We start from the raw sequence: 67,505 nt of genomic DNA, 5'->3' as shown, positions 1-67,505 counted from the left end.
CAGCCATGGGGTGGGGGCTACAAATGAGATTGCTGCCTGGGGATGGGGCCAAGGAGCAGGTGGAGAAAGGGGAGGTTGTGAAGGGAAATGTCTACAGGGAGGAAGAGGTTTGTTGTGGCTGCAGGCGTGAGGGCAGAGGGGGCTGTGGGGCCAGGAGGGGCTGGGGGGTAGGCTCCGGGGGGCTGCACGGCAGCAGACACCAGCCCCAGGGCAAGAGCTGGGGGGGGGGGCGGCTCGGCTGCTCCTCCTGAGCCCCTGAGAGATGGAGGGAGGGAGGCAGGGGGGAAGGAGGGAGCGAAGGGTGGAGAAAGGGAGGGATGCGGTGGTGGGAGCCCTCTCCCTGGGCTGGCTGTGGGGCGGGAGGGGAGGCAGCTCCTGGGGAGGGGAGGAGGAGAGGAGGCAGAGAGGGGATGTTGTTAAACAGTTTCTTACCGTAAGAGGGAGTTGGGACCCAGATCTTTCCAGTTAATCACACAACAAACTTAGATCATCGCAATAAAAAGCAGCTCGGCTCACTCTGCCTCTTCTAGTGACCGGCTGTGCACAGGGTCCTTCCGAGGAGCCATCTCCTCTTCTCCTCCCCGCCAGCCGCCCGGGGGGGGCCGCCAGCACCATGTGGGCCACCCAACTCCTGCCAGCCTTGCTGCTCCATCAGCTGCTGCTGCTTCCCATCACCGTCCCTGTGGCAGGTTAGTTTTTTCTATCACTTACGCTAGTGACTCCCCCCCCTCTCCGCCTCCACCTCACAGCTCCATCATTTTCCCTCTCGTTCTCTCAGCTGTGGCGAGGGTAGATGCTCGGGGCGGTGCATGGGGCGCATGCCCCCCACCCCCGCAGGTGGGACAGGCGGGGAGACCCCCCTCACCCTCTGTCATCTCCTACCTACTCGGCGGGGCAGGCGCCTCGCCCCGCAGCCGGCGGCCGGGCGGGGGCTTAGGTGCGCCAGTGCCCGCCCAGCGCCTCCCGCGCCCGGGTAGGGATGCTGTGCGGGACAAGCCGGGGTCTGCCTGTGGCAGGGTATTGGTGGCCAGCGGTTTAGGGTGAGACACGGCAGGTTTTGGTGGTTTGCGGAGAGGTCGCTGCTTGTGCCGCCACCTCCTCCCCCAGCGAAGGGGCACTCGGGGCTCGGCCGGGACGGGGAGCACTGGAGACACTGGGAGCGGGAGAAGGAAATCTCAGCGTTGCCCGTAGGTGCTCCCGGCCGTTATCAGGACATGAGGAAACATGTGTCCTTAATTTCCAAGCGGTAGAATAAATGTTAAATAACAGAAGTTGACAAGGAATACCCAGAACACGGGATAGTACATTGCTGAAAGGGAATATCCTTGCTGAAGTTCAGCAGCATGAACATGCTATTTCCAGATTGAAATACTTGTAATTTCATTAGAAGTTCCCGATGAAATCCGGGAGGCGGAGGGGGGGGGAAGGAATAAACAATAAGTAATCAAGTGCTGGAAGCTCTTTAGCTGAATTTCTTTCCTGAAGTGTCCCCCTTGGACTGGATATCTGAAGAGCTCACTCTGTGTTTCTATTGGTCCTCTGGGGAGACGTTTAAGGAAAAAAAAGTTTACAAAGGTTTCTACAAACCTTTCCTTCCTTCCTTCCGCCAACATTGTTAGGGTCAGACCTTTGGACAGACAGAAACAAAAGACAGCTACAATTCAGGGAAAGGATCCGCCAGGAGCGGGCAGAGCGAGGGCAGGCACACGCAGTGTCTGGGTCCTGGGGCAAGGTCTGAGGGCATCAGGCAACGTGTATGGCAAGTGATGTTTATGGCTTCCAAGACACAACTACATTTTCTAGTTAAAAAAAAAATAATATATAATTTGAAACATAATTTAACAGCGGACTACTTTGTGATCTGAGAGAGTAAATAAAAAAAAGACTGGTGGCATCACATGCAGTAAAACCTATCATTTTTCCCCTACAGTAAGAGTGTGGTTCTGTAGGATGCTGAACATCTCACCAGAGCTTCTGTGCTCAGTCTGCTCAGTGATGATTTTGTTTCCGTGGGCATTCTTAGCAGGTGACACAGAGACGCAAGCACTAGGCTACCATGCTTTTCTGAACTCCTTTTCCATGTACATTGCAATTTCCATTTTATGGACATGTGACCTCTCTGAAAAGTGATGACTAAAGCTGGTTAGGAATTTTCTGAGGAAATGTATTTATTTTTTTTACTGAAAATGCTGACCCATCAAAAATTTTCACAAAAATAATTCCCTTTAAACATAAACTTTCTTTGGCGTGGTTCCCCCAAATCAAATGGAAGAGAAATTTGCAGCATGGGAGATTCACAATAGCAGTGCACAACCTGCTGTTGAGAAACCCTCACCTGTAACAGAAACTCATCAGCTGATGGGCTAGTTTGGAAAAAAAAAGCTGAATAAACACCCCCCAACTTCATTCTATGGGCCAATGATACAGAAACTGGTCTATAGCCCAATTCATAAGAAGCTGGGTAATGTTTACTTTCTTGATAGTCAGGATGCTTTTCTTGGATGAGAGAAAGTCTGTGTTCTCCCTGATTGTAGGCTGTTAGTGCTGGTCTATAGTTTCCCAAGCTTCATGAATATTTAATCTATCTAATATTCCAACAGGAGAGATTGAGAGACAGCATCAGTACTGTCCTACCAGTAGGCTGATGATTAGGGTTGTGCTCTACCCAACGGGCCCTTCAGTTTAGGAGTGGATGGTTCATCTTGATGTGGAGGAAAATTAGATTTCTAAAACTTCAGAATTTTTCACAGAGAACTTGTTTTCTGGCCAACTTTCATAGTGACAGTTCCTTGGCAACCCTCTCTTTCTTAACTTTCCTCCCCCACCCGCCTTAATATTAATCAAACCTATTGTTTGCCTTATGGGCAAGAAAGAGGACTCTTACCACATGCTGCCATTGTGCATGCTTTGCTTTTTAAAAATATATGATCTTCAACAATAGTGTCTGGATTGTTACAATGTAGGCAAGGGGAAGTTGTGCCATTCCTGTCTGAAAATATATTGATTGCTTTCTACACGTGTGGTATCTTTGTAGAAGATGTTGAATTCTTTTTACTGGGATGCTTTTAAGAAAGATATTTATTTTTTTTATACATATGAAAAACAGTCTAAGTGGTGAAAACAGAATTTTAAAATAGCAAAAAAGGAAGTCTTTTTTGTGGGGGTCTTTTGTGTGGTATGGTTGGACTCAGTGATCTCAGAGGTCCTTTCCAACCGTTAAGATTCCATGATTCTGTGATTCTGTAATGCATGTCCATACTTTTTCGATTACAATCCTGTCAAAGCTGATTTTAAATGTACCTAATGATGTGTTATTTCTTCTGTGAATGGATCTTTTATGTTTTGAATCCGATGTTCTAAGTTCTGTGTGAAGACAAAATCTTGTGTTGCCGAGTTTGCTGACTAGTACATGTTGGGTTATATTAATGGGGAAAGAAAATGGAGGGTGAAGAAAACACTGAGAAATTTTCATGTCAGCAAGCTGTCCACACTATCAATTTCTGAGTTCCTTTTTAATATATAGAAGATAAGATGGTGATTGGTGAAAGATAAATGTGCAAGATTTCTATGGACTACTTGCCTAGTCATTATCAATATTCTGTAAGTCTCTGTCACTTGCACAAAGAAATTAATCTGTAACTAATAACTTTATCAGGGAATTTTCTTTCTTATTCAGATATTCTTATTACTCAGTATTCTTAGACAGTATCTCCTTAATAATGTTAATCTAGTGAAACTAAAAATAACTTTTTAATCAAAGCAAAAAGTAGACCGGTATATTGGAAAAGAGTGAATGTTAAAGATTTATTTAAATTAAAGATATATTTTTCTGTGAAAAGACTGTTAGCCAAGTGTGTTTATTCAAATCTCACAGCACTTTCTGTCGTTTGGATGATCTGAAGCAGTAGTTAATGAAGATGTGGGACTTGCACTTAGTTCCTATAACTAACTATTGCTTAAAAAAAAGTAAAATAAAATCCCATAGCCATAGTCGATGTATGAATGTTGTGTATTCCTGTGGTCTGCATAGCTAAGTATATTTTAAAAATTTAACGTGATTTATGCTTCCCCATCCCAGCTGTAGATAATCATTATGCTATATACTGTCAACAAAGCGAAATGATACTCTGCCAGTTGGAAGACTGTATTCCTTCTGTTTAATGGAATCCTTTTGGTGCTCAGTGCCAGGGGCTGCTTGTTTTGCTCTCACATGTAATACTGCACTTACCCTGCTTAACAGATTTTCTGTTTCTATTAATGCCATTTTCATAAGCAACATAGCAGGAGAATATAGAGTTGAAAGACATGAGATTAAAATGTTGCATAAAACTCTGGAAAACTGTGCACTGAAGTCAAGGAAAGGAAAGCCTCTTATTGGAGGAGCTCATCTGTCATTATTGTAATACTTCAACTGAGGCCAGGGTTGGAAGGGAAATGTGCAGTCTCCCTCAGAGAGCATAATATCTCCCCTTTGGATCTTTACGCTGAACATTACTTTGCCACTTAAGCATTTCAAACTTTTCCAAGGAGATTTGAAAGCAGGATAACTGGGCCTCTTGATGGGTAAAAGCTTTATGTGGAGAGGAGAGGGTTGCCCTGAACATTGTGCAGTTACTTGTACTGGATGAGTGTTGGAATGTCACTCCCTCCCCGTCAGCGCTGAGGTGGAGGGTTGAAGGGCAGAGGCTACAAGGCAGCAGGGAGGTGAGAAAGGATTGATCTCCATGCTTGGTTGGGAAGCATAACTGGTAGGAGAATTGGCATGATGTGAGCAATGTTTGTACCTTGCAGTGGGGAAGTATGGCTACTACAAAGAATTAGGAAGGGGTGAGGACATCCTTGCTGTCACCCCGTCTTTTTTCTGTAGGTTTTTTTGGCAGGGCCCTCAGACGACAGTAGAGCTGTTCCTGAACATGGTTAGTACCTACACGTAAAGCAGCGCTGCGGCAAAGCAGGGCTGGGAACATGCTCCAGATTAGTCAGATGTGTTGGCAAAATCTAGCTGCGGGAGTTTTCAATGGCTTGTGGGCCTCCACCCATGTTCTGTCTGATGAGCCCGGCCATGCCTGGCAGTCCTCGGTGCTGCTGGCCCAGCTGGGGACTGGCTGCTCCCTCCATCTCCCCTCAGCTCCAGCTCTTCCTACGACTCCTGGCCTTGGCCCATAGCACTGGTTTTATGTATACAACATGCAGCAAGGCTCTTGTCACTCCTCACAGGGGCTGTTTTGCTGCCCTCAGCAGTCCATCACTCTTCGTTTTGCCCAAATCCCTGCCCTGCCTGCCTGTTCTTTTCTCTTTACTCCCTGCTCCATGTCCGAATGTCCTCAGCAGCAGCCGAGACCCCATCCTGACAGAAACCCACAGTGTGCTGGGTGCCTCAGAGGAGACACCAAAGGCTTGTAAAGATTGTGGAATGCAGTGTGAAACGGTGGGGATTTAATTCTTGTGCAAAATGCATAAGAAGACAAATCTTACAAGGGAAAATCCTCTCAGTAATTTAGCCAGAGGTTAGATACAGCAAGTCAGAGTATAAACTGCAGAACATTTGTTTCTGCCAATGGGTCCCAGCATCCTGCTGAGCAGATAACCTTTTCTTGGAAGAAAAAGAGTTGTCCTTTTGCCTCTGCCATCCAATTTTAGAATATACTATCAGTTGTTAGCATTATCCTTAGCTTCTTAATCTTTCTTGCTAACTATAGGAGAGGGTTACAAAGGCAGGACTTAGCATAAATATGAAGTTGGGTTCCAAGTAACATGGCAATCTTTGTAGCTGCTAATAAGGGGTATGTGTGCTTGGGGGTGGGTGTGTGAGTGGTAATACGCAATGTAAAGCCAAAAAGAAACATCTTTATGCTTTTCCTGAGTCTGCTCAACGCTAGACTGAAAGCCCATGTAAAAATAAGGAAAACATTTATATTATATATCTATATTTCAAGCTACTTTCTAAAAATTGTAGATTTTTTTCCATAGTGTTGTTTTTTGCCAAGAAAATAAATTTCAGAATTTAAAATAGTCACATCATCCTCCAGATACCTTTCTGAGAAACTGTTTAATTGTGACAAGCTAGAGATGCCTCCTTGGACAGCTGGTTTTATTTTGGTGACTGTCGATCTACACAGCTGACTGCAGTTTTTATGGGTATGGTTGGTAAACATCTTTCACACCAAATTATTGTCTTAAAAAATAACTGCATTAAACTTAATCTGGCATCTAAGTCTGTTCAATCTACAAAGTTCTTTTCTTGAGCACATTTCAGAAATTTCAGAATTGTTTCAGTTTCTCATTATGTTGGTCTTTCTTCTTTCTTCCTTTTTTTTTTTTTTTTTCCAAATGAGAAGTCATTTGGAAAAGGTGTTCACTTTTTTGCATTCTAGCCAGGAATCTGGACATTTCTGATACTGAAACAGGCATAAGGAGAAGTCAAAGTAAATGAAAGTAAGTTAAAAGTAAGTTAAAAGTGCTGAGCATTAATTCTTTTTATCAAAGTGACTCTGTTAGGACTTGCTTTAAGAGAAAAAACTGCTTTGAGTGTATTTGTTTAAAAAGTGCTTCCTAACTGTTGTCATACATAACAATACTTTGAAGGCTCTATCAAAGATTTTAGTATCAACATTCACCTTTAACATCTTTTCTTTTATTACTGTGACCATACTGTTAACTTAAGCATGTGGTGTCTGAAATCATTTAGTAACATCTACTTTCACCATCTGGTCAAGTTTTGTTTTTTTTTTTCCTTAATGAAGCCAGTATATTTATGCTGTCATACTGGGGCCTTCACCAATATGCAATTTACCCTTGATGTTTTAAATCCTATGAAAAACATTGTCTTGGAAATACACCATTGAATTTAATTAAAAGTATCCCTCGAACCATGTTTTATTGACAAGTTAAACACCTCACTGCATTTACCTACTGTTCTTCAGTGCCAGTATGCTGAGAAATGTTGCTTTATTTCAAATCCTAATTGATTTTTCTACTTACACAAGTGTTACCAAATGCAATCTTATGCATATAATTAAGTTTAATTTAGTTTTTATTTTCATATTAAATTGTCACTATTTATACTGAGATAATAATTCAAATTTGATATCTATTAAAAAAAGGGTTTTCTGAAACTGTGATAACCCATGGTTTTGCAGATTTTTGCTTTGTACATTTTCTTGAGATCTAACATTTGCTTGTTTCTTTTTTTTTTCCATTTAGATACATCATACGAATGTCTTTGCTTGGGTGTTACCATGAAATTTTTGTTGCTTATGATGTTCCTTGATAAAATGTTTGCTACATTTATTATATTGAACTGTGTTTTCCTGTATTTATTGCAGATGTGTTTAGGGTTAGGCTTTTTTTCGGGCTTTTATTCTTTTCTTTTTTTTTTTTTTTTTTAAGATCTTCAGATCTAAAATGCCAGTTGATACTAAAGGGGCTACCTCTCTTCTATATTTGTGAAATAACTGTATCACTTAATATGACTATTTTTCTTTACTGGAATATATGTTGAATCATCAGCTTCTCTGAGCTTCCTACAAAGCATGTGACCAATTTCACTCATTCAGTTTTTCTCCCAGTGCCATCTTATTTCGCATTTCATTGCACTATTTGGAAGGACTGCTGTTTATTCCTGCAGTTCTCTGACAGTATCTTCCAGCCTAAGGAATTTAGATATATTAATTTTCTTGATTTGAGTGGAGAATGGCTAGAGAGCAGCCCTGAGGAGAAGGACTTGGGGGTGTTGGTGGATGAGAAGCTCAACATGAGCCGGCAATGTGCACTGCCAGCCCAGAAAGCCAACCTCATCCTGGGCTGCATCAAGAGAAGTGTGGCCAGCAGGTCACGGGAGGTGATTCCACCGCTCTGCACACGTGAGACCTCACCTGGAATACCGTGTCCAACTTTGGAGTCCTCAACACAGGAAGGACCTGTTGGAACGGGTCCAGTGGAGGGCCACGAAGATGATCAGAGGGATGGACCACCTCCCCTATGAAGACAGGCTGAGAGAGCTGGGGTTGTTCAGCCTGGAGAAGAGAAGACTCCGGGGAGACCTCATAGCAGCCTTCCAATATCTGAAGGGAGCCTACAGGAGAGCCGGAGAGGGACTCTTTGTCAGGAAGTGTAGTGACAGGACAAGGGGTAATGGTTTTAAATTGGAAGAGGGGAGGTTTAGATTAGATATTAGGAGGAAATTCTTTACTGTGAGGGTGGTGAAGCACTGGAAAAGGTTGCACAGGGAAGTTGTATATGTCCTGTCCTGGAAGCGTTTAAGGCCAGGCTGGATGGGGCTTTGAGCAATCTGGTCTAGTGGAGGTGTCCCTGCCCATGGCAGGGGTGTTGGAACTCAATGATCTTTAAGGTCCCTTCCAACTCTAACCATTCTATGATTCCCTCTCCCCTCTCCACCCCGCAAAGATTTAGTTTATCTCTGACATCTAACAAACATTATGAACAATGGTGCTGTTATGTGACTGTCCATATTTTTTTCAAAATGGAAAATTATAAAACGTCTTTTTTCCATCCACAGTATGAAGACCTGTATCCAACTTACATACATCAGTAACTGTGATAATAGAAAAAAAAAGCAATCATTACTCCAGACAGTTAAAAGTTTAGTACAACGAAGTAAATAACTACTTAGTAAAATGCTGAAATTCTGCAAGTGTAAACAAACAGAATAAGGAAATAAAACTCCATACCAAACCATCAAGATTTCATTAAGAATCTTGTTTTAAATATAAACCTTTAATTTACATGTATTTTTTTCTTCTAATTTGGAAAATTTTGTGTTGAGTTTTGATGTGTTTGTTCTGTATAATAAAGTGGGAGGCAAAATTAGAAAGTAATGAAATGAATAAGGCATCTCACATTATCACAAGACTTCATGATGCATTTCCTTAAGAAAGCAGTAACTATTGCGTAGACTAGAGTGAAACTTGGAAATCCTGGAAGTTAACATGCTGAATGCATCATAACTCCTGTTTAATAAAAGCTTTGTAGAGTCTATGACAAGTCCATAAAAGTGGAGATTTTTCTCATGGAGACAGCCAGTATGCTCCAGTTGTACTCTGTAAGGCTGTAACTCTTAAGCCTAACTATACTTCTGCATTAGAAAAATCTGGACTGGCAGAGAGGGAGAAAGGAATTACCAATGAGGCAGAGAAAGCCAGAAAATTTCACTGTAAAATTTTCCTGTAGACAATACAAGTAGGGTTTTGATCTCATTATAACGAGCAAAGGTGACCTTTAGGCCTGTCAATGTCCTGTATACTGTTTTGGTTACCACAACAACTATATCATATTGGCTGTATTAGTTTTTTACTACTAAACAGCTAATGCAAAACCAAATCCATTTTGTGGTCAGACTAAGACCTGAGAGTCTAAAAACTTAACTTGCTTAGGTATTTAAATTCTGAATGGCCTGAAATTAGATTTATACTGAATTTCTTGACTCCCATATAGCTCAGTATCAGATCTATTGTTTTCTGCAAGGTCTGAATTTTTAACTGAGATATAGAACATAATTACAGAGTTTCAGTACTAAAAGTTGTGGTGGTATGGGAGCCCAAAGCCCTTTTGGGTGTGCGACATAGGGCCAGAAGACAAAAAGGAAGTTACTTTGCTGCCATTTTCCCATTAGTCCAATGGTTAGAAAATATCTGGAAAATGAGAGAGATCAAAATACAAACACCTTTGCTGATTAAAACCTCTTTCTCTTTTTAATCAAGAAAGTGTATTAATTTCTAAGATACTGAATATTATGGCATCCATTAGATTCATAACTTTCTGGTTTACTGGTTCTATTTCATATAAATATAATTAAGATTGCAGTTAAGTAGGTTCTAGGATACAGGTACTGCAACCTCCAAGTGAGTTTTCTCACCAAAATGCTTCAGAATGATAATTTTCTTTATCTCTCATGATCGATTTGACACGGACTGGAACTGCTCCAAGAAAAGGTATTGTTGAAAATCTTTCCCCCCCAGATGCTCTATAGTTTGATCCATTTCAGTTACTGCTTCATATTTGAGAAGATTATACAAAAATTGCATATGAAAAATGTCAGAGGGGAATACAAAGTTGGGGTCTCGTAGTTCCTAGGTAAATGACTTTCACTATGAGGGATCTTTTTTCTTTAGTAAATATTTAAAGCATTTTATGAAAATGGAAGAACTCCAGCAGGGAGACTGAGGAAATCCCAAATGAGATTACAGAGGACTTGTCCAGTGCTGCATCTTACTAGAGCAAATGTGGTAGTTCCCATTTCCTTGGGCGCTGGCTGAGCTTTTCTTTTTTCTGTTCAACCAAGGTTGCTATTGTGTTAAGAAATAGGAAGAGGCACCACACTCATCTTTTTGAGGAATTTTTTTTAGTCAACTGAAGAAGTATTTTTAGTTAGTGGTTGCTTCTGTTGAAGAAAAAAATGTTGATTCATATTTGACTGGATTCTTTTGTGTTTGAATCAGCTGCTATTATTTTCAAATTTAAGTGGAATATCAGACCTCCTTAATAATGTAATATTCAACTACAAGAAACATGAGAGGACACTTCCCACAAAATAACCAAAAGTCCTGGTTAATCAAAGTTTAGGAAACTGAAATGAATGGCAATCATAAATTAGGAACATTAAAGCATATTGCATGATAACCTTTAATGCAGAACATCTCTAGGGCACTATTTGATTTAAGATTTTAATAATAAAAGCACCTAATTTGGAGGAAAAAGCCTCAATTATTTCCACTTATTTTGTTGTTAGAGTTGTAAAAGTAATGCTTTGCATTATTCTGATGGTTCTAACAGTCACACCACAGATGCATTTGGCCCTTTGCCTTTTGGATTATAGGCAAGTCATAGAATGTTGTTGTTTGAAAGCTAAAGTAAATCAGGCTGTTATGAATTGCTAAATGCAGGATCAAACCCATAATCCTCTTTGGACAACTGCTAGAAAAAGAAGAAAAAAATAAGCAGAACTGTGAACCATGTTTTTCAGGCAGAACATAATTTCTTGATTTTTTTTAAATCATATTATTGCATGCTAGCTTGTGAGTTTAAGAAGTTGTTATCATCAGGAATTAAGATAATGACACTTATCAGTAGATGGGAAATGTTATCATCAGGAACTGAAAGAAAATACTTTGATATTTCTGTACAGATTCGTACCTCCATTTGACATAAAAGTCTTGGCTGAGGCATCTTAGAACTAACAAATATGTCTTGTAAGATAATAGATTGAGAAATTTACCACAAAAGCTTTATAGAAGACTTGTTTTTCTGAGGTTGTCTTCAAGAGCAGATGCAAACCTTTTTGCAGCACTTTGGCTCTGTAACAGGTACAGCACAAAGTAAAGCAGCTTCAGTGTAGACACTGAGGCTTCCAGTAACCGGGTGCTGATACTTAAGGCAAGAGTATCCTCACAGCATTTCCCTAAACATAATGCTTCTTTTGGGGTGCATGTGCATTGCACAAACACAAAGGCTGAAAATGGTTAAGACAGCTGATGTGAGTCCCTAACACAGCACCAAAAGCATTAACATTTGATCTTTTCATCAAAAGCTTCTTCATATAATAATAACATGGATTTGGAGGTAAATAAATTATTTTTTCTGAAAAAGTTTTTAGTTGGAATTAAAATTGTGAGCTATTCTGCAGTGGAATATCAGAGTTAATCTTCGACAGCTCAAAAAGAAGGAGAGTAGGATGGGGTGAACGTTATTTTACAGGGACATTGCAGCAGAGATTCTACTCCTTTGATCTCCTTTTTGTTTTTTTTTTTAAAGGCTGAAGCTTGATGAATTTAAATGTCTTTGGTGTATTTTTAGGTGTCTTAGGGATAACTCACCACTGAGAGGTGTGATTTAGCTGATTCCAGTGAAAATGTGAGCTCACTTAATGATCAGGATGGAAGTTCTGCAAAGGAAACACCCTTAAGGCCTCTTTGGCTTTACAGTATGTGGAACTGGCAGTAACTCCTTCAGAGCCTCAGCTATTGCAATTTATAGAGTTATTCTCAGCTTCTGCACAGAGCGCACCAAGCAAAAATGTGCTGGCCTAAGTGCACTCTGCACTTTCATGAGGAATTATCTATTCAGGAAAACTGAGCACTAGGCTGAGCGTTCATATATTTGAAAGACTCTGGCAAAATTTAGTAAATTGATGCTTTGCATTCATGTTCTATCATTGCTTCAGATTCTGTAGAGAAAAACAAAAGTACTGTTACCTATTTTGTAAATTAAGGAGGGATTCACTCACCTAACCTTACCTGGATTAGCCATCTAATCCAAAAAGATCATCGGGATCACTGAGTGAAATAGAAGAAACAGATCCAAGGGCAATTTGTCCTCCTTATGTTACTCATCTGTCAGAATCAGGAGAACCACTCTCCAGAGGTACTCTTCTGCCTTCACTGATGATGGAGCATCCTACACTGGCAGATAGGTTTATAATGAAAAAAAAAAAAAGAAACATACATACTTATTGGGAAAATTATGGGTTTTCTTGCAAAAATCAAAGACTTTTCTTCTTGCATTTTAGCCAAACATCTCTAGCCGATCTTCCCTGCTCCATGTTATACCCCTTCCACTGGGCCTTTGAATAGGAACGTGGAAACCAAATCAGTGCATTATTTTTTGCAGAAGTCTTTGCAACAGTGCAGACTATTTCCATGCTATGGCCTTTGCCTCCCCTCCTCTTCTTTTCTGTAGGCTAACAGCTCTAACTCAGTCACGCCTAAACCGAACACAACACTCACACTGAGTCTTCACTGGAGCAGAGGGAGGACAAATGATTATTTCATGTCACTTCCAGGCTTCATTTCTTTTCACATTTTGTGATAAAAAATTTCCTGTTTTAGGAAAAGATTATCACATTCTGATCATTACTTTCTCTAACATTTATATCTTTTTCCTTCTGATTGTAACTACACTGTTCATCTGAAAAAGACCTTTGTTCATCTTTTTCACTTCAGTTTTTCATGGAAATATTTAGAAGATCTCAGATTATTATTATTATTGTGGGATTCTGAAAAAAAATTTACAATGGGTGAAAAACTTTTCTTTTACCTTTTTGTAGCATTATGCAAGTCTTTATTTGGAATTAATTTTGCTATAATTCCTACCATTCCTGCTTTTAAGAATGGAGATCACCATCTGAAATTACTAATTCTTGTCAAGTATATGCTTATACCTTATCATTGTGAATTTCTTTGTGCTTTAGGTACTAGTGTTCCTGTAATTCCTAATAAATGTTATTCATATCTAATGTCATTTTTAATCTCAGCACTCTTCTTTACAGTGGTTTTTTTTTTTGTTTGTTTGTTTTTGTCTTCTTTGCTTCTTTCTTAGAGAGTAAAGGAAAAAAGAGAAATCCTCTTCATGACTTCAAAAAAACTGGAGAGTTGATGCTCATTAAAGTAAACAAAACACTGGAAGTAAAAACCAAGCTGTTAAATACCACTGAACAATGTGCCAAGAGATGCAGCAGGAACAAAGGCCTTTCATTCACTTGCAAGTAAGTTATGTATCTCTTATTATTTTATTGTTTTTTTTTTTTTTCCTAATGGAATCTGTATAACTCCCTTTGAGCAAAGATCTGTCTGTAATTGTCACCAGTAGTAGCTTGTACTGAGGACAACCTAAAGACTGCTTTTTGATTTCCATGAACTTGCTCCACCTGTCCAGAGAGTGTCAGTCTTTTCTGAAGCTTTATCTGAGTTGTTCTGTCTTAGCTTGTCCAGTCTGTAACCTTTTCCATAACATAGCTGAAAAAATGTACTCATGTTAAGATATGGATGACTTGTGCTGCACTGTAGTGTTCAGTGAACATTTCTGAGATTTTTATGTCTCTTATAAAATGGTTATTGTCACATATCACAGCTGCAGTATTTCAGCACCACTTCAGACCATATTCTGTCTTTATTCTTTGCACATTACTCCTGCTGAAATCAATGGGAACCTCACACATGGAGCACAGATACATGCACTGCTGAAGTTCACTGGCAAGTGCTACGAATCTGATACAATGGAATCAAACCTTCTGGGCTGCACACTCATTACAAGTATATGACAGCTATTCTTCAGCATCTGCTGTCTCTTAGAAACACATCGTACAGCTGATTGCTTGTCTGCCTTGTACACATTCTCTACTATTTTTTGGAACAAATCACTATTATTTTTCCCATGTATTAGACCTAAATTGTCCCCCTGGCCTCTCTTAGTCTAGACCATTAGCAATAAATGAAAGGACATGAATGCAGGAGAATCTTGAAGAGAATAGATGGCTTCTGTACTGGTGAGTACCGGGCTAAATATGAGACTGATCTTGAAACAGAAAAAAGTTTTGACAGTCACTACAAATGAAAACTAGACCAAATGTGATAACAAAAGCTCTTCCTTGGCAGAAAAGGTCCTTGACTTTAATTTAATCCTTCTTTAAGCCTTTAATTCCAGTGTTGCAAGACCTAGTTTGTATTGTTTTGTACTTTGAATATTTATATATGTAAACAATGAGCAGATCTTACTTATTACTGTTAAAAAATATTTTCCAGGCACTAATATTTTTCACATAGTACAAGACATTCCTTTCCCTATTGGCAGAGCTTCCACTGATATCATTACCAAGTGGATCAGGTTGTATTCAAGAGATCTTTGAGTTCTGATGTTCAACAGTGAGGAGCATTACAAAATTAGGTTTCACAGTATAAAAAAAATCTGAATGATGCCAAGCAAATAACAATTCCATATTCTAACATCTTCTTAGGAAAATTGTCTCAAGCTAGTTGTAGCTACTCTGGCTGGAATGTTCTGTGTTCTGAAAATAAAAACTAGGTTAATATATTTATAGATTATATTTTACATGAATAATAATCTAGAATCTCTCTGAACTTTTAAAACTTTTGCATTTGTGAAGATTTTTTTTTTTTTTTTTCTATTGGGACAGTGTCTGATGGATTCATTCAGGGGCAAATTCTCTCTTCTATAATCAGTCAATAAGGCAACATAGAGGAGCCATGGGGGACTTCGAGAACACAGCTTGGAAGAATCCTACTCACAGATAGCAGAATTGTAATCAGTCATGTACCTATTTTTCCCTGAAGACGAAAAAGAATTGCAAATCTGACTACTCATGCTCTGAATTTCCAATTTTCCTCTGTATTTTTTTAGCAAGGAAGGCTAGCAGCAGAGGTGTAGGTGGTTAGATCTTGCCTGTGCTACCACTATGCAGTAGAGCAAGAGGAATTTTCTGTATCTGGGAACATTCCTGTGGTTTTCCATTTGGCCCCAGATGAATCCAGTTGTAGTGTGCATAGTTCTTTGATGCTACTGTAAACATGTATTTGACATGTGTTCCCTTTTAAAGGAATCAGTGATTACTAATGCTTCCCTTTTATTCCTAGGATCCCCAGTCTTTAACTTCATACCAGCATATGGTTACTACAAGGTGAAATTTCTTGCCAACTTAAATTAAAAACAATTAGTTTACTGGTTGCTGTGGGAGCATTCTAAAATAAGAACAGAAGTAAAACAAAATGGCATTTTAAATACTTGAAATACAAGACTTGGATTTTCCTTTGTTTATTGACATTTTCATGGCTTGATTCTGATGCTCCATGCAGTAGTTCTGCATCAATTGGGCCACAGGATGTTTTATTTTCTGGATGCAAACTTAATTTTTTTTAAGTATTAAGATTAAATAAAATGGAAATACTTTGTAGCATAATTGTGACAATAGCACTGGTAGCCGCAACCTCTGGGTCTGTACCCTGCGGTGTACACCAGCAGGAAGAGGGTTGGGTTTCTTTTCTTCCAGAAACTGGTAAAGTAGCAGATTCCAGGCAGTACAGACTTATAAAGGATCAACCACTCCTTATTTTCTGGGGAGAAAAAAACAAACCAAAACAAAAAAGACAACTTTTGATTTATTTATGATAAGTTTCTGTATCACTTGCAAGTAAATTGTGAGTATTATATTTGATAATCATTGATCCTTGTTATTTTTAACTCTGACACATTTTTGTTGGAGCTAATATATGTCACTTCTCAGAACAGAACCTTTCTTTTTTTTCCCTTGATATCATGCTTTCACAGAACTTGATCATTTCCAACTTAGTTCCAAGATCCTTATCTAGATTTGTTTCTTCTTCATAACACTATTCCTAAAATCCCCCATCAAAGTACTCCTTAGATTCTCTTACCTTGTCTTTTTGAATTCATAGCTCTCTGTGCATCATTTTCTGCCTTCCTTATCAGCTTTGTTAACCTGCTGCTAAACTGTTTTTATTCCTTTGTTTCATCACCATTTACAGTCCATTACTCCCACTGTTTTCCTTCAGTCACCCTTGCAGCATCCTTTCCCACTATATTTCTTACGGACCAGATAAAGACTATATAAACTATATAAAGTAATTATATAGTTACTATTTTACTGGTTCTACAGATGACTTTTGCAGACTTGTCACTACCTTCCCTACAAAGCTGTGCCTGTCTTACCCTTTGTTATCTGCTTAATTTCTGGAGTGTCTTTGTATTTACACAGAAAGGGATTCCACTACAGACCACAGGATTCCACTATCAGAAAATCTACTGACTATCTCAGTACAAATAGCAACAAAAAAAATTGTTGTGATCGGCAGTATCAGTAGAAGAAAGTCCAAGAATTTGCTTCAATATGTTGACTTTGGAAGTGTAAAAATCCTCCAGATTTGGGTCCAAGAAAAGATTGTTAGAAACTTTTATGTGCAGAAGTGGCTGAAGACAAACTGGAAAGAAACCAAAAGCCAACTGAAAGGCAAAAACTGAAAGAAATGTTTGTAAACAGTGCATTCTGCATTCCCACTTTAGGAGTGAGGAGGGGAAAGGAGAATGTAATTGGAAAGACAGGAAAGGTCAAGGATATTTTTGTGAAGATGGAGTTAGAGGCACTTGGATACACTCATATTTGAGAACTCGCCAGGAGAGAACAGAAGGCTGAACAAGGGCAGAAGGATGAAGGTTAGCAGGTTGGAAACATTTGGAGTCAACAGAGTAGAGAGAGCAGTTGGATGAAAAATCTGTTTGGTGATGGAAACGATAATGAAGAGGATGTTTGAAAGAGAGAAGAGTGGGGAGGTTGGATAGGATCTTGTAATATTTTTAACTGAAGCCAGCAAGATCTCACACAGAAAAACTTGTGTGGCGAGAGAGGAATTAAATGAAGATCAAAGAGCTTTGAGTTGTGGGATGTAGTGCTCAGGAATATGGCACAGGCATAGTATGGATGAAGTGCAGGAAACCTGTGTGTCTTTTGGATATTATTAAGTAGTATTAAAATGCCTTCTCAGGTCAGAATAAAATACCTCAGAAGGTTTGGGATGACTGACAGAAATGTAGACTTTGTGGTGGGCTAGAGACAATAGTATCATGTCAGTGATTTGTTATTTGTGCTAATGAGAAATTAAGGGAAAAAAGAATTTTCTGTGGTTTTTTTTTTTTTTAATATATTATTATAATAACTGTTACCCCTACCCAGGCAGTCAACTGTGTTTTTAAAATCCTTTAAAATATTTATTTTACAATTAAGGAATTTCCTTTCAAAATGACGTTAGGAGAAAAAGATGTGCAGATTTCATTTAAAATATTGAAGAAAGTGTTTTTCCCTTTTGATTTATGTTTGTGTTTCTTCCCCCTCCCAGCCCCCCCCAAATCCACTCAATTCAGTACACATTGTACTCTATCCTTGAAATCAGTTAAAAATAAGAGAAAAAAAGTAAACAAAAGCAAAGCAAGGACAAGCTGTAGGTACACTATCACAGTTTAGATTATTCATAAAATAAAAATAATCTTGTTTTTAAACAGCTCTGTTGTTCTAGGCAAGAAACAGACTCCTTGTGCTTCAATTTTCCTCAAGCCATCAGTGTGAGATACTTAACTATTTCAGAGGCATATTGTAAGCACAGTAAAGAAGATGTTCCTTCTTTACTGGAAGAGTCTTCCTTTTTATTTTTTTTTTCCCCAGAAAACAGCACAACTGGGGACACAAATGTTGTCTCAGTCCCATTTATCTCACTTTTAAAATAAAGATCTTTAATGACAAGGGAACTCTTAGATTAGTGCGAACAACCAAGCTGGTATTTAATGTAATGGCCACATCAATTTAATTTCTTTGTTTCTTTGTTCTTGTCAGCACAGTTGTGGGTTTAAATAGTAATTTGGGCAGTTTCTCTGACTTTCCCAGTAAAAATAAATCTGATGTCATTGCATGCTCCTTGGCAAGTCATGTTTCATTATTACAAACCACACAGAGATTTTTTTCTCATCCAGATTTTCTTTGCAGGGCCTTTGCTTATGACAGAGTTACAAAACGGTGCCATTGGTTATCCTTCAACAGCTTGACAAATGGTGTGAGAAAGAAGCAAGACCATGCGTTTGATCTGTATGAAAAGAAGGGTAACTGATTTATTTACTGGCTTTGTTTTTCCAGCTATGGAGGGGGCGGGAAAAAGCTGAGGTCAGTCAGTGACTTTTTTGCTGTAAGAGTATTCTGGACATGGGATGGTTTTATGCATTTTGAAAGCTGCATCCTATAGTTTTATTTACAAATATCCTGGTTTTGCTGTCATGCAAGCTCATCTACAAACTTGCTTTTGCTCAGTTTTCCAACCTATGTATTTGCATACTATAATATGTACTAGTCTGAACTGCTACTTCAGTTTACTACTTAAAAGCTCAGTTGTATGAGTTACTGTTATTGACTTAATATTGCTTTTATTTATCTCATTAATTAGTGTGGGACTTAAGTCCTCAGACATGGACTTTTGGTCAGTCAGGCACTTTGGAAACATTTTGTGTAGCTTTCTTTGGGAAATTAGTGATCAATATTTTGAAAAAAAAAAAAAGAGAGAAGAATGTATGTGTACAATTAAACAGTGCTTTGAGTTATTAAGTATTTAAAGGTTATCAGAAATATAGTCTTTTTATGTGAAAACTGATGATGAGCTCTAATTTTAAATACATTGACCAAAGCCCTAATTTTCTTCTCTTTTCTTGCAATAGACTATGTCAGAAATTGTATCATTGGAAAAGGAGCAGACTACAAAGGAACGATATCTGTTACCAAAAGTGGTATCCAGTGTCAAGCCTGGAATTCAATGATCCCCCATGAGCACAGGTAAGAGTTCAGGAGCAGAGACAATGGAAATAATGCTCAGACAGCTTCCATAGGACATGGTTTGACTTATTAGCAGACAAAGAATTTATGAGAAAACTGACCTTAGGCAACAAAATCTCTTAGGTGTACTCTCGCCTTTCCCCCAGGAGATGCTGTTCTTCAGACCCCAGAAAGTCCTTACCTTCTTGGGCTTTCTCCAAAGAGGTCTCTCCTAATGCCAGCCTGTGTGTCTGGATCCCTTCCTTTCCTGTGTCAGTTTTTTTAGCTCTTTATATCCTTTTGATCTCTTAACTACTGGCAGAAACAAAACATCTGCGTAACTTCAGCCTGGGGTCTGGAAGTTTATCACTGGACTCCCAGGAAATGAGTGATTTTAAAAAATACATTATTAGGAAACAAGAGATAATAGGGATATTAGCCCACCTATTTGTTCAGTATATATTTATTGTTACTATATTTTACATAGTTACTATTAATTCTCTGTTATTTGTAGAATGTTTAACTCTATAAAGCACTTAGGCCAGGCAACAAATACATGGAAAGAACTGATCAGATTATTGAAATCCTTTCCTTCAGATCATGTAAGCAATAATTAAAGACTGATGCAGCAGGAATGGGATTTAACTTTTGACTTTAAGGTCTGATATAGTGAGGAACTGAGGCTGTATCTACACCTTGAAAGTAGACTTAGTTCAACTATATTGGCTAAGGAAAAACAGAAGAAAGCTGAAAACTGCAGCAGTAAGGGTAATGGTAAAAACAGCTTCAACCACAACAAACATCGCTGGAAACTAGCAAAAGGACCATGAAGCACTCGTCTACTCTTTGACTGTTTCTCTTTGAACCATTTTATATTGGCTTTAGACACTTGGATAATAAACCCTTAAGAGCCAAACCCAGTGTCCTCTCCTCCATAAGCTTCCTGTCCACATTGCTGTCTTTTGCTGTGGACTCCCTGCAGCAGCACTTTGTTTAGGAGGTGCCAAGCTGGAGACTGGGCTGTGCACTGCTCAGTCCTGTCCTGACCAAATCTATCCAGTGTGCAAGATGATATCTTGGAACAACATTAAAGGCAAAGGATACTTGGGTTTTCTCCTCTTATGATGTGTTACAAAGCTGAGCCTCAGGCTTGGACTTGACTGGACTTGGCTGCTTATAATATAGATGGTAGTGTGTCTCATTTTCAGTGTGGGACCAGAGCTCCTCTTAATTGTGAGTGTATGATAAATACCATCAGTTCCCACAGCAATGACCTCTTGAGACTCAACACCTTGAAGTATACAGTCTTCATCTTTTAGAAATGAAAGGATTCTCAATAATTACAGCCTAAGTAAGAATGAATTCTATATAATATAAATATGACTTTATATAATTAAAGAAAGAAAAGTGTCTGAATAGTATATATTATCACTAAATTGCATTTTAATATACAGCATACACTGCTTTATCTAATGCATTTGGACAGCCACTCTTCTATGATGTATTTTATGAGAATGACTTTTCTCCTGCCTTGTGCAATAAGTTTAATTTTTAAAAGGTCACTGGATAAATGAGGTGGCTGCATGCTAATTTTGTTTTTCAACATCAGAAAATATGATTTCATCATCAGAGACGAGGGAGATGGGAAGAAGCAGACAGTAGTGGTGGTTTGGAACTTATTAGTATGAAAGGCCTAGATTTTTAGGTCAGTTTTTCTCAACATCTGATTATCACAAAGTGCCACTTGAAAATAAATCCTTTTTTCATATCCAAGGGAGAAATGTACTTTACCGATTTTTCCTTATCTTTCTAGAAAGAATTGAAATAACTGCAGACTTTAAACTTGTGCTGGGATTTAACAAACTATATTTTTATTTATTTGTATTCCAGTAGAACCTAGAGACTCCCAGCTGAAATCAGGGTTCAATTGTTTTAATCTCCATTTTAGTATAGATTACAAGACTATCTTCCTTTTTGCTCTTAGGAGTTTTTTGTCTGAATGGATAAAGCCAATGCAAAAAGTGTTCAAAGGGAAATGGTCAAAGAGTAGAGCAGTATTTCACAGGCTTTTTGCTAGTTTCCATGACTGTTGTTGTGGTTGAATCTGTTTTCACCATTACTCTTATTGGCTTCAGTTTTTGGCTTTCTTCTTTTTTTCCTTACCTAATATAGTTGAACTAAAAGTGCCACTCCTAAAACCGTGTGCTTAATCTTCCAATTCTGGGTGGGTCTTTACCGCTTCTCATCTTTTCCTCCCTCAAGAATGTTGCTTGAGTACCTGTTGAAGTTATTTGTATATCTGACCCATCTTGAGTTTCTAATGATATTCATGGAGACCTTTTTTTTTAGAAAAATGTTCTGACATCATACCTGATGTCATTTGAAATACCTTTTCTCCATATTTTGTAATGTCCATAATTTCTGAGCAGAAAGATTTTCCAGCAGGAAAATGAAATAACATTTTCTAATACGCACCAACATATCACTTTAACATGTACACAGGTTGCAATGTCCTCTCAGAAAAGCTTGCCCAGGGCTTGTCTTAAGCTGAAAAAATTTGAGATATTTATATTGCAAGACTACAGAGGCAAACCAGAAGTAACAATTTTATAGGCAGCAATAGTGACATAAAAATTATTCTCTTCAAGCACTAAAAATAAGAAAAGCACTTTTAAATAATGCTTCCACATGCCTTGACTAGAACCACAATGCAATTAACAGAGGTATTTTCCACTTCAGTTAGTTCAAAGATTTCATTAATGGGAATAAAACATGATTAAAATGTCACATGTCAGAATTTTCTTTTTGTTTCTCTCTCTTTCTCTCTTTTTAAATTGTTAATTTATTCATTTGTAAAATAGAATTTGCCAAGGACAGCAGGAACCATACATTTCTCTTCTGCTTTTGTATATAAATTAAATCATTGTCTGTGTATAAAAACTGTCCCAAGTGCTTAGTTTAGGTTCCTAAGCTGCAAGTGCTTACAGTTTTCTAAAAGAAGTTAGATGAAATTTTATTCCCTTTTTTTTCCTTTAGAATATAGATACATTTGAATTTCCTTGATGATTAAAAAAACCCACACCAAAACAAAACAAAAAAACCCAAACAACATAACCCCCCCCAAAACACCGAAAATAAAGTATTGGGCATTTTCAGAATAAAAGTTTCACTTGTGATATTTCCAGCAGAATTTAGACACAGTGAAGAAAAATTACTGGAACAAATCTTAGAAAACTTACAAATTAAATCAATTTCTTAAGTTGAATTGCAAGTTTTTTGTGGTCCCCTATGTACTTTGCCCAACTTTTCAATTAGCAACAACAAAATCTTCATGGAATTGAGCATAACTCTAAATTTAATGTGATTTTTAACTATAGAGATTTAGCTGCTGTTTAAGCCTCACTGCAATGACACTGGCAATGAAGTGTCACTGGGTTTGTCTGCAATATGCAGCCTGAGTGTGGTCATGAGCTCTTGCAGTGGCACTGAATGGAACCAGCACTGGGGTTGGGCTCCTTACTATGTGTTACTGATTCCCTAGTTTGCGGGGAAAAATAACCTGTATTATTTTTATGTATAAATATATATATATATACACACCCCTATATTTGTCTCTATATGTCAGTGTATATGAGAGGGTTTCTCTAGAGGTAAGCACATAACTTTACAGACAGCTAAGAACACAAAACCTTGACCCTGGAGAGTTTATATTTGATGGACTGAGCATAAGCAGCAAGGTCTCACACTGAAAATGTGTGTTAGGCAAAAAATAGAGTATTTGCTCACATTTCCATTAAATCACTAAAGAAAAACAAAGTGTTTAGCATTGGCCTGAGAACTCCTAATCTAAGGGAAAAATCTTAAGGGGTTTTGTTATTTAATAGCCCCTTACAGCAAAAGCAGAAAATATAATGAAAGAGAGAGCACAGTTTAAGTCAGCCAGGTCACTGTTAAATGACCTAATTTGTACGACAGTGATGATGAGTGGGTCTATAAGTAGCAGACCCTAAAGTGACAACAGTGGGGCTTGTGGCAGAACACGGAACAAGACAGCTAAAATGAGATCTGGGGAAATATCTGATGCTGAAATGTAAAGCAGCCTATGGCTTCAGGCAATGAAAGCCTCTCAGTGTGGTGTGTCACACCGCTTGGTCACGCTCACACACTCCTGAAGCCCAGTTCTGGCTGCTGCCTGACCAGGGACGAGAAGGGGTATCCCTGTTTGTGGGCTATATGTAGTAGGTGCATGCTGAGCCCAGCCATGCCCATTGTATGTGCACAACGTGCATGTGGATGGCAGGTCTGGCATGTCTATGGACCCAACAAATTTTTCCCCTGTGCACCCGATACAATTTTCCCTTTCGTCCAGAGTCCTTCCACCATTGTGTGAGTAGTTCAAGCTCATGAAGGAGAGAGGGCAGCGAGGGCTGGCAGGGAGTGTGCTGCTGCCTCTGGCTTTGCAGCAGATAGTTGGCTCCGGATGCCCGAGGGACGGGAGTAAAACTTGCTAGAGCAAGCTATGGCTAGACAAATTGTCCCAGATTTAGGCCATTGATTGAGTAATCCCGACTGAAGATGTGTATTTGTGTATGGACAGATATTTGGGTGTGTGCATTTGTGTAGGCAGGGTGGAGGGAGAAGGAAGCTGAAATGTGATTGTTTCTAACCGTTTGTAAAAAATAGTATGATTAACATCAAAGCTTGCATGCTCTTATACTGTAATGATTGTCATTTTAAAACTAGCTTTTTGCCTTCGAGCTATCGGGGTAAAGACCTGCGGGAAAACTACTGTCGAAACCCCCGAGGGGAAGAGGGAGGACCATGGTGTTTCACCACCAGCCCGGAGACGCGCCATGAAGTCTGCGACATCCCACTCTGCTCACAAGGTAACCCGGCACAGCTCGCGTGGAAAGCTGCCTTTTCTCTGCTGACAGCAGGTACACAGAACAGGTACAATGAAACAGCAGTTTCAGTGACACTTGCTCATGGACTTTGGAGAAAGAATATGTGATTTCTCAGCAAGAATAACTCACGTAGCAAGAAAAGCAGTTATTGGAGAAAGAGAAGGTCTTGTTATCTTCCAGTACTCTGGAAGACTTAAGCTTTCAGGCTCAGCAGCTTCTTTTCAGGTCACTGAGGAGCTGGAACAATGAAGTTGAGCTGATTGCACAAATGACCCTTTTTTCACTTGTCTAGTTCATAGTGAATCCATTAACAACCTCAGTATTATTGTGTGATAAAATCATCTAGTGCTATTCCATGGTAAAATCAAATTTTCTTCTTCTTTTTGATGAAAAGATAGATAACTGGATTACAGGACAAAAGCTCAATCTAAGCATGCATTTTGTTTTTCAAATACTGTAAATAAGTAAAAGTTTTTATAAATCAAATCCCATTTGACTTTCAAGTCACATAATTCAAAAGATACTTCATGTGCATCATTGCATTTGTTGACTTTTAAGTTCCGTTAACCTCCAAACTGAGCTCTTATATCTCGCTAATCAGGCAATTCAGTTCCAGTCAATCAACCCATTTAAATTCTCAAGATAGGATGCCTTTAATTTTCCTGCTAATGTGTCATATTCAATAACTATGCAGTGGTGGGGGAAGAAAAGGGAGAGGGCAGGAGGAAGAGAGGGAGGAAGAGAGGGAGGAAGAGAATGATTTACAAGGAGCTTGAAAATCTATTAAAAGCTAACATTTAAAGATCAATTTAAGTGAGCTTCAAATGGGGTAAGACCTGGAGCTCACTGCAGGGTGAAGAATTTGGTAGCGGATGTTATGACTGAAGAGTGAGATCTGTAATTTTATAAATTAGTATTTACTAAGTGATCCTTTGTTACAATTGCTCTAATTAGAGTGCACTTGAGAAATCTGTCTATAGTTAATTATGGTGAACTTATTTTATATTTTAAGACCTCTCATTCTAAATTATGAAGCATATTTTGCTCAACAGTGATTTCAAATCCCTTTGGTATCTTTTGCCTACTCTCCCTCCACCCCCCACTTTCCCAAACCAGGGCTGAAAATGTATCATAGTTTAAGCTGCCAAAAAGAATTAGTATCGAAAAGAAACAGTATCATATGTAGCTGAAAATGCCGGGAATTTAAAGAGACAGACTGTACTGCACGAAATTGTGACTCAGTCGTTATTATGGACTTGTGCTGTTATTATACTATGACTTAGAGTGATTTAGGATAATCAGTGTTACTTAATTAGAAAATATCACCTCTAAAAAGTACTCCTTCCTTAGATGTGTCTCTCCCTTTGTTACTAACCATAGGTAAGGTTAAAAAAGGAACATGAATGCCTCTAGCAGCTTGCACCTACCTGTCTCAAAACCATGTGTCCTATAAAGTGATATCAAATGTAAGCATCTGGGTTAGATCTAAGTAGGAGATGCAATTCTATTCCAGAGGACATTTCTCATACCAACCTAACTAAAAGATACCACTTTTTTATACCTCTTGGTTTCAAATTTGTTTCAGTTTTAACAGCAGGGATATGATTTAATTTTTTTAAGCATGTTTTTTGTTTTTTTTTTTGTGCTACTAGTCATCAGTGTAATAAATGACTAGTACCTTTTTTTTTTTTTTTTCCCTCCCTAGTTGAATGCATGACCTGCAATGGAGAGAGTTACAGAGGGCCAATGGATCACACCGAGTCAGGCAAGGAGTGTCAGCGCTGGGATCTTCAGAGACCACACAAACACAAATTTCGTCCAGAGAGGTAATCCTTCCTCCCCCTCAAGTAAATCCATGTGGTTATAATTTGAAAATCACACAAGTTCTGGAACCAGTTGTGCAAAACCAGCATTAGCTGAACTGAAATTTATGGAGTTCACCAGTTTTAGGTGCGTGAGTGTCTGGCCCATGGTGTGTGCAGGCTGGCTACAGTCATGATGGAGATGCAGGATGGGGACTAGTAGCTTTTTTGTGCAATTGTGGCTACATCCCATGGCTATGTATTGCAGTCATGTACATGTGCTGCATTAATTGATAAAAATTTCCTCCCTAGCTTCATTGACATTAAAAAATTAACATCTGAATGTTTCTGTATATGTTGTTATGTAGCTTCCGTTAGTTTAAAATACCTTAATCACAAAGTAAGTAATAATTAAAAGTCATAACTTTTTGTTAGGGTTCTTAATATAGTTAGTTAATATAAACTTGTAACATTGTCAAGTCAGAGTATGCTCCTTTTTTGAAGTATAGAACAGGTTTAAAGCTGTAGATGGTCTTCTGTTGAAATTAGGTCTAAGTATCCAATTTGTATGACCAAAATGTTTGCCCCTACATGTTTTTTTTCAGCCTGGGAAAGGAGTTCATCGTTCTGTTTAACATTTTATGCACATGGATTTATGTTTTAGACTTTTTTCTTTTTTTTTTTTCTTTTTTTTTTTTTTTTTTTTAATTTAAGCATAGATACATAATGCCAAAAGGTGAATCAGAAATAGAAAGAAAAATTGCATCCCCGTTAGGGTTTGTCCTGGAGGGTAAAATTCACCCAACCACAAGGGGTGACCAATAACACACCCTTTTGGAAGGATTTTGTTTGGGGGTTTAGGCCACACAGGAGGGCGTTTGTGTTTCTCTTAGACCGGACTAAAGTTTCATTTTAGTTTTACTCTGGACTTTGGATTAACTCCATTTATAAAGTGGATTGAATAAACTTAAGCTACCAGAGGATGACTGCAAGAATCAACAATCTCAGAATGGCTGAGACCTTCCACTGAAAGTATCTTTATATATGTTGAAATGTTCCACTAAATAAAGCATCATTTTCATACTCAGAAATACAGACACTGGTAGAATTTAGAAAGCCTGATTTTTCAGCAAAACATTAAGGAGCTGGAGTTTTGGAGTTTATGTGCAATAGCCTCTTTTTCCTCTTGGCTCAGATGATCTGCTTCGTGAACAATAGCAGGCTCTCCCATAGTTCTGCTACAATAAATAATTTGTGTTATCAAACTGGGACTGAAGATAATCTGTTTCTGAGTTTTGCCATGCACTTGCTGTGCATTCTATAATAAGTTACAGAAAGAATTTTGTTTGTTGGGAGTGAAACATTTATAGAACTTCTGAGTAAAAACAATAATAATGTTACTGTCAGGAGGAAATTTCTGTTTTCTGTTAATTTTGGATTGTTTGCAAAATGACAAAATGATTTTTCAGACTAACTGCAGTCTCATGAATGATCTTCTTCCTCCTTGAAAAGATTTCCTTCAGAATATGTCTTCTTGAGAGTTTTCAGACTGTTATAAAAGTGCCTTTTTTTTTTTTTTTTTTTTTTTATAAAGCAACCCACCCAGATTGAACTGATCTGTATGTGCTTTCAGAAGAGTAATTGGGGTCCAGTACATTTCTAATACACTGATGTTAATTAACTTCATGGAGTGGTCACTAAAGGTAGTGACAATTACACTTTGATTATATTGGCTTTTAAAAATGTCTTGGGCTTTGGTTGGTTTGGGTTTTTATTAATAAGTATTTATGTTAAAAATAAGAGAAGAGGTCTGGAACAAATGACCCATTAAAATGCAGCAATCTCTAGAGAGGCTTACACTATACCATCTAGGGCTAATGTGAAAAACCTGGAAACCAGAAAGAACTAGCTGGACAGATTTAAACTTATTTTCATTTATGGATTCATCAGTTGCAATGACAAAGAAAGAGAAGTTATCTTGAATATGTCTCACTTTTCCTTTTTGTCACCTCAGTGAATTGTTGTTCCACATTTATTCCATTCAGAAGTTACTTGCTGAAGAGAATTGATAATTGATAATTCCTGTTTACTTAGATGCGATTGAAGTTAAGAGTAGGCATGCCCCCAAAGAACTCCTGCATGATCTGTTCTTAGCTATTAGTGGATGCAGAATTGTATTCTGAAGCTCCAGTTTCCTCCTGTATCCCACATGGGTAGGATTATATCTCAGTGTGAAAGGAAGACACTGAGGATAATGACTTAGAGAGACATAGAGGGGGTATACAGAAGCAACAGATCTCTCCTCTTCTGTTCATATTTTCTGCTCAAAATCAAATATGGTCTCAAAATAGGTACTTACTGCCTGGAGGAAAGTAGGGTTGAAGTGCAGTATAAGAGTTGAATAACTGCAGGTATCCTTTTATTAAAATACTTTCATTTATATCTCTTGTAGAAAAATTTACTTTTTACAAAGTCAAGTTTCCAATCCTGCAAGTCTTTCAAAACAGAAAGAATGGGAGAAGAAATATTCTTATAGAGTTTAGACACTAAGTTTCAGCTTAGTTCCAGCAGAGCTAGAGAACAACATCTGTCTCTTTAAAAAGAATAAATGTTATCTCTTTGTCTAACGCTCTTTTTCTCTCCCCCAGAAACTGAGAAAAAGTCTTGATTTTGACACCAGATGTATCTCAATGCTTTGTTTCAGTTTCAGCCGTGAAGCACAGCTACTGCAGTGGGTGGTGATGGTGGAAATCAAATATGTAGGCTTCTGAAAGGTCTTGGAAACCTCAGGCTCTTTGTTGGGTCCAAGCAAGTGGTTTGTACCCAAGTGTACTGGGTGAAGGAGGAGTATGCAAAGCAAAGGGATGAGATCCCAGGGAATCTTCGACAGTCTCACACCTGAATTGTGGAACAGTTTAAAGCCCTGTTTATTATCTTATCCCTAATATTTGTGTCTTAAAGGTGTTAGTTGGCCTTTTCTGTAGGAACTGAGGAATTGTTGTTTGCTGAACATGAGGGAAGGCAAAAGTGTGCCTGAATATTGGGGGGAGAGATGGTGACTGGGAAGGCTCTTGTTACTCTAGGAAAGGGCACATAGATAGTAGGTGGAATGATACCATTCACAGACACCACTCCATCCCACAAAGACAGTAAAAGGTTTATCCTGGAAGAACTGTTACACCTCTACTTAAGTTTTAGTTAATAAATTAACACATTTTTGTCATCCTGTGGTACCATATTATATAATATTAGGAAGGACAAAGCATTCAGTGCTATGAAAGATACTTGCCTTCTAGAAAGTGGATTCTTTACATCCCCAGTTGTTTTGAATGGCTTTTGGGAGCTATGACTGCAGGTACCTTGCCATCCCTGGACTTTTCTTGGTTCCTGGGTAGTGCCATGGACTCTCCATTGCTACATGACATGACATGCTGCTAATGCCAAAGCTCATCACTGCACCTACTGGGTGGCCAAAGCCATCTCATTTTCTGCTATATTATTAGCTCATTAACTGTTTTCTTGTGATATCCTTGAACACAATTTGTTCCTTTACAGTTTGTCTTCTGCGTAGCAGAAAACAGGGTACTACTGCTAGATGTGAAACTACTGCATTCTTGACTGCCCTCAAATTCTCAGTTTTTTTAAATTTCTCCTTGTCTCCTTGTTAGTGTTTCTGGTGGTTTGTTTTTTGAAGTTTTTTGTTTGGTTGGTTAGTTGCTGGCTTGCTTTTTTTTGGTTGCTCTTTGTTTGGGTTTTTTTTTTTTTGGTATGTTTTTTATTGTTTTTAAATTTACTTAAATCCTGTCCCTGTCCCTTGTATAGATGAAGGAACCTGATTTTTCCCAACAGATGGGAGTTCAAGTTGCAAAGGCATGAGTCAAAATTAGGATGATTGACAGAAAAAGCATCTTAGCAAAAACACACACTTATAAATTATATTTTCCTCTGCTTGTGTGACACACATCTGCTTGCAGTTGTAAATGGGTTCAGGTTCCCAGGTAGTTAACTTTATTGTTCTCTTACATACTTTTCATGTTTCCCTCAGGGGCAAATCTACTTTTTGTTTCATTTACAAACATGTTTCAATAAAACTGGAAAACCAAGATAATTTTTATTCACTGGGGAAAAAAAAAAAAAAAAGTATGCATTTATCTTCTTCTCTTTAAGTTTATAGATTTTCATGTAGCACATTTATACAAAAAGAACCTCCTTATCTTGAATATCTGCCTGACTGTTCAATGATGCCAGTAGGAACATGGAAACAATTAAATGGTACAATAGTTTCAAATCTTAATGAGATAAAGTGAGACGGAAGTTAATTCCTTATTTTTCTCCCTTTTTTTCCCCAATGCTTGAAATGAGGGCACGACCCAGAACTAGCTCTATTACAAAAATGGAGCTATCATTAGTAACATAGCTATTCAAAATAGCTTCCAGTTTGAACCCAGGGCTGTTGCACTGAAGAACCTGTTTTCTTAATGAGTCCGGCATGCCAGGCAGTGTTTATATAATCCACACTTAATTGGGCTGTTTCAAAAAAACTAGTGGCTTTAGAGTCTGGTCATCAGTTGACAGACACAAGAGCAAGAGTTTAGCAATTAGCAGAGTTACCCCATCTGGTATCCTGTGCATTAGCACAGCAGGGAATCCCCTCAGTGGAGGTCTGATTCTGCTGCTATTTGGAAGGAGACTTTACTTTATTAACTTTCTAATATTATTAAAAGAGTATTTGCATCCATCTCACAGGATCAGATCCAAGGTTAATAGGAACCTGTTCTTGTTTGCCTCTGCTGAAGACTGCCCTTGTACAAGCCTGTGCAGTCTTGCCAGGAAGACTTCCCTGACACGTTTCTCGTTGTGGTTTGCAGATATCCTGACAAGGGCTTTGATGATAATTACTGCCGCAACCCTGATGGCAAGCTGAGACCATGGTGCTACACTCTTGACCCTAACACCCCCTGGGAGTTCTGTGCAATTAAAACGTGTGGTGAGTTCAAGCAAAATTTATTACTTCCTTTTCCTTTCTGAAATCTGGACACAGATAGTTCAAGCAATATAGGACCACAGCTAGTTCATTCATTGCACTTCACTGACTTTTAAAACATAGCTTTCAAAGACGATCTCCTATAAACACACTATATTTAATCTGGACAGGACATAAAAGAGTTGCGTGTTACTTAGCACCGGAATATATGTATATCTTATGTACAGGAAATTGCATTAAAATGTAGGAAAGTCGAGAACCAAAATTGTGAAGCAACATCATCTTGAAGATCTCATATACAGTTTAAGTTTGGCCGTGGTGGCACCTGCATTACAAATTGTGAGTAGACGGATGCACACCTTCCCACTCAAGGCTCTCTCTGTCAACAGCTGTTCATTGCTTTGTTCTCCTCTTGCGGTTCTAGGCCTTGGTTCCTGCACACTGTTTAGCCTTGTGCTGAAGACAGAATTACTAATTTCCTCATGGGTTTCTCTGTGATATTCAGCACTCCAGTATCAAAGCACTCCACAGGCAATTCATTTCTTTTCATACATCAACTGCAAGATGCTACTTTTGTTATCCTCACTTTGCAGACAGGGAATTGAATCAAAGTAAAATTAAGCTATACAAATGTTGGATGCCAACTTTGAGATGCTTTAGTTCAGAATTTCTAGAGCGTTCTGCAGCATATTCTATCTTCAAAGCCTGGGTCCTCCTAACCTTGGTGGTAGCTCTGATGGCTCTGTTCTAGTGATAACTAGATGTCTTAAATGGGCAGTACAGGGACAATGAGGAAGGTAAAACTAATGGACCTCCCTTGAAAACTTGGGTAAAGTAAATTTTCCAGACTTTCATGGTAATGCTCGGGCTGAAGCAGATGGTAGAATTAAGTTTTGTTGGGACATGTTTTAATCAGGAAACGAAGACTTGCATCCTTGAAATTCCTTGCCTCATTCACAACTTGTGGATCTACAGGTGATAGTCTCCTCTCTTATCCCCCATACTTCTCGTTGCCAGATTTAGGGTCCAGTTTTTTCCTTTTAGTGAACTGACAACCTGTGAAATAGTCAATGTACAACACGATATTAAAGGCAGTCTCGTAATACCTAGGCACGTGGGTTTTTTTTATTCTCTTTACTCAAAATACTCTGACATCTTAGGAAAAAAGGCAATTTCTGGAAACAAAGTGTGACTTTGACTGAATCCATATTGTAGAAGCCTGTCAGCTTCATGTGCCCCAGCCTTGTGGCAGAGCCCCCAGGAATACAGGCAGAACAGGGAAAACAGTATTTTTGAATTTTCTGTGAAGTAGAGGCAACAGCAAGCTTCTAAAACTGCTCAGTGAAACTCAGTGTCATGTTAGCTCATGAGAAAGTCAGTTTCTCTTAGTTCTGCAGTTTTGTAAACTGCAATTTCCTTTGATGTCCTACTTGAATTTTGACCAAAATTAAGTGTTAAAAAAAATAAAAATCCTCGAAACCAGACACTCTGCTTTTCATCTGAGTGTCACTTCAGTAGCCTTATGTCATTGTAAAATTCATTTGGCTCTCTTGGGAAGAGGATAGAAGAGAATAGATTCTATTAAAATTAACAATAAAGTTCACCTGGAACTGGATTCACGTGAGAATTCAAAAAAGAGGGGAAAAAAAGAAAAATAGTAATAAGCATAAAAGAAGTGATTTTTAATCACTGTTAAATTTTTAGGGTTCTCTGTATTTTGTTGTTGTTATATAAACCAAGGTAAACCATTATTGGGGTATCTCAAATCTAGATAAAATAAAGATAGTAGTGGATCTTATAAAAAGTGTTTCCACAATGTAATCCTGTATTTTTCCTATAGAGTTGGAATATACATAAATACTAGGGAGAGAGAGAAAAGGGAATGGCTCTGGCATGAACTTTTATATGTGAGCAATTACTACCTAAAGGGGGAAGCATGGTATTCCTCATTTTCACGTGGAATTCATACCAAACAAAATTAGGCCGTTTTCTGCTTCCACCACCAATAGTTCAGAATTTTCTCTCCTTGCTTGTTCTTGGCTTAAGCCAGTGTAATGTCTTGGAGTGTCAATCACTTCTTATCAATTAGTCAACTGTTTGAAATAAAAAGATCAAGTAAGAATGTTCTTAATATACTTCCTGATGTGAAGTAAATTAACTTATTCTGCACTATCATGTCATTGTAAATCCAGTATAAGATAGTTTAAAATTATTCCACTGTAAAAAAGTGAGGTTAATTTGTCACTTCAGGCAATGCCTATAATCAGTTCTCCAGAGACAGAAGAAATTTAACAGGACCACTGCTTGTTTTGTGCCAGGCTAAGACACACCAGTTGTCTGTGAAATAATTCACATAATTGTATCTACAGCTTTTGATGATCTCTGATAATGGGGAAAGTTCAGTCTTTCCCCATTGGGAACACAGTCTTGCTTAGCTTTACAACTGAATCATCTTTCTGTTTTTTCAGTTAACTCATTTAGTTGGGGGTGGTTGTTGTTTTGGGTTTTTGGTTTGTGTTTGGCGTTTTTTTGGTCTTTTTTTTTTTTTTTTTTAAACTAAACTGTGCTTCCAACATTTCTCTAGTTATTAGGTAATAAATGAATCATACGTAGCATTCTAGATCTATTATTTTCCCCTGGTAGAAGTGTTTTTACTATGAAAAAAAATATTCCTAAATTACAGCTGACTGTTTCACAAATGCAACTTTTATAAACCTTTATCCTTTGGCATTTCCTGAGCTGATGTGTCAGTGTTCTGAGGATTCGCATCTGGCTTTGCTGGTCACGTAAGCTTACAGTCCATGCAACTTTCAGTATCTACAGTCTGGTCTAAGCTTTAGAAAACACTTGGATGGAGTTCTCCTGCAAACTATTGTAATGTCACCTCTGTCTACCCAAGTCACAAATAGAGTCCTGAAGAAAAGGTAATCACCAAAATGACCAAAATGGAATTAAAAAAGCCCCACCCCACTGTAATGATTTTAATGTTGTAATGAAAGGCTTTTGTCTCACTTCTAGGCAAAGGTTGACCAAATTAACTAGAAATCATGTTTTTCATCTTCAGTTAGAAAGTAAATTAAGATCAGTGGAAATTTCACATGCAAAAGTGTATTTTCACGGCAGAAAACTTTAGATCTTTGGAAATTATGGAAGCAATTTATATGAGAAAGAATACAAAAGTAGTGATCTTGAAAGTGCTTAATCCAGAAGATATTTTCAATTTTATAACCCAGAGAGGGAATTTATTGCTGGTGTTACTGTTATATCACCAGCTCGGTGATGAGAATATCAACACAAAATATCAGAGCCCTGTTTTCAGTTTTCTGTCTCTCTTGAGGCACATAGAAAAACTGTTTTCCACCTCCTAGCAGGGAGCCCAAAACACTAGGCAGTTCTGGGTTTCGGTGGCTGCTCCATTTTCTGAAGCTGTGGCTGTGTGCAATCTCGGTGCACTAAAAAGAGAACATCATGAGTTATATGTCTTTATAACTTTGTGGTTTGGATTCTCACACAGGTTTTTAATTCCTATGCCAAAGACTGTTTATATATTTTACAAGAAACATTAATTAGAAAAAATGCTTTGTGAATCCAAGTCCTTGGACCATACACAAAAACGTAGGTGTCCTCTCTTCGGGGGAGTGACCACAAGGCAGCATGCTGCTTGCAGCTTGTGCTCCATGTCATGAGTGCTAGTATGCTCTATAGCCAAAATGCTGACAACAGCTCATATACAAAATTTTCGGCAAAAAAGTCAGTGGAAGGAAGCATTCAGAAAATAAATATGTTTTTAAGACTGAAGAGACAGGAGGGCATTGTAACTTTATTTCCAAGCACAGAAGGCAGCATAAAACATTGTGGCTTACAGCCAGGGCTGTGAGAAAGAGATGACAGGAGCAATTAGGGATTAGAGATGGCTCAAGCTGCAAAAATTGGATCTGGATTAAGACTTCAGGGACCCCAGGACTGGTTTGAAGTTGCTCACATATGTGTCTGTGGTTTTGGCTTGAGACAATTTTTAGTTAGAAGAGAGGATAAAAGGACAACTATAACAACAATAAAGAAGTGTAGGATGAAATGAAGAAATGGAAGCAGTGACAACAGATATGAAAAGAAAGAAAATAACTGTTACTTTGGCATGGATGAGGACATGGACTACAGGGAAGACAGGAGCAGGGAGTTAATACTGTTTTTTTAAAAAAGGATAGCTCCACTTCTGGGGGTGAGCTATTGGGCAGAGAGGTGCTGAGGCCCAGAAATGAGCAGCCTACATAATATCAGTCATTCAAGAGCTGCTGAGCTATATGGAATTATTATAGTAAGGACAGTGCTTGGTTGCTGCCTATCTGATTTCCAACCAACCCAGATAATTTTACCATGGACTTAGCCTTGGCTGTCAGTACTCATAGGCAATAGGCAGGGGTGACTAGAGCCTGAAAAGCCCTAAGAGAAGTCAACAATGGCCTGGGTTTGATGGGAAACAGCAAGTAATGAAACAGCAAAATTAAGAATCTAGGTGTAAAATGAATCATTGCATTGTGCCTACAACTTTTGGGAAGGCAACAAATCGAACCAATATTAGTTTACTTATCCTTTAGAAGCAGAGATTTCAACCGCCCATTTGAATGTGTACTTCTGATTGAAGAGTTATTTGTTGAATCATAGTATGTAAACAAATAAAAGTGCCACTCAGTTTAAGCTTAATATTTATGTAAGATAAAGATGTTTACAGAAAGGAGGCAGTAAAAAGAGACTGATATTTGGTAGCTGATAAAGTGTTACCTTCCATTTTCCTTTTCACAGAAGCACAGCAAGGGTCCAGCATTCATCACGTAGGCAATGGCTTACTCTACATTTCCTCAGAAAGGATCCTTTTCTGCTGTAGATGTGCAGGTTTTAGGTGACAATGAGTTCTTCAGTACTGTGATTCTTGAGCTTGATCAGATCTTGAGTCTGATTTATTTCTTCACTTTCTCGTATGTTTTTACTGAAAAAAGACCCGAAGCACTAGAAATCATTGGGTGGGATTTTCTTCCATGTTTCATGTACTGTGAGATAGTACATCGAAGGAAACATGGAAAGAAAAGAATAATCACTATCCTACCACCCAGAACTGTTGATTGCATTGGTGCAGATAGGGAAGCCTGGAGACAGTGTAACTGAGCATGAGCAGCTTCTCCCCATAACGTCACACAAGTTTCTTACTGACGTTTGCAGAATTGTATGGATCATGTTTAATGAGGACTTTTCTGTGTTTAGAACACTTTCTTTACTGGGTTAGGCACCTCTTTCCTTTTAAAATCTACTTTTAAAAATCTTTTGCTACAAATCAGGGTACGTTTTTGTTCTGTGGACACTAGAAGAGACATCGCAACAGTGTAAGCAAAAGTAGGAATTTTCCTGATGAAGTAGTTTGGACTCTTCTTTTCCAACTATGTCTCTTTCTGAAAATACATAGATAGTATTACCATGAAAGCACGTGAATACTCTAGCAAAATCCTTACCTTCTTTTACGTCAGTAGGAGTTTCACCATTGACCTAAAATTTGTGCAGGATTTTCTTCTGGGTCATTGGGATTAAAGACAGAAATAGTACTCTAACCGGTTACTTCAGCTGTAGAATGACTCAAGGCCCCTGCTGATTCCCTCATGCTGGCATTACTGTGAGAACCAGAACTGACAAGACTATCTGTGGCTTTACACACAAAGCTCTGGATAATGTTTCATCTCTTTACTTAAGCATCTATGAACGCTTGAGCTGGCCCTTCTTAATAAAGTTATGTATTTTGAAGTACCAAAATAGGGAAAGTTTTATTGAAAAAAGGAAACCTTTGCATTTTGGTTGGAGACTTCAGAGTGAACACATGACGGTGGAAATACTACTAACAGGAAATTCTCAAGTAGCTGTCTGAATTACATGGTTAATTTGAATCATCCAGAATACAAAAAAAAAATTACAACAAAGTTCAAAGGTAGCAAAATGCTCCTAGACAATTACCAAATTCTTCTATTCATAATGAAGATTCATATAAGAATGAGAAGTGATATTTAATTAATAAATCATAAATAGTATTCTTTTATAAGGTGATATTTTGTGTGATCTTCCTTTAATGGTACTTTTGATCTCAGTTCAGAATGATAAAAGCTGAACTGGAACGAAAGGAAAAAAAAAAGGATACTTCTAATATGAAATTAAAGTACCTACCTGCATAATAAGGATTGCTTATTGAACTTACATTCATCTTCTAACTTAATGACTTTCTCATTGGAACAAGCCCTTGGATTTGCAGGTCTTAATTTAAGTTTTAGAGGAATTTCTAGGATAAGGATGGGAATTCAGCCTCACTGATTTTTAGCTTCATCTTGACTCCACCTTGTGAGAGAACTGGTGAGTGTGGTCTCAGGTCTCTTCCACCAGTGCTATGCACATCTCCTGTTCGTGCTCAGAGTTATTAAACTTTAGATAATTGGCTATGTGGGTTACAAGAGTAATTAGTCTCAAGAACAAGACCAGTACTGACTGGAGATGACTATTTAACTTGTAGGCTTAGACAACCTGGGCACTTCAAATTTGGCGACTGCATTACTGTCTGCAGAGCACGCCTCCTCAAGCTTTTGCCTGTCCATGTGTGCATCCAGCCCACCTCTCATTCACTTGAACGGGGATACTCTTCCCATAGTGCCTGTTCGTGGAAATCACCAGCTGAATGAAGGATTTCTTGAGCCTTTTTTGCTAATTTTTAAGCTTTCTGTGAGACTCAAGAGCCAGAACAGGATAATTTGTTTCTGATGGCATAAGTCCTCATAATTTCAGAATTAAATTTCAGAATTTTGGGGAGGGGTGTGTGTGTCATTTTTGACATTTGAAAACTAGATGTTTATAGGAAATGCAGGTGCCATAGAAGGAATAGTTTGGGGAGGGTTCTGTGGACCTTTTGGAATGACAGAATTGCTTTATTAATTCAAATAAAAATATTTTATTGATCTTTTTCATCACTAGAATTCTTGTTGAGAGCTGCCACAAAGCAGTACCAGCAGCTAATCCATCACACATTGCAGATTTTGAAATAATTTCTCTCAGCCATTATAACGTTAAGTCTTTTCAGTAGAGGTTTGGCTATGCAAGTATTCATGTCAATGTGAAAGTTAAGTTTGTCTGGTTCCTTTAACCAGAACATTTTGACATGGACAAATTGTTGTAAAATCTGATCTACAGATAGAGGTCACTGTACAGACACATAGTGTAAGGTTTAGCGATGAACTGTGTGTCTGTAGATATACAAGAAGGAACGCTCTGCAAAATAACTCTAGGGCCTTGCTTAAATTGATGCATTGGTTATTTCATTTCATTTCAGGCATGATTTTAAAAGAACCCAGAAAACACACAAAGACACATAAACTCCAGCCTAGTTACTTTTTCCCTAGTGTGACTGAGTACAAAGTAGATGTACTATATAATTCCTTACGGTTGAAATAGTAACTTGTATATAAATAAGGTCTTTGTAGTAGCTTGTATTAGGTTAATTTTTATGCATTGTTACTATTATTTAATATTTTATGCTAGAGTTATATAGTTGTGATTTATTGATTTACTTAGGAAATATTATGCAACCAGGATGCCATACATATGCTGAAATTTATCATGGTGGGTAACTATTTTTTTCCAAATTTTACATCACATCTCTTCCCTTTTTAATAAAAGTGTTGCTTTTAAAAAAAAAAAAAAAAACAAAAAATAAAACCCAAAACAAACAAACAAACAAACAAACAAAAAAAAAACAAAAAAACAAACCAAAAACAAAGCCAAAACCAAAACCATCCTAATATGTGTTTGAATGTGGTACAGCAATGTCCAGTCTAGTCATCTTAGGAGCTATCTTAGAGTATAATTCCAATTTTTTTTCATATATTAGTGATGAAGTAAATCTGAAATACGTAGCTATGTACTTCTATTAGGTGTACGAATTTGGTTTTTTGTTGTCCAATTATTTATGAAGTGAATAATAATGATTAACAATGTAGTTACTAGCTGCAAGCCTGTTTGAGGAATGCACCAGAAAGGGTACATTTGTCAGGCACCTTGTGATACTTGCAGTGCAATGTCCTTTTGATTTTGGAATGAGCGTGGAACTCACAATCCCATTGAAACTGGACAATCTTTGCAGACAAAGTGCCTTGGGAAGGAAGGACAGGAAACACATTTAACCATTAAAAACTGATGTAAAAACATCAACCCGATCAAGAAAAAAAAGGGAAATTTTCTCCTGCATGGAGAAATGTATAATTCAACTGCACAACTTGTTGTTATCTTCTGACAGGGAAGTGATCTTTAACATAGAAGATTAGACAGCAAATCAACCAAACCCATCTGTTATGACATTTGGTTTCCTTAAGATCCATATTCTCTGCAAGTTCATAGAACTGGCTGAAGTTACCAGGAATGAACTATATTATGAGTAACACGCAAGTATTTTTCTAATCACTGGACCATTTGAACAAAACTTTATTAACATACTTATTCCTGGCAACTAATAATTTTAAGGTAATTAATAAAATTAGTCTTGTGAACAATAGCAATTACCAACAGATGGGCAGTTGCTTACAAAAATATTGTGTTGGGAGCTTTTTGGGACATTGTAGAAGTGTTCAGCTCTTGCTGAAGTATATTTAGTTTTGTACTACTTTGTATATATCTGATGCAATATCTGTGCCATTAATTTGCAATTATGAAAATTGCATAAGAAATAAAAAGAGTCTTTCAAGTTATGTGAATGAGTCATTTAAAAAACCACTGTTTTTCTGAATTTAGTTCAAGACAGCCCACACCAGGGTGAATGCAGGGTATATCAACATCTGTAAAAGATCTTGAGTCTGATGAATTTGTTGGTCTTTAAAACATTTGTCTCTCTGTAGAGAATACTGATCCTTGATTTCCAAAAGCTGGGCTGTTTTTTTTTCCCTTCTAACTATATGAGGCATAAAAAGAGAAGCTTCAAGGAGGATTTAGTGCATTACTTCATAATAGGATTTATCTGGGGTTTTTTTGGTTTGTTTGGGTTTTTTTTGTTGTTGTTGTTTTTGGTTTGTTTTTTTTTTTTTTTTTTTTTCCCTGCATCTTTTTTCCTGTGACTTGATATTCTGGGAGTTCTTTGGAGAAAACCAATTGGGTTTTAACCCTGCAAACATGTAATAACATGTTTAACAGAATGCACATGGGTGGTCATTTGGTTGTGTAAAGCTAAGTGAATGAGAAAATATTTGTTGAAATAGAAAGAGTAACCAAGAATATCTCCTGACCCTGAACAATATAGCATAGGCCAGGTGTCTCACTAAACAAAAGCTCTTAAAAGTTGCAGACTTTATAGATTCTTTGCCTGCAAGTGGATAAACCAGCATAAGCTCTAATACCCATCTTTATTTCATGGATGTTGTGAATATGAAGAAGAGAAAATTATTCTGTAAGAGATATCAGATTGACATTTTAATCAAATAACACCAAATAACTCACCAAATTACCTCAACTTGAACGGCAATATAGAGTTCAAACCTGACATCTTGAGCCAGGCTTACTAAAACAGCACTTCTTCTCTGGGTCTACAGACGAAAGCATTGTGAACAACACAGAGGCAGCAGCCGAGACATCAACTTGCATTCAGGGGCAGGGTGAGGGTTACCGTGGCACAGTTAACACCATATGGAGTGGAATCCAGTGCCAGCGATGGGACTCCCAGTTTCCTCACCAGCACAACATCACTCCTGAGAACTTCAAGTGCAAGTGAGTAGAGCCATGTGGGTATTACTGCAGTGGGAAAAAAGCTTAATTTTCAAAAGTTTAGAAATTCATGGCACTGAAGTAAACTATAGGATTCCTGTTCCTGCTCTGTGACCTGATGTATTTACTGTACTTGCTGATGCTGAAAACCACTTGAACATGAAAAAATCAGTTCTTCAGATCTCAAAATATTAGTTCTAGATTAATTTGTGTGAAACTGTAAGGGGTTTTATGAACTTTTTCTTCAAGCATGTACACACCAATTTAATTGATTGTGAAATGTATGGATGTTTTTCAGACTGGAACCTGAATCCCAATAGTGCTGGTACCTTGAGGGACATGGTTTAGTGGTAAATTGGCAGTGCTAGGTTAATGCTTCGACTTGATGATTTTAAAGGTCTCTTCCAACCATCATGATTCTATGATTCTATGATTAAAATGTCCTGCACTTGGGTCAGTATGAATACAGGCTGGGCGATGATGGGATTGAGAGCAGCCCTGCCGAGAAGGACTGGTAGATGAAAAGCTGGACACAAGCCTGAAATGAGCACTTGCAGCCCCGAAAGCCAACCGTATCCTGGACTGCATCCAAAGAAACGTGGCCAGCAGATTGAGGGAGGTGATTCTGCCCCTCTGGTCTGCTCTGGTGAGACCCCACCTGGAGTACTGCGTCCAGCTATAGAGACCCCAACTTCAGGACATGGACCTGTTGGAGCAGGTCTGGAGGTCACAAAAAGGATCAGAGGGATGGGGCATCTCTCCTATAAGGGCAGGCTGAGAGAGTTTGGCTATTCAGGCTGGAGAAGAGAAGGCTCTGGGGAGACCATATTGCAGCCTTTCAGTATTTAAAGGGGGTCTACAGGAAAGGCGGGGACAAACATTTTAACAGAGTCTGTTGTGGTAGGACAAGGGATAACGGCTTTAAGCTGAAAGAGGGAAGATTTAGACTAGACAGATGGAAGAAAATTTTTACAATGAGGGTGGTGAAACACAGGCAGAGGTTTCCCAGAGAAGTAGAAACATTAAAAATCAGGTTGGACAGGGCTCTGAGCAACCTGATCTAGTTGAAGATGTTCCTGCTCATTGCAGGGGGGTTGGACTAGATGACCTTTAAAGGTCCTTTCCAACCCAAACTATTCTGTGGTTCTGTTATTCTATACTATTGTGTGTCTTTCATGGAGGTAAGTACTTGTTCCCAGTTTGGTTACTGACTTCAGCTTAATATGTCCTAAATGTTACATAAGTGTAATCTCATTGGCGATACTTGACGTTTGTAATATTTGACAGCCCTTCTTTTATTTTCAATCTTTTTAATCCTTTTTCTGTCTCGTTACTAAATGTACTGGCATGAATAGGACTGCTTTTATCCGAAGTACCACTGGTCATGCAACCTTTCTGTACAGTTCATAAACTCCCAGGATGTGAATAATCTACTTTTTTTAAGCAGTTACCTTAGTCATGCTCTTTCGGTCCTTTTTTTCACTGAGCGTGGAGGAAACCTAGCTGACCAGTAGGGACCTACAGCCTGGTTTGTACTCAATGTCTTTATTGATGGCTAAATATCAGTCTGTGTTTGTGTTGGAATTTAATAGTGCTGATCTTTCAAGGTAAATAAAAGACTTCAGGCTGAGTTTGGATTATCTCTCTAACAATAGTTGTTTGAGCAAAACAGTCAGGTTTGTTGTCATAATCCTTTCACTAGTACTGTTCAGCTTATTGATCAAATACTGTGCATTATAACACATCTACTGAAAATGCAACAATCATCATTGTAATGGAAAATAGGACTGATCCTGAATCTCCTGTCAGTCTCAGGACCACCTTTCACTTGCCTGGAAGTTAGTGCTTGAGCCTGATCCTACAGGTTTTTCTCAGACAAACCACCACTTAAACCAATTTGTGCTGTACCTCTGTAACGCTGCTGCAGGATTAGGCCCTCGTGCAGTTTTAACAATGTTCCTGGCAGCGTAGAGGGGCTAACAATATTAGGGCTGCTTATTCTGCTGATGTTTGAGAGCGTAGTAGCCGTTCAGGCCAATTGCATGAGTAAAATCAATAGAACCACTGGTACAACTCTTCAAAACTCGCTCACGTAAGAATGACAGTTTAAGGCCCATTCTTTCCATAGTCTATTATCAGTAAGCACTGCAGATGGAAAGATACAGTGAAATACGGAGATGCACAGAACATGGGAACAACTGTCAGGAGATGGGAAAATAAAACTTACATTTAAGAGGTTTGACCATTTCATGCAAGCTGTGAGACACATTTAAAGATGTTCCCTTGTGGCTAACTTTTACTTTAAAGGTAACAGCTGTATAGAATTTCAGCATACATTTTTTTTTATATTCCAAGATTCAGTTTCTTAAATGAATCACTGACAGTCTACAGAACCCTGTTTCCCTAAACTGAGCAGAACCATTCAAAGTACAGGGAATTTTAAGCACTTTGGTAATGTTTGTATTTAAAAGCACTTGTAATGGATTGCAGGTGTATCCAATGTCAGCTAGCATGCAAATTTTGTTGGAGAATCCTGAATAAAAATAAGCTATACTGAAAATATTGTTAATCTTCAAATGAAATCTTATATCCAGTCAAAACATAGGTCCACTGAAAACGTTTTCCATAACTATATTCTTATTACAATATTTTTCTGGACACTGTGTTTTTACTGTCTCCTTGTCTCCTTGCACTTGACACTGATCAGTAACATACAGACCTTGAGGAGCCTATATTATTGCTAATTCATAATAAAAAGCAATAGAATGCATCAGTGGTTTTAGGTTATCCCTGCTCTGAGCTAAAATATTTATTTTTATAGGGATTTGAGGGAGAACTACTGCCGAAATCCAGATGGATCTGAATCACCCTGGTGTTTTACCACTGACCCAAACATCCGTATTGGTTATTGCTCCCAGATTCCTAAGTGTGATGTATCAAATGAACAAGGTAACAGAGGGAAGGGCGATAACATGATTTTACATGAATGCTGTACTCTTCCAAACGGCAGATAGGCAGGCTTGAAAACTGGAGAAGCTGCTCTCAGTACATCTGTATTACACCTGTGTAGTTCCGCTTTGGCTTTATTTGCATACTTGGGATTCATCATGGTGTAAATGAGATTCATTTCTCAGTTCATGTTTCCATTCCAGCAGGGAAAGCTGCAGCAAAGATTTGTTATTGGATCTGATTTTTAGACAAGGTGAACCTGTGTGCCATTTTATATTAGCTGGAGATCTGCTCCACTGTCTTACCTTTCTTAATTTGAAAGACATTGTTCCAGAGCTGAGATGATTTCTTTGGCTCACAGTCTTTTTATAATTGCATATGAGGCTGCCAAATGTCATTTTTTAATTTATTTTTTTCATATACCCCCTTGTCTAAAAGAAGTTGAGCCGAAAAAGAACACATGGGACTTCCCATATAGCCTTTTATCTTCAAGCTGTTACCTCTGCCTGCAAAGTCCACTCTAAGTCTTCAGGAAAATGTTGTTTTTCCCTTGAGGTCTTGGTATTACTCTAAGGAGTATTATTGCATCCTGAGAACTGATGTCAATCATGGCATAAACTGAGGCTAAGGCCTCAGACCTATGACCCTACATCAGGTTGCATTAAGATCTCCATCTTTAAATTTTAGCCATTTTTTCTCTTAAAATCTAAGGAGTTGCAGTTGCAAAACTTCTGTCAGAGAAAGGATTAAACTTTGACTTTCATTCCGTGTTTTTTGTGAAGTATCAATTATCAAAAAGTAAAAATACTGATGAATATGGAATGAAATGCTTTATACAAAAAGTCTTTATAGTAGTGATAATTTTAAACAATCCTCTTGAAAAGTCTCAAAAAGGCTTGTGATAAAATCTTATGAATTAAACATGACTTCTGCTGGAGTGAACAGGCAAGTTTTTGAATTACATTAAAATCAAAGTGATGTTGATTTTTTGATTTTGCCAAAGTAGAACTTAAGTCTAGAATTATATTCTGTTGTCAGTATCCAGAATCTACATAATGGTAAGTTGTTTCAAATAGGCTGTGTCTGTTTTTTTGCAGAGGGAGGGTTAAGGGGCCATTTTTGCTTTGTTTTGCGTAAAACAGCTCCTGACAACTTTTAGAATATTTTGTGTGACCCTTCTAAATTAACCATAAACTAACTATTTACGAAATAAATTTTACCAGTTTATCTAAGTGAGACAAAATTTAAAATGTTACTGTGTTGAAAATTAAGGCCTCAAGCAGGAGATTATGTATCTAAATTTGAAAATTTTCTCCCATTTTCCTTCTAATTTGATTTATACAAGTGTCTGATTTATATTGTATAGTGCTTGCTAAATATAACACTTGTCTTTAATTATTTGGATTACTGAAGGAATAGTTTTCTTTTCAGTGTTGCACAATCACCCTCCATTTCTTTTTGTCTCAACATTCATATTCAGATTGTTATCGTGGCAATGGCAAGAGTTACATGGGGAATCTATCCAAGACAAGATTTGGGCTGACTTGCTCCACATGGGACAAGAATATTGAAGACTTACGTAGGTGTGTACATACGAAATAGAAAGAGATGGTTCAGTGAGTCCTGAATAAATACTGCCTCCAGATGGCATCTTCTTTTCTTTTACAGTGATTTTAAAATAGCCACTTATGGCCTGGAGTTTTTAGTATCTATTTTTTTTCTTCTTTTTCTGTTTTTTTTTTTTTTTTTTTTTTTTCTCGGTGTTTAAATATATTACACAACATGTCTTTGTTCGAGCTAACCACTAATTACAGGGTTTGGGATGTTTCTAAGTGTTTAGTTTACTGACCTGGTTTAGCCCATCTTTGTCCTTGAAAGTTTAATGAGAGGACAGCAGGAATAAAGCTGGAAATTGTTATCTCATCATCTCATCAATCTGATCTAATAGCTCATGCACCTTCAAGCAGGAGGGTGGACTTGAAAGCACCTAAGGTCCCTTGCAACCTGAAATTGAATCATGAGTCTATCACCTAATGACACTGATGTCAAATGATGTCAAAATTAATGTGACTTGAAATTTTTGTTGTTTATCATTATTTTGGCTTCATATTCAAGTAGTGGAAATGGCAAGTTACTTTCAATTTATCTGTTAAGGTAAAAATGAATCAGCAGTAAGTGTAACAGAAGTTGTGAGTTTTCAAGACTCTTTTCAGTTATGCCAGGATCCTCAGTGTTGTCTTTCCTGGTTCAGAGGAGTAGGTTAATAGACATCAGGAGTGACAAGAACAATGACTTCCAGGTACCACACAAAGATAGAGATTCATCAAAAAATTTTGCTGTGTATGAGATATTACACAAATTAGCAGCCCAGACAGAAATTTTTTTCCTTCTGTTTTCCTTTAGTTTCAGAAGATCCAATTATATCTATATGATGTTTGGTACTTTTTCTTGAGTTAGTGCTTATGATCACCACAGTCATAGTGCCCAACACATTAGCCACTGCCCTCTGAAATTTGGCTGTCCCTGATTCCTGCTGCTGACCTGATGGTCAGTCAGGTGAAAGCATGTAAGTCAGTAAATCAGCCTTTGGGGAAGCTGTATGGCAAAAGGCAGACTTTGGTGGCACAGTCTGGAACTACCAACTGAACTAGATGTGGTTTTCCCTACACAGGGTCAGAGACAGCATACATATTCCAGTGTCTTGTCCATGTAAGGAAGGCAGAGGTTAAAGTTCATGACTCCTGAGAGCTCTGATAAATCTTCAATTAGCTGTGAACGAAACAGCTTGAAGCAACTGGATGCTTGATGCAATTGCATTCATATAAGCTAGAGCACAGATCAGCCTTTCTTCTCTTACTCCCACAATTTTCTATCTGGGAACTTCTTTGGAGTGTTATCTGTCTTGCTTCAGCGGTTACTCTAGTTATGGGTGTGCTAGAAGCAGCATGTATGGTTGGTTACAAACTAAACATGCAGCTGTAACCTAGGAATCCTCTATGCTTCTGTCTGACAAGTCAGAAATTATCTTTGCTTCAGACTTTCACCCCAAAGTTTCACCTTTAAACTGGCTCATGTAGGCTTGCAACTTAGGTGACCTATCACTGGAGTTTGAGACATTCATCCTTCTCCTTGCCTGCTGCTCAGCCTTGCTAACTTTTTTTTTTTTTTCATTTGTCCTTCCTTTGCCTGAGATTCAGCTTTCTTTGCAGATTCCATGCTCTCTTGTACTAATCTGTAGGGAGAAGGTACTTGTGCTCCCACAGAGGCCTGAAGATTTGCTAAGGACAACACAGACGCTCTTCTAATCAGTGTGAAGTTCCCTCCTGAGAGTATCCAGGGATTTTAGCTCAAGTGGAAGATCTAGAAACCTCCCAGCTGTCTGGTGCTTAAAATACCAACCAGAGGAAAGTTGGACCCAGATCCAGCAAATATTTGGGTCTCATCTTCCCTTTGATTTTAACCAGCCCTAAACCCTGACCTGTAAGCTTCTCAATCAGCTAATATTACAATGTGGAGCAAAGCAACATTTAACCTTTGAAAATTTGGGCTATAGTATAAAGCTTTTCAGCACTTTGAATTTTTTTTTCCCTGTAGGCATATACAGATATTCAGAGAACCAGATGTTAGTAAACTGAAGAAAAACTATTGCCGCAACCCAGATGATGATTTTCATGGTCCCTGGTGTTACACAGATGATCCTCTCGTTCCCTGGGATTACTGCCCTATTTCTCGATGTGAGTACTTGGTATGCCTCAGGCACTGTCAACTGTGCTGTCCCAGTGAAGCTGTGGTGTCATATGCGTATGAATACCTTTCTGTTGTCACTTGTAGCAGTAGAAAATGTTTAAGTCCATCAAGAATCGATTGTGCATGACTGAAAAGGGATGGACAGAATCTGCTTGTGCAATATATGAACAAGGGGTCCTTTTCCTTGACCAGCTTAGAGATTTCAAGGCTTATTTATGCAGCAGGAGCATAAAAGAGCTATTGCAGATGGTCAAACATTTTCCAACAGATCTAGCTATTGAATGAGGGCTGGACGGAGACAAAGAATTGTCTAGTGGTCAGAATTCTGGCTGTGGCCCCAAGAAACCCAGGGACAGTTATCTTCTGTGCTACAAGCTTCATAGCCTCTTTGTGTGTTCTGCATTTGTTTGCACAGTTAGGATAACTCACGATATGTATGTTGATATGTATATGTGCTATATAGATTCTTCTTTCAGATGATTTAACTCCTGGCAAGAATTAGGAACATCACTCCTCCAAAGCTGCATGTTAAAATCTAAACAGCCTAAATAAACAGAATTAAAAGTCATAAGCACTTCAGTAATAAACAGAAGTGGAAAAAGATTTATGCTGAAAAATGTGCAGTTCACATTTAGGTTAAAGATTTTTCTCTTACATTTTTATTTCTAAATGACTGTGCTGTGTATCCTGAGAGAACATTTAAATGGTAAATCAGGCTTTTGAATACATGACTGTGATCTCTAGAGGTTAAGGATATGTTACATTCATTCCTAGCAGCAATCTGCTGCATTTCCTCATAATCTGGACTGCAGCATCTCTAAGAGCTACTATTTGAAGTCTCAGGTGATATTTTGGCATCTATGTGAAGAGTAAACAAACTGTGCAAAAGGTTATTTGTGTCAAGGTAGGTAAAGAACAACAGCTGACGAAATATAAATATTATTCACTCTGACTTAATTATCTGAATCTATGAATTCCTAAGGAAATATTTACAGCAAACATTGGTAGAGTGTATGGCAATGGTGATTATTATGATTTCTGGAATGAAACTCCAGAGCTGAAATATTTCTGTTGTACAGTCGTAACTTGTGTGGACTAGTATTAAACTACTACTAGCTCCTTAGATACTGATAACCAGCTTAATTAGTACAGACAAAATTCTGGCAGTTCCCAAGTGTACTTACTTGGTGCCTTTAACTAGTCTCTTCAAACTGCACTATATATATATTTATATGCATACATACACACATACACATATACATACACATGCATATGGGTATACGTGCACATGGAAATTTAATTATGTATATAACTGTATACCTTTATATATATATTTTTTTTTTTTCTTAATGATGGAAATCTAGTTGGATGAGACTGTTTAAATTTTGCCTGTGCAAATTTTCAGTAGCTGCACTTCTGGCTCATAATGCTGTGTCACCCTGCAGGCTTCACTGAAGACAAACATTTTGAACCAGGTTTAAGCAAACTGGTTGTAACTGTATTTTGACTTCAACTAGATGGAAGAACCGAACCAGATTTTGGGCAATACAAAATATTTAATTCTTATTTCATTCTATTGCAATGAAATTCTGCCTTCTTGTTAATCCTTACCAAACTGTGTTTTTGCAGATTATTAAAGAAATCATTGAAGTTTAAAATGCTGTGAACTATTAAAATTAACAATGTGCTTTTTGCTGTTTATTTTTATTGTATTCAATTTTTAGATGTATTTTAATTTTGTATTATGGATATCTCATGTGTCTGTCTAGGTGAAGGGGATACAACTCCTACTACAACCAGCTTGGATGGTAAGTAAGTGTGCAGATGTACTGTGCAGTGCATGTATTGTATCCTCTAAGACTAGCCATTTCTTTCTGAATGGGAAACAAGAGAAAGATCAGTTAAAGTCACAAAAACCATATAGCTTAGGAAAAATTGTTTTTACAAGAGGAAAATGTAGAATAGCTTTATCATGCTCCTTTATCTATGCTCACTGTCCTGTCTTGCCAGTGGTGAGATATGCTAATGACACTCAATGTTTGCTTTATAACTATGTAAATCTCTGTAAAAAATCTACTTAAATATATGTATTTTATATTCCTTATGAATATTTATATAGACTGACCCAGCTTCTCTGAAGTAGTTTTGATGCTCTAGAAATATATTTCACTAGCACAGGAAAGTTAATCCATAATAAATATTGACCTTCTTGTGGTGCTTATGTGCAACTGTACAGGTTTCCTACCGCTGTTTTTAGTAAAATATGATCTCTGGACCTGCTTTCAGATACTGTCATTCCTTGTGCTTCAACAAAACATTTGAGAGTTGTAAATGGAATCCCAACACAAACTAACGAAGGATGGGTGGTTAGTTTGACATACAGGTAAATATTACTTTGATTAAAAAGACAATACACCAACTAGGATATTTGTTTTGGAACTGTAGAAAATGTTGACCATAATAAGAATACTTCTAGATCACAGTTAAATTCTGTAAAAGCAGAAAATCAGGATTCCTGGAACATGAGGTGATTCCATAGTATTCACTCCATCAGTGAAATGTTTATATAATTGTTATTACTACCTTACACCCATAAGCTCGTAAAGCATTCTTAGAATTCTACTCTTTCAATTAGCCACTGCAGACCTGTCCATATCATTGGCTTAGCATCCAGCATTTTACTGCTTATTTTAGGGACTGTTACCAGAAAAAATTGAGTTTCATATCAATATTTTCATTTTAACAGCAGGACATTTAGTTGTGAAGTATTGGATTCAGGAAATATACCTACCTCAACTTTAGCTTTCTGCTCATATTATTGCATGCATTTGAAATGCAGTTTGTTAAAAAAACAAAAAACAACCAAAAAAACTGAACCCCAAGTAAAAAAAAAAAAAAAACCCACAAAAAAACCCAACCCAAAACAAAACAAAAAAAAACCCCAAGACACTAACATGTACAGCTGGAAATGTGTATTACATTATAGCAGATCTTACTTTGTTACTGTGTAAAAGCCAGGACGCAGAATTACTGTTTCCTACATTCATTACTCTAGTTCATAACTCATCAGCTGAAAGTGTGAATCATTAATGTGAAACACGAGATATATTTCATGCATCAGCCCTGTATCTACTATTATGAAATAAAAAAAGAAAAAATAAGGTGGGTTTTTTTTTCTGTGCTGTACTCTGTACTGAAGGACATCTCACTGCCATTAGCTTATGATTTGGCAACTATTTTAAAACCAGGTTATAAAATAGGTCTTAAATGAAAAACTGGGGTAAAAAAAAGATAAAAAGTCTATTTTCTACACTGATTCATTGCTAGAGAAATTCTGAAAATCCTTCCCATCCTTGGAAATCTTTGCATCTTATGAGCTCCATTCAGAACTAAACCTTTGTGTAAGCCTAGAGGATTGTCCAGAAAGACATTTCTAGAGGAACACCACTCTATTCCTAGACTAAATAACCAGATAGGTGGGCTGAATCACTCTCTGGAAAAGTGTATCTTTGCACTTTCTTTTAAAGCATTCTTGATGTTTTAGGAACTTTTAGGCAGGTAAGGTGAATTACATCTGGGTGACTAAAATTTAAATAGTTAATGTTGTTACTCAAACCTGGATTTTGTGCTATGCAACAAAGTTCCATTAAGCAGATGAGTGCTTAAATGATTGCAGATTCTTTTATGAAAAAGGGATTCCTAGAATGCTCCAGCAGCAAAATGTATTTTTAAGTATTACATGTGGGCATAAAAATGTAGTTTTATTTTGTATTGTTACCAAGGAAGCAAATAGAATGTTGTCTGAAACAAAATCCTAATGACTTCAGGACTTTCTGCAAAAAACTAACTGTACACCTCAAAATGGAATTGCCATGTCTGAATGGTAAAGGCTTAGTTATAATTAGAAACTTGTATTCATATTTGGCAACCAAGGTCCACCTCTAAATGTTAAATTAATCAATGACATATTTTCTTATATATCTGATCCAGATTCTGTTATCAGGTATATTTAAGTGTATTTGAATAAAATTAATCTATTTCATGGAATCAGTTCTGGATTTGTGCCACATTTAAATAAGAAGTTTAACCTTCCTGTGTGTACTAGTCAATGATGCAGTCTTGTAATTTTCTTTTGATAATTAGTTAAGCAAACATAATATGCAAGAACACATTTATACCCCTGATTGTGACATTTTTATAAAAAAAATCTGGGCAAAATCTATATTTTAAAAAGAATCCAGCCTTTTGGACCAGATATTTTGTTCTTCAATCAAAATATAATTAAAAAAAAAAAAAAAAAAAAAAAAGGAGGCAAGCATCTGTGTTATTCTGCTGCCTTTGAACTCCATATAGAGTCTGGGCTCCTTCCAGCAGTTCTTTGCAAAGCTTTGAACATTTGTGTGATTTGAATTTATAAATTGTGAGATTTTAAGCTTTTCCCAAATTGCTGACAATTCTAATTCACTTTCCAAAGAGCTGCAGAAAATAAATGTGATTTTGGAAGCAGAAAGAAGGAAACTAATTAATCTGCATTCCACAGTCATCTTTATTTTTTAAAGAACTGTCATGCTTAATTGTTTTAATTTTACTTGATATATTATGCTGCAGGTTTTCTATAATCACATGTAGGATGTCATACATTGCAGATTGTTTCCAACTGAAGTATGTGGGGACAGAAATCTCATAGGGCTGGTAATCAAATAGGAAGTCTCCACCTTGAGGTCAATGCTTTGAATAATACCTACATGAATAATGACCAAATGTTGTTTACATCTGGTGGCAGTTTGGGGACTTGTTTGAATGTTTCAGTCCAGGTCCTATTACAAAGAACTGGCTTGGTTTTTTTTTGTTTTGTTTTGTTTTTGTTTTTGTTTTTGTTTTTGTTTTCCTGGTTTGTTGTTTTTTTTTTTTTAAATTAAGTGTCATTATAAATTTGACTTTGAAACCACTAAATGAACAGTGTAGCTGAATTTCTCTTTCCTGCTGGTTTATACACATTGGAGAAAATGTCTGCAAAGTCATGTTACTATAATTGTTGAAACTGTAGAGCAAAGGTACAGAGCCATGTTTCTCAGGCTGTCAGTCAGCAAAAATACAAGGGGGGCAAAAGTACTCTTTTTGACTATGTAAAAACTAACACTTTTACTTTTTTATATTTTTTTCTTCTTTTTTTTTTTTTTTTTTTTCTTCCCCAGGAATAAGCATATCTGTGGAGGTACTTTGATAAAGGAAGAGTGGGTTCTAACAGCAAGGCAGTGCTTCCCTTCTCGGTACAGTAGTCTGTAGCTTTGCAATATTGAAATACATTTGTTTTCGGGAACTTATCAGCACAACATTTCTTCAACTGAAGTGTAGCATTTTTCCCTCCTGTTTGGCTTTAGCACTACTTTTCTGATGTAAAAGTCCCGTGGGACCTTGGTATTTACTGTTATTATTGTTGTTAATCTAAAAGAGTTCTGGCTATTTTACGTAGCAGTATAAATATGTTTTCCAAGAGTAATGTTTAGACAATTGCCTCTTTATAAAAATAATCTCATGCTTCTGCTTAACTGGACAGAATAAAATAGAAAAATTGGGTAAATCTCAAAAAGTTCAAAGGTTCATAATGTCCAAGCTTCAAAATGTTTGAATAGTATTAGGAAACAAAAATTAGATTTTAGTCACAGTAAAAGATAAAATTGTGTAGTGGCTTCAGACCAAAAACTTACATCCAAGCATGTTGATTTTGGAATAACAGTTGGCAGCATAAACCCATTTCTAGTGAAGAATATTAGTTAAGATCTTCTAGCATAATCGTATTGAGTTTTTTGAGTTATATTATTATACACTCAGCAAAACCCTAACCTTCTTTGCCTCATTTAGGTACAAAGATTTGAAAGACTACAAAGCCTGGCTTGGAGTCCATAATATCAAAGGAAAGGGAGAGGAGAAGCATAGACAAGTTCTGAATATCTCCCAATTGGTGTATGGCCCCGCAGGATCAGATTTGGTCTTACTGAAACTTAGCAGGTAAGTAGCTATTATTGCAAATTCCAGGATTTTCAACTGATAAATGAGATTCTTCCTAAATAATGCTTGCAAATTCAGTTCCCTAATGTTTTGATGTTGCAGATGGTGTCCCCATGGGGTAAACATACAATTGTAAGCAATTACATTTGATATATGCAGAAATGCAGATTCATTTACCTTACTCAGAAAACAGATGTTACTTCTGAAAAATCATGCCTACACTGTTTTTCCTGTTGTTGTTATTGTTTATTTGTTTGTTTGTTTAAAAATAAAACAAAAACAAAACGCCCAAACAACCCACATTGACTGGCTTGGTTTTTTTTTCCTATGGTTTTAATTTATAGAATAAGCACCAAATTGTAACTGAGATCCTTGTTTATATATGAGCTTTTAAACTTTCTCCATATTAGCAAAACTATATATTTAAATGAAATGCCATCATTACTTACTTTTTAGATGAAACTCCAAGTTAAACAGCATAAAAGTGGTGACAGCATTTCAAGAAATCTTTTGACAGTTAACAGCTGTAGCACAAAAAAAAGGTAGAAGAATCTGTCATATTCTTCAAAGATGGAAAAGAAAGGAAAAGAATTGGCAGTTTTTAATTGCTGTGGTCTATAATAGATTTAAAGTAATTTTTAAGATACCTTTTAGAAGGTGAAGTATAATTGATTTTATCTATTATTTGTTTTCTCTTTTTAGACCTGCCATATTGACAAATTTTGTAGAAATTATCCGATTGCCCATTTCTGGATGTACCATTCCAGAGAAGACCAGTTGCAGTGTTTATGGATGGGGATACACTGGATGTAAGAAACTATTTTTAAAAACTAAATGAATACGTTGACAGCTTACTTCCTCTTGTCATTATAGGTGAGGCTGCTGGTATTGCCCGATGCCACAGTTGTCCAATTGTAAATCTTTGAGCATTTCATCTAAGATCATTTAATATGAAATATTTTCTACTAGTCCATCCTTTTTTGTTTGTTTTTGTTTTGTTTCAGTGACAGGCAAAATGAGTCAAACATTTCAAAGAATGAACATGAGAAAAATATTGCTCTACAGGTTTTAAAAATATGGCAGAATTGTTTTGCAAAGTTCTAACCCTTTTTTGAAAAATTCTGATTCATCTACTTAAGCAGTCTCCTTCTGTATCCCAAAGCAGGCTTCCCTTTGGAAAAAACTAGTACAGAATCATGTAATCAAAGACATAACTAACACACACAAAACAGTGAACTAAGAATGCACAGGCAGCCCTAAGTCTGGCATTTCCTTACTTTTGAGTACTTGACTTTGCAACCTTACTACTGTTTATTAAACACAGTTTTTGCGTGAAGTAAATACAAATATGTGGGAGAACAGACATTTATTTAGTCTGGTAAATACTATATCTGGCTAATTATGTGTTGATGATAAAGTTAATAGCTGCCAGTTGACAATAATTACTCCAATAATTACTGTGCTCAAATGTCATTTTGCCACAGACCCTGAGTAAGCAGCAGCAACATCCTCACCCTGTCCTGGAAACAGAGCAGAAACTAGACAGTAATTCTGAGGCTCTTTTCCTTGTAACCATTACTCCACATTTCTTTGTGGGTGGCAAGTAATCTGTACCAACCCTCTCCCAGATGACAGCCTTTGATGTTCCCAGCACGGCCACATTAGCCATCCTCAGGGGGGGAATGGCTGCCAGGGATACAGGGAAGTCGGACTGCAGCATAGTGCAGCGTCACAGGAAAGCTTAGCTTAAGAGAACCGATAAGGAATTCGCAATGTTGTGGAGTTATGTAATACAGTAAATACATAACATCTGTCATTCAAGGACTTTGTACTATATTTTATGCACTACTTAATATAATCCTCTAGCATCCTAGTCAGGGAAGGAAAAAGTGATACATCCTTTTTTTTTCTTTTTTTTTTTTTCAAGAAAGTAGGATAACAATTCAGTGAAGGGCAAGCTTGGCATTTTCTTTTGATGGCTGTGCAGAGAACGGGCAGGTCCAGGCCTTTTATTTGTCTTCGCAGCTTGTACAGACTTGTCTTTCGACATGTAGAACAAGAGCAAACTCCACAGGGCTCCTGCTTCCTGACCTTCACACTGATGAATGGAGATTGCACAAAGCTGTGGCTCTGCCCTTGCAGGCACAAAGTCATTCAGGGTAGCTGAGCCAGCACAGAACCAGAAAAACTCTGCTCTGCTACAGTATTTTTCAGTCACACGTCCTTCCCTAGGCCATGGCAGGCCCTGTTACACCTTAACTCATGTTTAAGGCAGGGAGTAAAATCTTATTCTGCTGATGGGAGTGATAACATTCTCAGGCTCACTTTTTCTGATTTCTGTGACATGACAGGGCAAGCGGGTGGTGGGCTGTAGAGTAAACCTAGTTACCTACCACTTTCTTCTAACAGAAAAAACTTCTCCAGATATTCTCAGAGAACTGAACAGACGTGTGCACCAAACAAATTTCTTGCAAATCTCATTTGTAGCAAATATGAGAAATCCAAAAGGCAAATACATGATAACACTGAGAATGGACAAATATGTGAGTACTGGAGAGAAAGTACAATAACTGAATTTACATGAGTAAGTTTATCCTGTCTGTGTCTTCAATTGTTTTCTTCCCCCTAAAACAGAATAATGTTTTCATTCTCTTTTCAATCCTAGTAGTTAACTATGATGGCCTTCTGCGGGTAGCAAACTTGTTTATTTTGGGAAATGAGAAATGTAACCAATATCTCAAAGGGAAGATCATTGTGAATGAGTCAGAAATCTGTGCTGTGGCTGAAACCATCGGTGCTGGGCCTTGTGAGGTAGATATTACATTTCTTAATACATTCTTAGCAGCCATCAACCTGGCTGTTTCTTTCCCTGAAATAATTTGTTAGAGTTTTTTATAATTATTCTGTCTGCATTAAACTTGTACACAAAAAATTATTTTACTCTTTTGCATTGGAAAACGATTTGTATTTCTAGTGATCTATTTTCTGCCAGAGTGCAGGAAGAGATTCCTTTGCTTCAATTTCACTGTACCATCATAGCAGTAAAGGATTTACATGAATGTTAAATGTAATCATATGACTAAACACTTTGCTAGACTGAGACAAATTGGTGTTTTACATAGTAAGGGCTGAAGAGGGCTGTGTGGTAGCACCAACTGTATATTTTGATTGAGTAAAAAGCAAAGGCTGAAGAAAATTTTACTACTGAGCTAGATGAGGACTTGAATGCAAAATAGAAAAAAGTCACTGCTCAACAAAGTTGATAAAGTTATAAAGGAAGGAGAAAGATCCAAAAATGTACTGAAGCTCACTATTAGTGAGGAGGCTGGAGCATTTGGTCTCCCTAATCAAACCTGAGCAACATATCAGTGGGGACAGGAGAGCAACTTCAGTGAAAGTACAGTTTGATAAAGTTGTTTTGCTTGGGATTAGTTTTGATGATGGAGAAAAGATATCTGAGGAGAAATGCTGTAAATCATTTATTACAGGAAGATATCATTTTTTGTGTGGAAAGTCTGCCTAATGAGATGATGTCTAGAAGGATAGTCATGAGTATTACTATGCATTTAATATCTAGAGTAGAATAGATGATTTCCTAATACTGATGTTAACCAAGCAGTGACATTTTCCCTGCCCAGGGGTACTAGCAAAACCATGGGGAGACAAGGTGTTCATCAGGCTGAAGCCTCCATTTATTATTAATATTCCAAAGGATCGTTTTGTTATTGCAAAGTATTTTCTTCAAAATCAAATATTTAATCATAAATGAGCTCTTAGACACGTCAGGCCTTATAAATGAAACATCTGCATGGAAGTCTGCTGGGGATCCTGCACTTTGTTTTCCCATGCAAGAAGAAATGGACTGAATTAATATTAGCAATCTGTCTTAATCACTGCACGGTTTCCTGCTCCCTGAGTTCCCCTTTGAAGCTGCTTTCCTCAGCAGAGAACAGACAGAGAAACAAAATCAGATTGGCAGGTGAAACTCCACTGCTGAAAGTGTTTTATGAACTGCTCTGCTGGTACTGACATAGTTCAGTGTTCATATGGGAACTAATCTGCAGTCAGTCAGGAAAAAAACCCAACAAACTTAATAAAGGTCAAGCATTGTTGTGTGTCTGGTGATCCGGAGAGAATACAATGCTAATTGTCAGCTTTTATTTTTTGAAACAATATCTCACTTTCTGATATCTGTCTAGTTTTGTAGCTAGTTTGCTAGGTTCAGTATACATTTTGCCCGGATAAAAACTGCAATGTCTATGTTCAAGTCCCAAATCTATGCAAATGAATCTAAATTACCATTTCAATCTAATTTAAACTGGATGTATTTTAGTGCTAAATAAGACCCTGATCAGAGTTGGCCACACTCCAAATTTTCAGTGAATGCGTGTACTGGTGCATAGATGTCTCATTCACTCAGAATAATGAAAAAGAATATTTTAAGAAGCTATGCCTCAAAATTATGCCTACAAAATCTTACCTTTTATTATGTTTGGGATGCCGCCCCCATCCCACCTCCCCCTTGGCCCCTCCCCAGCCAATTAGTACACATAGATTCTCATCATAGGGCATTACAAGATGATTGACTGACAGAAGAATATTAACCTGCCTCTGTCAGTAGTTGATGCCAAGTCTGTTATAATAACAAAGATATTTATCAGTCAACTCACTTCCTGCTCAGCTGGTTTATGTACACATAAACAAATACTGTGCTTGCAGGTCACTGAAAGAGGAGAGTAAGGTCTGGTAGTATAAAGTCACTAGAATCACACATGAAGATGGATCACAGGGTTTAATTTGCATAGGAAGGAACCAAAGGTCAAAGGCCAACCTTGACAATGGTTCGTAGAAGTTCTAATCGTGAAAAAAAATATTGGGAGCTTGTTTTTGTCCTATGGCACGAATAACTCTATTGCCTGTTCACTGAGTGACGTCATCCCCAAAAGAAATGTCAATAGTAGATGGTGGGAGCTGTGTCTTGAAGCATTTTCAGAAGTGACATTCTCTATGTTTATTTTTTCCTAGCGGGATTATGGTGGTCCCTTGGTTTGTGAACAAAACAGGCTGAAGATAGTAGTTGGTGTCATTGTTCCTGGCCGTGGATGTGCCATTCGAAATCGTCCTGGGATTTTTGTTCGGGTCTCATATTATTCTCGGTGGATACACAAGATTATGATGACCTACAGAAAACCCTGAAAAACTCAACTTCCATTCAAAGAAAGACTTTGGACAGCATGGATTTAATGTGTAATGTAAAGATCAGCGTTTTTTTAACTACTTGATAGTCAAGTTTGTTGAGCTTCTTTTAATATTTATGGGTGTTTTCGGTGTTTTTGTCTATCAGTGTTGTTTTATAAATGTTGGAGTGACTTACAGTATATGCAAGTATGGTGACATATCTCCTGAAGATACTTGAATGGGTAAACAATTTTGCAAAGATATTATTACTGGATGATAAATGGTTTTGCAGAAATAGATCATATGACCTCTTTTATGCTGCTCTTCAGATTATCTTAGAAGGAGGAACAAATTATAGTTTTATTTAACACGCCCTATTCTTTCTATGAGCCATATATTTCTCTTCATATATGACGACCTACTGAGAGATAGATACATCTGTCAAGGACAGCATATATGATCATATTTCTCTTCTCCCCTTATAAGAGGTCAAAGATTTCAATACTTCATTAAAAAATAGTCTCCTTAGAAATTAATATTTTCATTATTGATGGACTTTGACAAGCCTGCCATAAGCAGAGTTCTCACAGAAGTCAGTATCACTTCTCTCCACACAGTGCTTACAGACTCTAGTTTTGCACTTAGTTCCTTCAGTGTGTCTGTAGCCCCTAAGAGATATCTCAAAACCCCTTTTGGATGAGGGAAGAGATATAGAAGTGGATTGGCTAGCAAATTATCAATCATTTTTTTAAAGTTAGTCCAAGAAATAGCTGTGAATTTACAATGCTAAAGAGAGTATTTCATACAGTTTGAAAAATTAACCCTGATTAGCTACTGGCAGATGACTTTGGCCATTAAGAGAAATTTCAATCAAATATGCCCAAATCTTTCTCAACAGACAAGTGCTAAAAATTCAGGTGATTCTAATTATTTCATGAAAGTAACTCTGTATTTACAGCAAGAAAAAGAATAGTTGAATCTCACACCTGACTGAGAGACTTCATAACGGGAAAAGTAAGTTATACATTAATAGTCTTTCAGAGACTTAAGATCTTTAATAAAACCTTACCTAGCTTTGGACAAAATTATATCCTTTGTATAATTCCTTTCAGGGTAATAAAATTATTGCTGAGATTGATATGATCTTGTATGTAATATGGAAAACATCATCAATAGTTTAGTAGCTAGCGTTTCCTGCCTGTATGTAGAACCATCATTTTCCTTTATGTTGATGGGGAAAGGGAACAAATAATCAGCATCTATGAAAACCTCTTGTTCTCCTTTAGGCATTTAGTTGTATGGCTGGGAGTATTATACAAATATGTTGTTATAGGTGGCACCAATTACCCTGTAATTTCTCAAAAATTGATAGAACATATATCCAGTTGTTAGTTTTACTACTGTACATGTAATTCCATAAGTAACTGCACTGTTACTTCACTTGTGACCATGTAATTGTATGTTTTTCAAGTAGCAAATTGTATGGTATGTTTATCATATCTAACTGCATAGCCGCTAAGCTGACATCCTGGTGTAGACATATAAAAGGACATTTCATTGAGAAGACGCAGGGTTGAATTCTGCCCTGGCAGAGAGTAACCAGTTCCAGGGAGCTGTCTTAGGAGGCAGCCCACATGTTGGCTTACCAAATTATTTTCTTCAGCAGTGCACTTTGACTTCAGCGGGACTCAAATATGCTTACATCTTCTGGTGAACTGGGATGAGTTTCAGCCCATGCTTAAGTGGCTTGGCTCGCTGAGATTTGTGTCAAGCATCCAGCAGATTCTACTGGCGCATAGGAAGAAGTCTTTCAGCAAGCAGAGCTTCTGAAATTCCTCCTGATGTAAATAGTCTCTTTGGACCAGATGCGACTTCTCTGTACAGCGGATCTTAGGTTGTGGATGCCACGCAGATAATCTGTCTTGATCTATTCTGGCTGCCTCTGAAGGCCTTACACTCCTTTTGGGCTCTCTTACTTACCAGGCCTAAAGAGGGCAGGATTTAGCCTGTTGTATTTACAGTTAATTATTGCCATGTATGTGAAGAGTGTATTCTTACTAAGTATATACTGACTATATCTTATTGAAAGGATTAACTTTTTAAGAGAGACTTTTAAAAAACTCCGAGTGAGTTTTGAATTCAGTCACAAGTAGAACGTGGATAAAATATATAATTCCATGTTCACTCTTTGTATTCTAAGAACTGTTACGTGCTCACTGTATTATATTTGCAGGCATTTTGTTATGTCTATCTAAAAAAATTGAATCCTAAAATATTTTAGTTACAAGCTTCTGCTGTGCAGAAGACTGATTTTTATATATATATATACACATATATATATATGATAAAAATACTGTTTTTTGTTAGACAACGTGTAAGGATTTTTACCTGTTTGTTCTGGGCAGCGCCTCAGTAAAATAAATTGTGCAGTTGATGCTCCAGAACTTAACTTGTTTGTATGTACTTGCTTATCAGGTGCTCTTGCTCTCCCTGTCTCAGTATGGAGGGCATGTGAGACTCTGAAGAGCAAGGGAAGAGAAGAATAACGAAATGTGGTAATGAATTTGTACTTCATTTATTCCTGTGAATATTTCTTGTTGGTACCAATGGTACCGTACCAGGCAACTGTTATAACTACAGGATTCTCTTAAGAAAGGACACTCTATAGATATTTTTTTCTCTGTTCTAACATTTTTCTCCTTGTAATAACAAGGGAACCTGTTCTAGTGCCCATCTAAATTGCTAGAAAACCTCTTACTAACTTCAGCAGGATCTGGACTTTACTTTGTAGATGTGGTTTTATTCATATTAGAATTAAAGGGTACAGCACTTAAATTCTTATCTAAGGACACTCTTAGATACTCCATTGAATTTCATCTTCATTCTCCTTGCTGTAACTAATCCTTGGTCTCCGAAAAGTGTAATAACTGGATATAAAATTTTGGAATTACAATCTAAAACCTGATTTTGTTCTACTGAAGTTAGTTAGACTTAATTACTATTTTCTTTGGGCGTTGGAACTGGCTGATGCTTCTTCCTTTCATTAAAGAAACCATTTTTCCCTTAAAAAAGCTTTTTTCCCTATCTCTTTTTCTCTCATAAACCTCACGACCCTCAGAGAACCTGTAGCTCTCATTGGGAATGTACTGGTCTAGATTTTTGCTGCTACTGCTGAAATCTTCTTCTCTAGTTTAAGATTAAATCTCTCGGAGGCATTCTGCAAACCCTTGCTGCAGGTAATGCCAATGTACTTGACAGAGCTACTCATTTGAGTTAGAGCTTTTCAGACGAGGGTCCAAATATATCTCTGATGGTCAAAATCTACTCAGGCAAAATGTCCCTTGAAATCAGTGAATGTGATTGTCAAAAGAGTGGGGGCTGAAAGTTGCCCAGTGCTTTTCCCTATGGCTGTGCACTGAACTACATGCATCCTTGTACACTGAAAAGCACACAGAATCTCAGCACCAGGTCAACTGCAACAGGAGGTGAGGTTTTATCGCCATCCTTCTGGAAGGCTGGTTGTAAACCAGTTGACCCCCATGGAACCTCTATGAAACCTATTGGATTGGTTGTTTAGCCTTGTTTCCTTATCAATTATTTTATTCCTCCCTCACATGCACTGGTATATTATTGTTTTATGAATGTTGGGGCTGCTGGCAGGAACTAACATGGCTTTTCACCCTAAAATTTTACAGTGTTCCTTTTTAAACATACTCTTGGGCATTTATGTATGGTGTTTCCCTGCATGGGATCTAACTTTAGGGAGCTGCCTGTGGAATTCAGTGTATGATAAGAGTATTTTTTTCATATTTAAGTAGGAAAAATAATGCTCCCATTAAATACAATTAGCTGAATGCCTAAGGAAAAGGGAACACTGTGGTTATAACTTGTATTACAAATCTTCTGTAATTAACGGCATCTTCATTAGTTAATAAAGTTGGTATTTTTGTAACCTTGTTTACTCTTATTATTCTTAATAAAATATTTTATAAAAAACAACAGCTTAATTAGCATTATATTTCTTATTTAAAGAAGAAGGTTTGGAACTCCATTGCTAGGCTCCCAATTCTAATTTCAATGCAGGATTTTAGTGTGCAGAGCAAGGAGAATTTGTACCTTAAAGATCTTCATTTGTTCAATTGCAGAATTGCACATAAAATAAAAGGTACAGCCAAATCCATGCCCTGAGTCCCCAAGAGCTTCCCGGTGGAATTCTCCACTGAGAACAGCCTAAGCATATTACAGGGAGAGTATATTTGCAATGGAAAGGGTGTGTTTAACCTAAACATGAATATTTGCCAAGAGGTTTATAGTTCCTTACAATTTCAGTATGAGAGGCTTGGAATTTTAAACATTCCTTTTAATATACTTTACACTGCAGAAAAGGGCTCCCTTCACTGTGTCACTTTGTAGTACTGGTGGTACATAAGATGATGCAAAGGAGACCAATAACCTGCAGAAATCTTGGTGCTGCTGCTGCACTTAATGTCAAAACCAGCCAACAGCAATAGCTGGTGAAAGAGGAAACAAGCAACACCCTTATTAGCCCCTCCAGATTAGTGCCTCTGTCCAGTTGAGTACTGTCAAGCTCCTACAGCATCATGGCATTCTGGTTCAGTAAGTTCAAATAAGGGACAGTAAGTTCACTACTACTTTTTCATTATCCAGAAGAAATTTTGAAGTTTTAAGCATTTCTGCTTTAATTGATTTTTTTTTTTGTGATTTAAACATATTTGTTAACAACTCCAGCTATATCAACAGTGAATCATTCTTCAAATAAACTCATGTGCAGAGTGTTTGAAGTCTGATTCTGAATTTTCCATAGTAAACATCACTTTCTTTTTGTTTGTAGTCCAAAAAGGAGAGTTCCTAATTGATTCATAAAATCAGTGGATTTTATCAGTAACTCCTGAATCAATGGGAGACTTGCCAATAACTTCAACCACCCAGGAATCATTCCAAAGTTATAAAAATCTAGAAATAGTCCATATGTCAAAACCATATCTTGTTATAGTTTTACATTCAAAGTGTTAAGGATGTTCAGGTGACCTGTCTACCTCCTGGGAGCCATGAGAATTAACTGCTTGTACAGCAATTTGCACAGCAAGGATCTATAAAGAGATATTGCCTTCGTATTACATTCTCTTACAGCTTTATGTTTTGTAGTTGCAAGAACATTGTACTCTGCAGATGATAAATGATGAAAACCCACATCAATGCTCAGTACTTGCTTTCTGCTCTTTGTTATTTAACAAGCCTTGTGTAAACAGAGCAGGCCATTTAGTAAGAGTTCAGTTGTGCATCTACTCTGCCTTCAAAAGCACCGATTTCTGGACAGCTATGTTCCAATAAAAAACATATGCAATAAATAGAAAAGAAAACAGCTGGGAGGAAAAAGGCAAGCCATAAAAAAAGTTAATATCAAAGTAAGCCCCAAAATGAACAGATAATTTTTTTTTTTCATGTTGTCTCAGTTTTTGTAACGTAGGATATATGGTGTGAAAAGTTGCAACAGAATAGCTTCATAGCCTTAGCTTTCCTGAAGCTGTTTCACTTTGTTTTGGGAACACTTGAGAAGGTGCAATGACTTCTCCATATGGTCACAGAGGATGTAGTGCAAGTTGTGCTTCTGTGTCTGAGGATCTGATCCCACTTGCATTGAAATCACTGTCAAAACTCCATCTAGGGCTAATGGGTATGTCCTAAATCCCCCTTCGGAACCCCTTGGACCCTGTCATGGGGCTGTTTCAGACCCTGACTTAGTCAAGAACTCAGGGCATGTGCCAGACTGGTCCTGACTGGCAGAGGAGAAAAGCATAGGTTTTACTTTAAACCTGGGCATCGAAGTTCCACTGCAGACTATCAGATTTGCTCATCCAGGGTCTAACTGAATATAAGGATCAGATGATTTGCTTATTATTCAAATATTTTTCATTATAATAATTATAATTTTAAAAAAGCATGATGGATGCAGTTACTATTAATATAGATTTTATAATACATATGTAATGTGTATTATTAATTATTAATCCTTAGAGAATTCTTTAGGGAAAAACTCTCCACTAGAGCAAAAAACTATACCACTTCAGAGCCTAAGAGATGTTGGCATTTGCTTGAGATATCTCAAGTTTGCTTGACATATCTCAAGTTGTGTCTATTTAAGCTAGTGTTGTCCTCAATTGGTTTATATTTTAATAGGAGAAAAAGTATATACAGAACAGTGCAATTCATAGCAATTTATTAAAAATAAGGCAGGAAATATGGCAATAGAGGCACACATTGGATTAGATGACGCTAGTGTAAAACACAAACAGGGATATAATCCTTCTCTCCACTTGAGAGTTTTACCTTGAGTAATATGCAAGTTTGTAGTATTTAATTCCGTTCAGATTATACTAACTGAAAATTTTCCAGATGGTTTTCTTTCCTTAAGGATTAATGTCAGCATGATACACAGACTGAGAAAATATGCATTTATATCAACATTGCTATTTATTACAAACCATGTCAACAATAGTCTCGTGTCTTGGGCGTAAATATGCCATCTGCTGTTCAGCCTTGTGTTTAACAGTAATGTAACTTCACATAGCAGTTACAAAGCTGCCATCACATTTTCTCTCCTATTTTTTTTTTTATTATTATTTTTTTTTAAATGAAATGAAAGCTCAGAAAACTTGCTGTTTAAAGCAGTGTAATTTGTGGAAGTCCCTTGAAAGCCTCTGTTTTTCATTGTTGTGTATCCTCACAAGGCAGCCGAGTTCCAATTATTGCCTGATCCTATAGTTCTTTGAAGTCTATGTTTCCATTGGCAAAAAGTCCCCACATAACCTTAATTTTTCCTGTTGAACATACTCAGAACATGTCTCTAAGATTACCTTTAGGAGGAGACAACTCATGGCAGTCCTGAAGTATTTAGATACCAGCTTTCAACTATCCACACTAATGTTCTTAGTTGCCATCAAGCACATTAACACAGGAAAAGGAATATGCTAGTGAGCTAAATGGCTTCTACGCATCCCACATCAGTGAGGCTTGGCTGCCACTGGGGAGGTGCTCCACAGCCCTCTCTCTATACCAAAGCGTCCATACATAGCCAGAGGCTTGATGCAGCTGAGCACTAAAGCACACAAATTACACATGGGCACACAAGCAAACGCACATCAGACCCACACAAATGCACACAGATGCCTTCACAATGGTATCTACCTAACTAATGCAGAGGTTCTTGGTCTACACAGATGCCTCAGGAAGAGGGTCATAAACTGGGATTTTCCCTGTCCCCCAGAGCTGGACTAACTTAAGTGCCTTAGTATAAGAATAGGACAACCTGAGAAGAAAGGTTTTCCTACCAGGAACACTTATCTCACTTTGCCTAATAACCAAGAATAACAAGGGGAAGCTTAATAGTGACAGCCAGGAGCATGAATTTTTCACATCCTGAATTTCCACATTTGTGCTGGTAAACTTCTGTAGTGTAAGCCTGAATGGTGAGAAAATGTCTTATGTGCTTCAGCTTCTTCACTCATGCCCTGGACTAGCTGAATCCAAACCAATTAAATCATTTCTGCAGTGACAGCATGTTCACATATGTCTCTGTGTGTGTTCATGTGTGCATATACATATGTATCTATTCTGCCTGAAGCAATGTAGAAGCTCTGGCATTGGTGTTTATTGTCCTGGAAGCAGAGAAGTAGACCTGACTAGAGTTCAGCCAACGGTGTACTGCTTTGGACCTATCAGTATAACTATAGGCTGCACGTGAAGGTCCCAAGGAATCAGGAATTAAAAAGCTCAGTCTTGGCTGTTAAGGTGCTCAAACCCTCTAGAGAATCAATATCAACCATTTGCATCTATACTGCTAACTGAAAGGGTGCAGGGGCCTATGGAGACCCTTTTTGGATCCTTTTTTTCCTTTTATTTCACTTTGTTAGGTGTCACCAGAGGTTGGTCTTAATGTTAAAGCTGTCTTAAAAGCAAGTATTTTTCCTGTAGAAATCTACTTCCATACCTAGTTAATTTGGTTAGGAGTCTCTTCAAAAGTTCTGGATGGGTTTTTCAGGCTGACTACTCACTTTATCTTAGCAGAGAGGCTGGATTGTATTTAAAAGCATGGTGTTATTTAATCCCCTCTGATGTCACTTAGTGTTAACAAAATTTTAGTTCATGTAACTCCCCAACACTAATCCCCAAACATTAATTCCTTTAACTTTCTAATTAAGCCTTTTATTTAGCCCTACTTTCCTGCTTATACACATATACACATATACTTACTTTTCCTGTTTATACACATGCTTGGGAAAAAAAAAAAAAAAGGCTTCAGTTTTCTTTAGCTGCCCTTTGTGTTAAAGCTACTAAATTTTCTTATCGGTACTTTTTCCCATCATGACACACAGATCTTACCAACTCAGTCTGCAGGAACATGTCAGTTTTATTGGTATGTTTGACAGAGACCAGGCTGGTTTCCAACTGAAATCCATTTGTTTTCCCTCCAGCATGCTTGCTTACCTCCCCAGGCTCCCGCTCTGTGCGGCTTCCTCCAGAGAGGTATTTCCCTGCCTATTTGGGAATGGATTGCGCATTCCCTTTCAAAACTGGCAGCAGAATTTCCTTTCTTTCCCACTCCACACTGGGGAGGATGGACTTTTCTTCCCATTTCCCTCACAAATTCTTCAGGAGTGTAAAATGCTACTTACCTTTAAAGTGGTTTTGAGTATCTGTGAAGCTGGTGCGAGCTTGGGCAGCCAACACCTATGGGAAGACACCTCACTTGGACATAAAACAAAAGTTTTGGATGTGCTTCCTTTTTAATTATTTAAATATAGTCTTGGCATTCCTGTATTCCTCTGAATGGTTATTTCAGGCACTTAAGAAGAGTTTGTGAATTCCGTTCTTGGATGGGACGTGGCGACACAATGGTGTTTGCACGGGCTGCAGCACAGTGTGATCCAAGGGACTCCTCAACACTGCTGACAAACAAGGACTCCAATCCTTTTTCTTCTCTACTGGGTTTTCTTGCTTATTTTCTTGTTTGTCTTGTTTGGTTGGTTGGTACT

At 37.6% G+C, this 67,505-nt stretch overlaps 1 protein-coding gene across 1 annotated transcript; it reads left to right on the top strand.

The window, feature by feature from the left end:
- Positions 1-9,910: 9,910 nt before the first annotated feature.
- HGF (hepatocyte growth factor) lies at positions 9,911-58,470 on the top strand. The gene is made up of 18 exons (XM_074167712.1): positions 9,911-9,950; positions 13,333-13,498; positions 18,299-18,411; positions 19,018-19,132; positions 23,855-23,997; positions 25,721-25,841; positions 30,686-30,804; positions 40,398-40,572; positions 43,391-43,518; positions 44,999-45,101; positions 47,113-47,252; positions 49,035-49,073; positions 49,552-49,648; positions 52,461-52,535; positions 53,128-53,274; positions 53,977-54,083; positions 55,940-56,085; positions 58,300-58,470. The coding sequence occupies exons 1-18, from the start codon at positions 9,911-9,913 to the stop codon at positions 58,468-58,470; spliced, it is 2,145 nt and encodes a 714-aa protein (XP_074023813.1).
- The last annotated feature ends 9,035 nt before the right edge of the window (positions 58,471-67,505 follow it).

The sequence above is a fragment of the Numenius arquata genome, chromosome 2 (genome assembly GCF_964106895.1).
Source record: "Numenius arquata chromosome 2, bNumArq3.hap1.1, whole genome shotgun sequence".
NCBI classification, from domain to species: domain Eukaryota; kingdom Metazoa; phylum Chordata; class Aves; order Charadriiformes; family Scolopacidae; genus Numenius; species Numenius arquata.
The sequence above is the reverse complement of the archived record's forward strand: the minus strand, read 5'-3'. Positions and strand labels throughout refer to the sequence as shown.

Bases quoted from the DNA above. Each gene is read 5' to 3' on its own strand.
- HGF (XM_074167712.1), top strand. From the start codon at position 9,911: ATGATCGATTTGACACGGACTGGAACTGCTCCAAGAAAAG. The intron at 19,133-23,854 runs GTAAGAGTTCAG...TTTTAAAACTAG, and splicing joins ATGATCCCCCATGAGCACAG to CTTTTTGCCTTCGAGCTATC. The intron at 49,649-52,460 runs GTAAATATTACT...TTTCTTCCCCAG, and splicing joins GTGGTTAGTTTGACATACAG to GAATAAGCATATCTGTGGAG.